This window comes from Ambystoma mexicanum, chromosome 2q (genome assembly GCF_040938575.1).
Source record: "Ambystoma mexicanum isolate Mex_15411 chromosome 2q, UKY_AmexF1_1, whole genome shotgun sequence".
Classification (NCBI taxonomy): Eukaryota; Metazoa; Chordata; class Amphibia; order Caudata; family Ambystomatidae; genus Ambystoma; species Ambystoma mexicanum.
Window position 1 is genome coordinate 1,444,953,900 of NC_090924.1, and position 72,089 is coordinate 1,445,025,988.

Genomic DNA, 72,089 nt, shown 5'->3' on the forward strand with positions numbered 1-72,089 from the left:
AATGCGTTCACTGGCTATGGATGCATTCCTAATGCATTGTAGTCTGTGCTAAACATGTGATGGCAGGGGCCCCATATGCGGGGCTGCACCTTGCATTCTATGACTATGCAATGCATTCACTGGCTATGGATGTCATTCCTGATGCATTGTAGTCTGGGCTAAACATGTGATGGCAGAGACCCCATATGTGGGGCTGCACCTTGCATTCTATGACTATACAGGCATAAAATGCATTCACTGGCTATGGATGTCAATCCTGATGCATTATAGTCTGGGCTAAACATGTGATGGCAGAGACCCCATATGTGGGGCTGCACCTTGCATTCTATGACTATACAGGCATAAAATGCATTCACTGGCTATGGATGTCAATCCTGATGCACTGTAGTCTGGGCTAAACATGTGATAGAAGTGACCCCATATGCGGGGCTGCTCCTTGCATTGTATGACTATACAGGCATACAATGCATTAACGGTATATGAATGGAATTCCTGATTTATTGTAGTCTGGGCTAAACATGTGATGGCAGGGACCCCATATGCAGGGCTGCACCTTGCATTCTATGACTATACAGGCATGCAATTCATTAACTGCCTATGGATGGCATTCCTGGTGCATTGCAGTCTGGGCTAAACATGTGATGGCAGGGACCCCATATGCAGGGCTGCACCTTGCATTCTATGACTTTACAGGCATACAATGCATTCACTGGCTATGGATGGCATTTCTGATGCATTGTAGTCTGGGCTAAACATGTGGTGGCAGGGACCCCATATGCGGGGCTGCACCTTGCATTCTATGACCATACAATGCATTCACTGGCTATGGATGGCATTCCCGATGCATTGTAGTTTGGGCTAAACATGTGATGGCAGGGATCCCATATGCACGCTTGTGCCTTGCATTTTATGACAATACAGGCATACAATGCATTCACTGGCTATGGCTGGCATTCCTGATGCATTGTAGACTCGGCTAAACATCTGATGGCATGGACCCCGTATGCAAGGCTGCACCTTGCATTCTATGACCATACAGGCATACAATGCAGTCACTGGCTAGGGATGGCAATCCTGATGCATTGTAGTCTGGGCTAAACATGTGATGGCAGGGATCCCATATGCGGGGCTGCACCTTGTATTTTATGACTATACAGGCATACAATGCATTCACGGGCTATGGGTGGAATTCCTGATGCATTGTAGTCTGGGCTAAACATGTGATGGCATAGAACCCATATGCAGGGCTGCACTTGACATTCTATGAGTATAAAGGCATACAATTCATTCAATGGCTATGGATGGCATTCCTGGTGCATTGTAGTCTGGGCTACACATGTGATGGCAGTGACCCCATATGCAGGACTGCACCTCTCATTCTATGACTATACAGGCAACAATGCATTCACTGGCCATGGATGGCATTCCTGATGCACTGTAGTCTGGGCTAAACATGTGATGGCAGGGACCCCATATGCAGGGCTGCACCTTGCATTCTACGACTATATAGGCATACAATGCATTCACTGGCTATGGATGGCATTCCTAATGCATTGTAGTCTGTGCTAAAAATGTGATGGCATAGACCCCATATGCGGGGCTGCACCTTGCATTCTATGACTATACAATGCATTCACTGGCTCTGGATGTCATTCCTGATTCATTGTAGTCTGGGCTAAACATGTGATGGCACTGACCTCATATGCAGGGCTGCACCTTGCATTCTATACAGGCATACAATGCATTCACTGGCTATGGATGTCATTCCTGATGCATTGTAGTCTGGGTTAAACATGTGATGGCAGGGACCCCATATGTGGGGCTGCACCTTGCATTCTATGACTATACAGGCATAAAATGCATTCACTGGCTAAGGATGGCATTCCTGATGCATTATAGTCTGGGCTAGACATGTGATGGCAGGGACCCCATATACAGGACTGCTCCTTGCATTCTATACAGGCATACAATGCATTCACTGCCTATGGATGTCATTCCTGATGCATTGTAGTCTGGGCTAAACATGTGATGGCATGGAACCCATATGCAAGGCTGCACCTTGCATTCTATGAGTATAAAGGCATACAATTCATTCAATGGCTTTGGATGGCATTCCTGGTGCATTGTCGTCTGGGCTACACATGTGATGGCAGTGAACCCATATGCAGGGCTGCACCTTACATTCCATGACTATACAGGCATACAATGCGTTCACTGGCTATGAATGTCATTCCTGATGCATTGCAGTCTGGGCTAAACATGTGATGGCAGGGACCCCATATGCAGGGCTGCACCTTGCATTCTATGACTATAAAGGCATGCAATGCGTTCACTGGCTATGGATGGCATTCCTAATGCATTGTAGTCTGTGCTAAACATGTGATGGCAGGGGCCCCATATGCGGGGCTGCACCTTGCATTCTATGACTATGCAATGCATTCACTGGCTATGGATGTCATTCCTGATGCATTGTAGTCTGGGCTAAATATGTGATGGCAGAGACCCCATATGTGGGGCTGCACCTTGCATTCTATGACTATACAGGCATAAAATGCATTCACTGGCTATGGATGTCAATCCTGATGCATTGTAGTCTGGGCTAAACATGTGATGGCAGGGACCCCCTTGCAGGGCTGCTCCTTGCATTCTATACAGGCATACAATTAATTCACTGGCTATGGATGTCATTCCTGATGCATTGTAGTCTGGGTTAAACATGTGATGGCACGGACCCCATATGTGGGGCTGCACCTTGCATTCTATGACTATACAGGCATAAAATGCATTCACTGGCTATGGATGGCATTCCTGATCCATTGTAGTCTGGGCTATACATTTGGTGGCAGGGACCCCATATGCGGGGCTGCACCTTGCATTTTATGACCATACAGTATTACAATGCATTCACGGGCTATGGATGGAATTCCTGATGCATTGTAGTCAGGGCTAAACATGTGATGGCAGTGACCCCATATGCAGGGATGCCCCTTGCATTCTATGACTATACAGGCATGCAATGCATTAACTGGCTATGGATGGCATTCCTGATGCATTGTAGTTTGGGCTAAACATGTGATGGCAGGGATCCCATATGCACGCTTGTGCCTTGCATTTTATGACTATACAGGCATACAATGCATTCACTGGCTATGGCTGGCATTCCTGATGCATTGTAGACTCGGCTAAACATCTGATGGCATGGACCCGGTATGCAAGGCTGCACCTTGCATTCTATGACCATACAGGCATACAATGCATTCACTGGCTATGGATGGCATTTCTGATGCATTGTAGTCTGGGCTAAACATGTGGTGGCAAGGACCCCATATGCGGAGCTGCACCTTGCATTCTATGACCATACAATGTATTCACTGGCTATGGATGGCATTCCTGATGCATTGTAGTTTGGGCTAAACATGTGATGGCAGGGACCCCATATGCACGGCTGTAAATTGCATTCTATGACTATACAGGCATAAAATGCATTCATTGGCTATGGATGGCATTCCTGATACATTGTAGTCTGGGCTAAATATTTGATGGCAGGGAATGCATATGCGGGGCTGCACCTTGCATTTTATGACTATACAGGCATACAATGCATTCACTGGCTGTGGCTGGCATTCCTGATGCATTGTAGTCTGTACGAAACATGTGATGGCAGGGACCCCATATGCACGGCTGTACCTTGCATTCTATGACTATACAGGCATACAATGCATTCATTGGCTATAGATGGCATTCCTGATACATTGTAGTCTGGGCTAAACATGTGATGGCAGGGAGCCCATATGCAGGCCTGCACCTTGCATTCTATGACTATACAAGCGTGCAATGCATTAACTGGCTATGGACGGCATTCCAAATGCATTGTAGACTGGGCTAAACATCTCATGGCATGGACCCCATATGCAAGGCTGCACCTTGCATTCTATGACTATGCAGGCATACAATGCAGTCACTGGCTATGGATGGCATTCCTGATGCATTGTAGTCTGGGCTAAACATGTGATGGCAGGGATCCCATATGCGGGGCTGCACCTTGTATTTTATGACTATAAAGGCATACAATGCATTCATGGGCTATGGATGACATTCCTGATGCATTGTAGTCTGGGCTAAACATGTGATGGCATGGAACCCATATGAAGGGCTGTACCTTGCATTCTATGACTATAAAGGCATACAATTCATTCGATGGCTATGGATGGCATTCCTGGTACATTGTAGTCTGGGCTACACATGTGATGGCAGTGACCCCATATGCAGGGTTGCACCTTCCATTCCATGACTATACAGGCATTCAATGCATAAAATGGCTATGGATGGCATTCCTGATGCACTGTAGTCTGTACTAAACATGTGATGGCAGGGACCCCATATGCAGGACTGCACCTTGCATTCTATGACTATACAGGCATACAATGCATTCACTGGATATGGATGGCATTCCTGATGCACTGTAGTCTGGGCTAAACATGTGATTTCAGGGACCCCATATGCAGGGCTGCACCTTGCATTCTATGACTATACAATGCATTCACTGGCTATGGATGTCATTCCTGATGCACTGTAGTCTGGGCTAAACATGTGATAGAAGTGACCCCATATGCGGGGCTGGACCTTGCATTATATGACTATACAGGCATACAATGCATTAACGGGCTATGAATGGAATTCCTGATGTATTGTAGTCTGGGCTAAACATGTGATGGCAGGGACCCCATATGCAGGGCTGCACCTTTCATTCTATGACTATACAGGCATGCAATACATTAACTGCCTATGGATGGCATTCCTGGTGCATTGCAGTCTTTGCTAAACATGTGATGGCAGGGACCCCATATGCAGGGCTGCACCTTGCATTCTATGACTATGCAAGCAAACAATGAATTCACTGGCTATGTGCGGTGTTCCTGATGCACTGTAGTCAGGGTTAAACATGTGATGGCAGGGACCCCATATGCAGGGCTGCACCTTGTATTCTATGACTATACAGGCATAAAATACATTCACTGGCTATGGATGGCATTCCTGATGCATTATAGTCTGTGCTAGACATGTGATGACAGGGACCACAAATACGGGGCTGCACCTTGCATTCTATGACTTTACATGCATACAATGCATTCACTGGCTATGGATGGCATTTCTGATGCATTGTAGTCTGGGCTAAACATGTGGTGGCAGGGACCCCATATGCGGGGCTGCACCTTGCATTCTATGACCATACAATGCATTCACTGGCTATGGATGGCATTCCTGATGCATTGTAGTTTGGGCTAAACATGTGATGGCAGGGATCCCATATGCACGCTTGTGCCTTGCATTTTATGACAATACAGGCATACAATGCATTCACTGGCTATGGCTGGCATTCCTGATGCATTGTAGACTCGGCTAAACATCTGATGGCATGGGCCCCATATGCAAGGCTGCACCTTGCATTCTATGACCATACAGGCATACAATGCAGTCACTGGCTAGGGATGGCAATCCTGATGCATTGTAGTCTGGGCTAAACATGTGATGGCAGGGATCCCATATGCGGGGCTGCACCTTGTATTTTATGACTATTCAGGCATACAATGCATTCACGGGCTATGGGTGTAATTCCTGGTGCATTGTAGTCTGGGCTAAACATGTGATGCATGGAACTCATATGCAGGGCTGCACCTGACATTCTATGAGTATAAAGGCATACAATTCATTCAATGGCTATGGATGGCATTCCTGGTGCATTGTAGTCTGGGCTACACATGTGATGGCAGTGACCCCATATGCAGGACTGCACCTCTCATTCTATGACTATACAGGCAACAATGCATTCACTGGCCATGGATGGCATTCCTGATGCACTGTAGTCTGGGCTAAACATGTGATGGCAGGGACCCCATATGCAGGGCTGCACCTTGCATTCTATGACTATATAGGCATACAATGCATTCACTGGCTATGGATGGCATTCCTAATGCATTGTAGTCTGTGCTAAAAATGTGATGGCATAGACCCCATATGCGGGGCTGCACCTTGCATTCTATGACTATACAATGCATTCACTGGCTCTGGATGTCATTCCTGATGCATTGTAGTCTGGGATAAACATGTGATGGCACTGACCCCATATGCAGGGCTGCACCTTGCATTCTATACAGGCATACAATGCATTCATTGGCTATAGATGGCATTCCTGATACATTGTAGTCTGGGCTAAACATGTGATGGCAGGGAGTCCATATGCAGGCCTGCACCTTGCATTCTATGACTATACAAGCGTGCAATGCATTAACTGGCTATGGACGGCATTCCTGATGCATTGTAGACTGGGCTAAACATCTAATGTCATGGACCCCATATGCAAGGCTGCACCTTGCATTCTATGACTATGCAGGCATACAATGCAGTCACTGGCTATGGATGGCATTCCTGAAGCATTGTAGTCTGGGCTAAACATGTGATGGCAGGGATCCCATATGCGGGGCTGCACCTTGTATTTTATGACTATACAGGCATACAATGCATTCATGGACTATGGATGACATTCCTGATGCATTGTAGTCTGGGCTAAACATGTGATGGCATGGAACCCATATGCAGGGCTGTACCTTGCATTCTATGACTATAAAGGCATACAATTCATTCAATGGCTATGGATGGCATTCCTGGTACATTGTAGTCTGGGCTACACATGTGATGGCAGTGAACCCATATGCAGGGCTGCACCTTCCATTCCATGACTATACAGGCATTCAATGCATAAAATGGCTATGGATGGCATTCCTGATGCACTGTAGTCTGTACTAAACATGTGATGGCAGGGACCCCATATACAGGACTGCACCTTGCATTCTATTACTATACAGGCATACAATGCATTCACTGGCTATGGATGGCATTCCTGATGCACTGTAGTCTGGGCTAAACATGTGATTTCAGGGACCCCATATGCAGGGCTGCACCTTGCATTCTATGACTATACAATGCATTCACTGGCTATGGATGTCATTCCTGATGCACTTTAGTCTGGGCTAAACATGTGATAGAAGTGACCCCATATGCGGGGCTGGACCTTGCATTGTATGACTATACAGGCATACAATGCATTAACGGGCTATGAATGGAATTCCTGATGTATTGTAGTCTGGGCTAAACATGTGATGGCAGGGACCCCATATGCAGGGCTGCACCTTGCATTCTAGGACTATACAGGCACACAATGCATTCACTGGCTATGTGCAGTGTTCCTGATGCACTGTAGTCAGGGTTAAACATGTGATGGCAGGGACCCCATATGCAGGGCTGCACCTTGTATTCTATGACTATAAAGGCATAAAATACATTCACTGGCTATGGATGGCATTCCTGATGCATTATAGTCTGTGCTAGACATGTGATGACAGGGACCACAAATACGGGGCTGCACCTTGCATTCTATGACTTTACAGGCATACAATGCATTCACTGGCTATGGATGGCATTTCTGATGCATTGTAGTCTGGGCTAAACATGTGGTGGCAGGGACCCCATATGCGGGGCTGCACCTTGCATTCTATGACCATACAATGCATTCACTGGCTATGGATGGCATTCCTGATGCATTGTAGTTTGGGCTAAACATGTGATGGCAGGGATCCCATATGCACGCTTGTGCCTTGCATTTTATGACAATACAGGCATACAATGCATTCACTGGCTATGGCTGGCATTCCTGATGCATTGTAGACTCGGCTAAACATCTGATGGCATGGACCCCGTATGCAAGGCTGCACCTTGTATTTTATGACTATAGAGGCATACAATGCATTCACGGGCCATGGGTGGAATTTCTGATGCATTGTAGTCTGGGCTAAACATGTGATGGCATGGAACCCATATGCAGGGCTGCACCTGACATTCTATGAGTATAAAGGCATACAATTCATTCAATGGCTATGGATGGCATTCCTGGTGCATTGTAGTCTGGGCTACACATGTGATGGCAGTGACCCCATATGCAGGACTGCACCTCTCATTCTATGACTATACAGGCAACAATGCATTCACTGGCCATGGATGGCATTCCTGATGCACTGTAGTCTGGGCTAAACATGTGATGGCAGGGACCCCATATGCAGGGCTGCACCTTGCATTCTATGACTATATAGGCATACAATGCATTCACTGGCTATGGATGGCATTCCTAATGCATTGTAGTCTGTGCTAAAAATGTGATGGCATAGACCCCATATGCGGGGCTGCACCTTGCATTCTATGACTTTACAATGCATTCACTGGCTCTGGATGTCATGCCTGATGCATTGTAGTCTGGGCTAAACATGTGATGGCACTGACCCCATATGCAGGGCTGCACCTTGTATTCTATACAGGCATACAATGCATTCACTGGCTATGGATGTCATTCCTGATGCATTGTAGTCTGGGTTAAACATGTGATGGCAGGGACCCCATATGTGGGGCTGCACCTTGCATTCTATGACTATACAGGCATAAAATGCATTCTCTGGGTAAGGATGGCATTCCTGATGCATTATAGTCTGGGCTAGACCTGTGATGGCAGGGACCCCAAATGCGGGGCTGCTCCTTGCATTCTATGACTCTACAGGCATACAATGCATTCTCTGGCTATGAATGTCATTCCTGATGCATTGTAGTCTGGGCTAAACATGTGATGGCAGGGACCCCATAGGCAGGGCTGCACCTTGCATTCTATGACTCTACAGGCATACAATGCATTCACTGGCTATGGATGTCATTCCTGATGCATTGTAGTCTGGGCTAAACATGTGATGGCAGGGACCCCATATACAGGACTGCTCCTTGCATTCTATACAGGCATACAATGCATTCACTGCCTATGGATGTCATTCCTGATGCATTGTAGTCTGGGCTAAACATGTGATGGCATGGAACCCATATGCAAGGCTGCACCTTGCATTCTATGAGTATAAAGGCATACAATTCATTCAATGGTTTTGGATGGCATTCCTGGTGCATTGTAGTCTGGGCTACACATGTGATGGCAGTGACCCCATATGCAGGGCTGCACCTTACATTCCATGACTATACAGGCATACAATGCGTTCACTGGCTATGAATGTCATTCCTGATGCATTGTAGTCTGGGCTAAACATGTGATGGCAGGGACCCCATATGCAGGGCTGCACCTTGCATTCTATGACTATACAGGCATACAATGCGTTCACTGGCTATGGATGGCATTCCTAATGCATTGTAGTCTGTGCTAAACATGTGATGGCAGGGGCCCCATATGCGGGGCTGCACCTTGCATTCTATGAGTATAAAGGCATACAATTCATTCAATGGCTATGGATGGCATTCCTGGTGCATTGTAGTCTGGGCTACACATGTGATGGCAGTGACCCCATATGCAGGACTGCACCTCTCATTCTATGACTATACAGGCAACAATGCATTCACTGGCCATGGATGGCATTCCTGATGCACTGTAGTCTGGGCTAAACATATGATGGCAGGGACCCCATATGCAGGGCTGCACCTTGCAATCTACGACTATATAGGCATACAATGCATTCACTGGCTATGGATGGCATTCCTAATGCATTGTAGTCTGTGCTAAAAATGTGATGGCATAGACCCCATATGCGGGGCTGCACCTTGCATTCTATGACTATACAATGCATTCACTGGCTCTGGATGTCATTCCCGATGCATTGTAGTCTGGGCTAAACATGTAATGGCACTGACCCCATATGCAGGGCTGCACCTTGCATTCTATACAGGCATACAATGCATTCACTGGCTATGGATGTCATTCCTGATGCATTGTAGTCTGAGTTAAACATGTGATGGCAGGGACCCCATATGTGGGGCTGCACCTTGCATTCTATGACTATACAGGCATAAAATGCATTCACTGGCTAAGGATGGCATTCCTGATGCATTATAGTCTGAGTTAAACATGTGATGGCAGGGACCCCATATGTGGGGCTGCACCTTGCATTCTATGACTATACAGGCATACAATGCATTCACTGCCTATGGATGTCATTCCTGATGCATTGTAGTCTGGGCTAAACATGTGATGGCATGGAACCCATATGCAAGGCTGCACCTTGCATTCTATGAGTATAAAGGCATACAATTCATTCAATGGCTTTGGATGGCATTCCTGGTCCATTGTAGTCTGGGCTACACATGTGATGGCAGTGACCCCATATGCAGGGCTGCACCTTACATTCCATGACTATACAGGCATACAATGCGTTCACTGGCTATGAATGTCATTCCTGATGCATTGTAGTCTGGGCTAAACATGTGATGGCAGGTACCCCATATGCAGGGCTGCACCTTGCATTCTATGACTATACAGGCATACAATGCGTTCACTGGCTATGGATGGCATTCCTAATGCATTGTAGTCTGTGCTAAACATGTGATGGCAGGGGCCCCATATGCGGGGCTGCACCTTGCATTCTATGACTATGCAATGCATTCACTGGCTATGGATGTCATTCCTGATGCATTGTAGTCTGGGCTAAACATGTGATGGCAGAGACCCCATATGTGGGGCTGCACCGTGCATTCTATGACTATACAGGCATAAAATGCATTCACTGGCTATGGATGTCAATCCTGATGCATTATAGTCTGGGCTAAACATGTGATGGCAGGGACCCCCTATGCAGGGCTGCACCTTGCATTCTATGACTATACAATGCATTCACTGGCTATGGATGTCATTCCTGATGCACTGTAGTCTGGGCTAAACATGTGATAGAAGTGACCCCATATGCGGGGCTGGACCTTGCATTGTATGACTATACAGGCATACAATGCATTAACGGTCTATGAATGGAATTCCTGATTTATTGTAGTCTGGGCTAAACATGTGATGGCAGGGACCCCATATGCAGGGCTGCACCTTGCATTCTATGACTATACAGGCATGCAATGCATTAACTGCCTATGGATGGCATTCCTGCTGCATTGCAGTCTGGGCTAAACATGTGATGGCAGGGACCCCATATGCAGGGCTGCACCTTGCATTCTATGACTATACAGGCACACAATGCATTCACTGGCTATGTGCGGTGTTCCTGATGCACTGTAGTCAGGGTTAAACATGTGATGGCAGGGACCCCATATGCAGGGCTGCACCTTGTATTCTATGACTATACAGGCATAAAATACATTCACTGGCTATGGATGGCATTCCTGATGCATTATAGTCTGTGCTAGACATGTGATGACAGGGACCACAAATACGGGGCTGCACCTTGCATTCTATGACTTTACAGGCATACAATTCATTCACTGGCTATGGATGGCATTTCTGATGCATTGTAGTCTGGGCTAAACATGTGGTGGCAGGGACCCCATATGCGGGGCTGCACCTTGCATTCTATGACCATACAATGCATTCACTGGCTATGGATGGCATTCCTGATGCATTGTAGTTTGGGCTAAACATGTGATGGCAGGGATCCCATATGCACGCTTGTGCCTTGCATTTTATGACAATACAGGCATACAATGCATTCACTGGCTATGGCTGGCATTCCTGATGCATTGTAGACTCGGCTAAACATCTGATGGCATGGACCCCGTATGCAAGGCTGCACCTTGCATTCTATGACCATACAGGCATACAATGCAGTCACTGGCTAGGGATGGCAATCCTGATGCATTGTAGTCTGGGCTAAACATGTGATTGCAGGGATCCCATTTGCGGGGCTGCACCTTGTATTTTATGACTATACAGGCATACAATGCATTCACGGGCTATGGGTGGAATTCCTGATGCATTGTAGTCTGGGCTAAACATGTGATGGCATGGAACCCATATGCAGGGCTGCACTTGACATTCTATGAGTATAAAGGCATACATTTCATTCAATGGCTATGGATGGCATTCCTGGTGCATTGTAGTCTGGGCTACACATGTGATGGCAGTGACCCCATATGCAGGACTGCACCTCTCATTCTATGACTATACAGGCAACAATGCATTCACTGGCCATGGATGGCATTCCTGATGCACTGTAGTCTGGGCTAAACATGTGATGGCAGGGACCCCATATGCAGGGCTGCACCTTGCATTCTACGACTATATAGGCATACAATGCATTCACTGGCTATGGATGTCATTCCTGATGCATTGTAGTCTGTGCTAAAAATGTGATGGCATAGACCCCATATGTGGGGCTGCACCTTGCATTCTATGACTATACAGGCATAAAATGCATTCACTGGCTATGGATGTCAATCCTGATGCATTGTAGTCTGGGCTAAACATGTGATGGCAGGGACCCCCTTGCAGGGCTGCTCCTTGCATTCTATACAGGCATACAATTAATTCACTGGCTATGGATGTCATTCCTGATGCATTGTAGTCTGGGTTAAACATGTGATGGCACGGACCCCATATATGGGGCTGCATCTTGCATTCTATGACTATACAGGCATAAAATGCATTCACTGGCTATGGATGACATTCCTGATGCATTATAGTCTGGGCTAGACATGTGATGGCAGGGACCCCAAATGCAGGGCTGCACCTTGCATTCTATGACTATACAGGCATACAATGCGTTCACTGGCTATGGATGGGATTCCTGATCCATTGTAGTCTGGGCTAAACATGTGATGGCAGGGACCCCATATGCAGGTCTGCACCTTGCATTCTATGACTATACAGGCATAAAATGCGTTCACTGGCTATGGATGGTATTCCTGATGCATTATAGTCTGGGCTAGACATGTGATGGCAGGGACCCCAAATGCGGGGCTGCACCTTGCATTCTATGACTATACAGGCATACAATGCGTTCACTGGCTATGGATGGCATTCCTGATCCATTGTAGTCTGGGCTAAACATGTGGTGGCAGGGAACCCATATGCGGGGCTGCACCTTGCATTTTATGACCATACAGTATTACAATGCATTCACGGGCTATGGATGGAATTCCTGATGCATTGTAGTCAGGGCTAAACATGTGATGGCAGTGACCTCATATGCAGGGATGCCCCTTGCATTCTATGACTATACAGGCATGCAATGCATTAACTGGCTATGGATGGCATTCCTGATGCATTGCAGTCTGGGCTAAACCTGTGGTGGCAGGGACCCCATATGCGGTTCTGCCCTTTGCATTCTATGACCATACAGGCATACAATGCATTCACTGGCTATGGATGGAATTCCTGATGCATTGAAGTCTGGGCTAAACATGTGATGTCAGGGACCCCATATGCGGGGCTGCACCTTGCATTCTATGACCATGCAATGCATTCACTGGCTATGGATGGCATTCCTCATGCATTGTAGTTTGGGCTAAACATGTGATGGCAGGGACCCCATATGCACGGCTGTACCTTGCATTCTATGACTATACAGGCATACAATGCATTCATTGGCTATGGATGGCATTCCTGATGCATTGTAGTCTGGGCTAAACATTTGATGGCAGGGAACCCATATGCGGGGCTGCACCTTGTATTTTATGACTATACAGGCATACAATGCTTTCACTGGCTATGGCTGGCATTCCTGATGCATTGTAGTCTGTACTAAACATGTGATGGCAGGGAGCCCATATGCAGGCCTGAACCTTGCATTCTATGACTATACAAGTGTGCAATGCATTAACTGGCTATGGACGGCATTCCTGATGCATTGTAGACTGGGCTAAACATCTGATGGCATGGTTCCCATATGCAAGGCTGCACCTTGCATTCTATGACTATATAGGCATACAATGCAGTCACTGGCTATGGATGGCATTCCTGATGCATTGTAGTCTGGGCTAAACATGTGATGGCAGGGATCCCATATGCGGGGCTGCACCTTGTATTTTATGACTATACAGGCATACAATTCATTCAATGGCTATGGATGGAATTCCTGGTGCATTGTAGTCTGGGCTACACATGTGATGGCAGTGACCCCATATGCAGGACTGCACATTCCATTCCATGACTATACAGGCATTCAATGCATAAAATGGCTATGGATGGCATTCCTGATGCACCGTAGTCTGTACTAAACATGTGATGGCAGGGACCCCATATGCAGGACTGCACCTTGCATTCTATGACTATACAGGCAACAATGCATTCACTGGCCATGGATGGCATTCCTGATGCATTGCAGTCTGGGCTAAACATGTGATGGCAGGGACCCCATATGCAGGGCTGCACCTTGCATTCTATGACTATACAGGCATACACTGCATTCACTGGCTATGGATGGCATTCCTAATGCATTGAAGTCTGTGCTAAAAATGTGATGGCATAAACCCCATATGCGGGGCTGCACCTTGCATTCTATGACTATACAATGCATTCACTGGCTCTGGATGTCATTTGTGATGCATTGTAGTCTGGGCTAAAGATGTGATAGCAGGGACCCCATATGCAGGGCTGCACCTTGCATTCTATACAGGCATACAATGCATTCACTGGCTATGGATGTCATTCCTGATGCATTGTAGTCTGGGTTAAACATGTGATGGCAGTGACACCAAATGCGGGGCTGCACCCTTGCATTCTATGACTTTACAGGCATACAATGCATTCACTGGCTATGGATGGCATTTCTGATGCATTGTAGTCTGGGCTAGACATGTGATGGCAGGGATCCCATATGTGGGGCTGCACCTTGCATTCTATGACTATACAGGCATAAAATGCATTCACTGGCTATGGATGGCATTCCTGATGCATTATAGTCTGGGCTAGACATGTGATGGCAGTGACCCCAAATGCGGGGCTGCACCTTGTATTCTATGACTATACAGGCTTACAATGCATTCACTGGCTATGGATGGCATTCCTGATCCATTGTAGTCTGGGCTAAACATGTGATGGCAGGGACCCCATATGTGGGGCTGCACATTGCATTCTATGACTATACAGGCATAAAATGCATTCACTGGCTATGGATGGCATTCCTGGTGCATTGTAGTCTGGGCTACACATGTGATGGCAGTGACCCCATATGCAGGGCTGCACCTTCCATTCCATGACTATACAGGCATTCATTGCATAAAGTGGCTATGGATGGCATTCCTGATGCACTGTAGTCTGTACTAAACATGTGATGGCAGGGACCCCATATGCAGGACTGCACCTTGCATTCTATGACTATACAGGCAACAATGCATTCACTGGCTATGGATGGCATTCCTGATGCAATGTATTCTGGGCTAAACATGTGATGGCAGGGACCCCATATGCAGGGCTGCACCTTGCATTCTATGACTATACAGGCATACAATGCATTCACTGGCTATAGATGGCATTCCTAATGCATTGTAGTCTGTGCTAAACATGTGATGGCAGAGACCTCATATGCAGGACTGCACCTTGCATTCTATGACTATACAGGCAACAATGCATTCACTGGCTATGGATGTCATTCCTGATGCATTGTAGTTTGGGCTAAACATGTGATGGCAGGGACCCCATATGCACGGCTGTACCTTGCATTCTATGACTATACAGGCATACAATGCATTCATTGGCTATGGATGGCATTCCTGATGCATTGTAGTCTGGGCTAAACATTTGATGGCAGGGAACCCATATGCGGGGCTGCACCTTGTATTTTATGACTATACAGGCATACAATGCTTTCACTGGCTATGGCTGGCATTCCTGATGCATTGTAGTCTGTACTAAACATGTGATGGCAGGGAGCCCATATGCAGGCCTGAACCTTGCATTCTATGACTATACAAGTGTGCAATGCATTAACTGGCTATGGACGGCATTCCTGATGCATTGTAGACTGGGCTAAACATCTGATGGCATGGTTCCCATATGCAAGGCTGCACCTTGCATTCTATGACTATATAGGCATACAATGCAGTCACTGGCTATGGATGGCATTCCTGATGCATTGTAGTCTGGGCTAAACATGTGATGGCAGGGATCCCATATGCGGGGCTGCACCTTGTATTTTATGACTATACAGGCATACAATTCATTCAATGGCTATGGATGGAATTCCTGGTGCATTGTAGTCTGGGCTACACATGTGATGGCAGTGACCCCATATGCAGGACTGCACATTCCATTCCATGACTATACAGGCATTCAATGCATAAAATGGCTATGGATGGCATTCCTGATGCACCGTAGTCTGTACTAAACATGTGATGGCAGGGACCCCATATGCAGGACTGCACCTTGCATTCTATGACTATACAGGCAACAATGCATTCACTGGCCATGGATGGCATTCCTGATGCATTGCAGTCTGGGCTAAACATGTGATGGCAGGGACCCCATATGCAGGGCTGCACCTTGCATTCTATGACTATACAGGCATACACTGCATTCACTGGCTATGGATGGCATTCCTAATGCATTGAAGTCTGTGCTAAAAATGTGATGGCATAAACCCCATATGCGGGGCTGCACCTTGCATTCTATGACTATACAATGCATTCACTGGCTCTGGATGTCATTTGTGATGCATTGTAGTCTGGGCTAAAGATGTGATAGCAGGGACCCCATATGCAGGGCTGCACCTTGCATTCTATACAGGCATACAATGCATTCACTGGCTATGGATGTCATTCCTGATGCATTGTAGTCTGGGTTAAACATGTGATGGCAGTGACCCCAAATGCGGGGCTGCACCCTTGCATTCTATGACTTTACAGGCATACAATGCATTCACTGGCTATGGATGGCATTTCTGAAGCATTGTAGTCTGGGCTAGACATGTGATGGCAGGGATCCCATATGTGGGGCTGCACCTTGCATTCTATGACTATACAGGCATAAAATGCATTCACTGGCTATGGATGGCATTCCTGATGCATTATAGTCTGGGCTAGACATGTGATGGCAGTGACCCCAAATGCGGGGCTGCACCTTGTATTCTATGACTATACAGGCTTACAATGCATTCACTGGCTATGGATGGCATTCCTGATCCATTGTAGTCTGGGCTAAACATGTGATGGCAGGGACCCCATATGTGGGGCTGCACATTGCATTCTATGACTATACAGGCATAAAATGCATTCACTGGCTATGGATGGCATTCCTGGTGCATTGTAGTCTGGGCTACACATGTGATGGCAGTGACCCCATATGCAGGGCTGCACCTTCCATTCCATGACTATACAGGCATTCATTGCATAAAGTGGCTATGGATGGCATTCCTGATGCACTGTAGTCTGTACTAAACATGTGATGGCAGGGACCCCATATGCAGGACTGCACCTTGCATTATATGACTATACAGGCAACAATGCATTCACTGGCTATGGATGGCATTCCTGATGCAATGTATTCTGGGCTAAACATGTGATGGCAGGGACCCCATATGCAGGGCTGCACCTTGCATTCTATGACTATACAGGCATACAATGCATTCACTGGCTATAGATGGCATTCCTAATGCATTGTAGTCTGTGCTAAACATGTGATGGCAGAGACCCCATATGCAGGACTGCACCTTGCATTCTATGACTATACAGGCAACAATGCATTCACTGGCTATGGATGTCATTCCTGATGCATTGTAGTCTGGGCTAAACATGTGATGGCAGGGACCCCATATGCAAGGCTGTACCTTGCATTCTATGACTATACAGGCATACAATACATTCACTGGCTATGGATGGCATTCCTGATGCATTGTAGTCTGGGCTAAACATGTGATGGCAGGGAGCCCATATGCAGGCCTGCACCTTGCCTTCTATAACTATACCGGCATGCAATGCATTAACTGGCTATGGATGGCATTCCTGATGAATTGTAGACTGGGCTAAACATCTGATGGCAGGGTCCCCATATGCAGGGCTGTACCTTGCATTCTATGACTTGTGGAGGGTTTTGACCCATGTGGAATCATTAGACGGGGTAAAGATGGGGATTAAGCTGTCGCTGCCCATCATTTTGCCTCAGAACAAAAATAAATAATTGGAGTGGGTAAAGATGGGGATGCGCTGTCGCCGCCCATCATTTCATCCCAGAATCCAGGAGAGCTGCGCAGTTGTGCGCACACCAAAATGGTTACCTAACTTGCCACCCACCAGTGTAAAGAAAGGTCTTTGTTAACAAAATCCACTGTTACTGATGTCAAAAAGTTGCTGAAATCGTGACTCATTGGACCACTTTAAAGATTCAACCCTTTTGTGGGGTTCCACATAACCATTTTACTATAAGGAGCCCCATCAAAACAATGTTAAGCAAGGATTTACTACCATGTAAGAACCATTCCTGTTTAGAATGCATTAATCCAAGAAAATTCCAAAGTTGCATGCAGTGCCAACAAAATCCCGATGGTGGCGCTAGCGGTCTAAACTCTGACAGGAGAGCTGTTTTGCAAGATTGTCTAAATGCAAAGAAAAGGGGTCTTATTTCATCAAAGGTTCAAAGGGGTTGCCTGTCTGGGAACTATTGACACTTCAGAACTCAACACAAGAAGCCAGGAAATAACAGGGTTCTGTTAATTAAATGCAAAGTGGCCCCCTGGCCTCCTGATGTGAGCTTGCCGGACACCACACAAAGGACCCTTTCCTCTGAAAGGAATATGTTAATTCTGAAATGTTTGCTGTCAACAAAGATCTGCCAGCCAGCAGAGATCTGTGACTGACCCACCCAAGTCTTGGAGGCGGACCTCAACACTCTGAGGACTGAATTGAAAGGAAAATATATATTTTACAAAAACACTGATAACTCTTTGTAATCAAATGACAGAAATGTATAACTTTGAGAGCTTTAATTTAAAAATTGCACCTTTAATTCAAGCCCAAACTCGAATTTGTGTGATGTTCTGGGGCAAAACCCCATTGTTTATTAATATTACAGACTCCCTGTTTCAGCTAGACAAACGAAAATGCATTGGTATGTGGGTAGATATGTGAGGAACAGTTGTATAAAATTTAATGAAGATCCAATGTTGTTTAGCACATTAAAAAGTGCTAGAAGTTGCCATTTGTGAATGCAAGCTCCTAGAAACAGCAGATTTGGACAGAGACATGGCTAAATTCAGCCACACCATGTATATGTAATTTCAAACAACTGTGTAACTCTGAAGTATGTATTTTGATCATATATAGATTTGGGTGCACAGATGATAAGGGAGGTTCTTCAAGAGATCATAAATGGCTGACATCACTCTGACACAACTTAGTTCGCCAATCAGGGGACGAATGAAAGTTTGACCAATTAGAAGCTGAGAGAGAGGTAGGGTCAGTGATGCTAGAACACACCCACATTCTAAACACATAAAAGCAGACAGACAGGACAGAGAGGGAGCTTCCAAATCCATCTGCAGCGGGACGCTCTGCCGGAAAAATCCATACTTTACCTCCATCAAACCTCCAAAGAGACCAGACCAGAGAGAAAGCAGTGCTGTACTAAGAGACCAGACCAGAGAGAAAGCAGTGCTGTACCCAGAGAGACCCAGACCAGCAGAGAGAGTGACCAGAGCCCAGTCTAAAACCCTGACCAGATCCGTGATGAGGCCCATTTAATTCAAGAATATAGTGTGAGTACCCAGCAGAACTGTGTAGAACCAATCTCGTAGTTTAAATTCATCTAATTCAATCTATTTAACCTAAGTAGAACTGCCTCCTAGCTGTCACCTGTCATTTCTAGTTGCAAGCTGCACTTGTCATTTTGAGCTTTTGAAATTTGCAAACCCAAAAACGACCTTTATTAAATCGCTCATATCTCCGCGACCGTTTGGGCTAGAGACTTGCAATAACTTTCCTCTGATAGCTTAGAATCGTAGCTTTGAATCGCACCAAGAACCGCATTCCTACCCCTTATAGTTTTACCGCAATCGCGGAACACGCATCCGCGAATTTTACCGCGATTTGCAAATTTCTTCACATGTAAAAACTGCTGCTGCTTGCCTTCCATTTGCCAGAAATTCGTTTAACCTGCTAACTATCCCTGCATCATTGCTAGTGTGAGCCTGGACTAATATTAACTAGATACCACTCACCCTGAACCTCTGAAAGGGAATTAAAAGCGTTTCCAGCATATTTCTCATTCATTGCCAGCACATATCAAAGCAATTTGGGCCTGTGTTTTCAAAACTCCTATCTGTTTTCTGTAAGCTTGCTGGATTGAACTGATTACATTGATTGCATTTCTGAGAACTGTGTGCTTTCCTCCCATTTCCTTGCATTGCATAAAGAGGGGGGGGGGTGAATAGCCAGAGAAAAGTGATTACATTGTTTGGTTGAAATCATATTGAGTATTTTCTGTACTGCATTCATTGAATATTGCATCCACCTGAGCTTACATAAAGCATCCTCTACCACATTATACTTTTGTTCCTATTTACCAGTGTGCTATCTTATCCATTTCATGTCAACTCATTAGTGATTATAAAGAAGTGTGCTAGTGCCAGATTCTCCATTGTTAATCTTTATCATATCAGATTAAGGGTGATATTCAAGTATTAATTTATTATAAAGTGTGATATATCTATTTTAAATTATCAAATAAACCTTTTAAACTTGCAAAACAGAACTACTTCTTGGCTCAGTGGGGTCAGGGGGATTCCAAGAGAGGGGTGTTATATAGGGGTAGTCATCCAGAACTCATGAACTGGACCTAAAGATATATCAATAAGGGTTTTCATTCAGTATTATAGACTAGGCGTTGACTTAGCTGTAGTGTTGAATTGAATCCCCTTACAAAGTGGGGGCTCGAGCCGAGACGTTGGGTTAGATTTACCACTTGTGCAGCTTAATACAGTGTGCTAACTGACGGGATACATACATCCGGTCGGATCACCACGCTGCATTACGCTGTGAAGCATTCCTCAAAAGGGACACTCCAAGAAAAGTTCTGTCCTGCAAAACTAAAATACTAACTTCTGTAAGTCAGGACAGAGACCAATCTCTAGAATGACGACCTTGGTAGATATGAAAATAGCCAGAGAGCACTTCTTACATAAACTATTTGTGAGAGGTGAATGGGCTGAGCAGGGCCAGGATGCCTGGTTGCAGGCCATCACGCAACAGGCCACTGAAACAGGGTCAGACTAATGGAGACATCAGGGTCCATTACATGTGGCCCTGAGTGAACTATATATGGCTCCTAAGGCCAAAGATGAACACGACAAGATTGTTAGGATAGCGGCATATTTATATTTATATATGGGAGCCATACAGAATAAATGTGCTGAAGGCCATGATCTGGCAAAAAGGCAGCAGATGGCGTTAGAGAAGGCCCAATCTGATCTGGACTCTTCTGAGCAAAGGCTGCACAGAAGCCAGGAGTCAGAAAATGAGACCAGACAGTACATCACTAAAATAAAGGAGGATATGGATGTGCTGCAAAAGGAAAAGTCAGAACAGGATACCAGATTTCTGGCCTTGCAGAAGGAACACCAAGAAGGTTTGGACTCCCTACTGCAAAGCCAGAAAAAGCTGGAGCAACAGCTAGACTTCAATAGGGCATGTGCTGAGCAGGTAGTCACCCTGCAAGGCCACCTAGATAGAGTGAAGGAGGAGAGCAATAAACTGATTCTGAAAGACCTGGATACCCAGGCAGAGTTTGATCAGGAGCGCCAGAAAGCTGGTGCCTTCCAAAGGCAAAGGGACGACCTGGCGGCACAAATGCAGGCTCTTAGTCAGGAAAGAGACGCCTTAGGCCAGGAAGTCTGCCATTTAAAAAGAAAAATGGAAGAAAATCACCTGGCCCACCAGGGGCTGGGTGATCTCCAAAAAGAAAACCAGAACTTGGTAGAGCACACCAGAAGGGTGGAAGATGCTCTAGCAAGAAAGGAGCAGGCCAATAGGGACACAGCTCAGGAGGTAACCCTCCTGCAGCAAAGACTGGCCCAGTTCTCCAGGACCAACCAGGAAGCACAGAGGGAAAATGAGGCCCTCTGTCAACACAATGATAGGCTCCAACAACAGGTAGCGATGCAGGAGAGACTGATAGAGTCGAGTAAGGCCTTAACAGAGGAACTGAAAGCACAAATGCAGGCTCTTGCATTGCAACAGGGAGCAGGGGCGGATAGAGATGAGGTCCGCTGGGAAAGAGAGACTCCTGACCATAACCGCAGGAGCCCTAACCCCAGGGGCCTTCATCTCCCCCAGTCCCTGGACTCTACCACCCCCATGTCCCCTGGCGCACATGAGCACAGGGCCGCAGGGATGGCAGATTACTATCCAGCTAAGAGTATGGGGCTCATAGGCCAGTACCACTCAGGAATGGAGGGGTGGGCATCCGGGTATGGGCACCCAAGTACAGTACAGTTCAATGGGGAACCCCAGGAGAGTAGGCCCATTAAGGGCATCCTGAAAACCTCTGCCCAGTTAGGTCAGTGGAGGGGGTACCCATCAAATCCTGGCAGCAAGGAGGAATCTGAAGACTCCTCTGAACTGCGCAGGACACAGGAGACCAGGTCCCCACATTCTGCCAGCCATTCCCAGGCTCGCAGAATCCGGGAAAACCTGGAAGAACAGACGGGAACCTCTGGGAGCAGTGCCTCTGAGTCCGAGGAAGAATGGGCAAGGGTTACCCGAACCAAAAAGGCCAATAAGGCAAAAAGGGCCTTGCTTAAGGACCCCTTAAAGCAGATTAAGGCGATCAGGAGCGTCATCACGCCTTACCATAAGAACGCTAAGTATTCTGTTTGGGAGCACTTAGAGTTGTTTGAACAAATGATGGAGACTTTCCATTTGAAGGACAGCCAAAGCTGCATTCAATATGTAAAGTGGACCTTCTCCCCGGAATACTCCAGTTTCTTTGCGGGGCTGGAGGACCAAAATCATTTAAGATGGTCCACCTATAAGGCGGCCATCCTGAAACATTTTTCTGTTCACAGAAATCCTCAAGAGGCTCGCAATGCAGCCTACAATTTGCAATGTGGGGAGGATCAGGCCCCACGAGAATTTGTGCAGGAGTTAAAGCGTGCTTTTGCGCAAACCACCAGAAGGGTGCGCACAGATAGTAGAGAGTTTATAAATACGTTTTTCCATGCCTTGCCTAAATATATCATGACCCAGCTTGTGAGGGATTTTCATGAGAAAAGATCTTTAGACTGGGTCATTGAACAGGCTACCCGGATCTATGAGGTGCAGAAGCCCATAGAAAATAAAAGCAATGCCCAGAAAAACCCCAAAGCCAACAGCACCCCTGCTGCTGCCAAGGTGGCAGAGGTAAAGGTCACCCCCGTTTTGGATTTGGAGATGGGGGGGCCTAAAAACCTACCTGCACCTAATAATGCTAGGCCCAGAAGGTCCTCGGGCCAGTCACAGACAGGGAGCCAGGGAGGCAGCCCCACAAATGGGGTCCCTCGCTCTCCTGATTATGTAAGTCCCCGTTACAAGGGAAATCGACCCATCCTGGGGTATGTGTGGACTCCTCCAGCCCAAGGGGGGGGATCCAGCCAAGCACCTAACCCAGGGAACTTCCCTCCAAACTTCCCACCGGAGGGCAGAAATTTACCAAACCCTGGGCAGAACTTTTTCCCCAGATATCCACCCGACTTCCAACCCCAAAATCATCCATCCTTCTTTCCCCAATTCCCTGAGCCCAGACAACCTAATCCGGGAGAGGGGAGGCCAAGGGTGGAGGGGTACCAAAATCTTCCCAACCAGGGGTACTACCAGAGGAGGGACAGCTACCCTTCCCGGGATCAGCCCAGGGGAGAAAACAGGGCCCCGTATCAGCCTGAGCGGGTTTCCCAGTTAGAGCACCAGGTTCAAAACATGGCGCGGGATATGGGTCATATACTGAGGGCGCAGCAGAACCCTCAGATCAGCATGCCGGCGCAGAACGCACCCAACTCTGGACCTGGTGCTCCAGAACAATGACGGGGGCAGCACCCCGATAACTCACCGGTTCCCAGGGAGGAGGCACAAGGGGAAGGGGGGTGTAAAGCCTTGGAGGAAGCTTCCTTCCTTACTTGTAAACAGCCCCTGGAAACCCAGGAACCAGAAACAAAATCTCTTGCCCCTGAAAGTCTGCCTCCCAAGGAGCAGAGGGGGGGTAGGAGAAACAAAAGACCCAAACAGACTCAGTTTGAGGAGGAGGTACAGATCTTCCAATTTGAGGGAGAGGGATCCTCAGAGGATCCTGGGAAAAGGATCTTCACCTTCAGAGAGGGGGGAACTCCCCCCAAAGAAAAATGGGTCCCTAGGGATGCAAATCCAGACTGGGGAGATGTGGAGACTGAGCTACCGCCGCCCACCATCTCATCCCAGAACCAACAGCAAGAAAATCCCCTGGTTCAAACCCATCCTGGGGACTGCCTCCAAAAAGGGGGGGGGCAGCCCAGAACCGGAACCAGGGGAACCCACAATGGCTCTGATCTCCAGTTGCCAACTTTTTCTTTCAGATTCCCAAGACTCTCCACAGAATTCTGCCCAAATCTCTTCGCTATCGATGTCCAAAACCAGAAAATTAGCCCACCAGTTGTCCAAAAATGTACATTATCTGTGCCCCCTTGAGGAGAAGGAGGGAAGATATTATGCCCCGGTACAAGTACAGGGGCAGGGTACAATCTCGGCACTGGTGGACACTGGATCTCAAGCTACCCTTCTGTCCAGAAGGGCCTTTGATGAACTGAATGCAGGTAGGGGAGAGAATTACCAAATTCCTCTCACCTCACTTCCTGGACAACTCCAGAACTTTGACGGGAAGGAAATTCCCGTTGAGGGGACTGCAGATTTGGACATTAAAATTGGGCGACATAAGTTGAAACACCCGGTCATAGTTGTGACCCCAGAGGGCACCCCTTGTTTACTAGGGAATGACCTCCTGAGAAGGTTGTCACCCCTAATAGATTGTGTAAACAAGGTCCTCTGGACCCAGACTAGCCGACCAATAAAATTAAAACAGAGTGTCAACCATGTTAGTTTAAACGGCACATGCCACATGGTTGAACAAAAATCTGACCAAGTAGAATTTCACTTCCAGAATAGCCGAATTCCAGACGTGACAGTAATCGCAGTAGGACAACAGACTGGTGATGTGGGGTCCTCTCTATTTCTGAAAATCAACCTTCCTTCCAGTTTAAGGTGGTATTCCACGCTGGAAGGAAAGACTCTGAAATTCTATACCAATCCACAATCTGAAACTCCCACTCCTATAGTCCAGAAAGATGTGAAATCAGCTCAGAGCCTGGCTGATATTCAGCAAATTGGAGAGCAGTTGTTCATCCCTGTTCAGTTAAATGATGGGAAGGACTCTGTTCTCGCTCGAGTGTGTGTGAACAACGGTAAGAGCTTCATCAGCGAAGCCCTGTTTCGCCAACTCCCAAAAGATCCAGCCATTCCCACCTTCAAACTGATAGACAAATGGGAGATGGACCTGGAAGCACCTAATTCCAAACATCTCCTGCCAAGCAGGTGTATGCTCAAAATCTCCATTGGCAACAAGAGCATAGTCCACAATTGTTGGGTCGTGCGAGACGTCCCTGCCGCCTTTTACTTAGGCAGTGACATTCTCAATTGCTTTGCCATTAGTTTGGACCTAATAAACTTCAAAGCTTGGTCCCGATTGGCGGATAATCCCATGGGCTTTGTTGATCCAGAAAAAGCATTTAGGTCAGCTCAATTGCTACCTTATGCAGTTGAAATTCAGGTTAAAGAGGAAGTCACCATCCCAGAAAGGACCCGACAATTCTCCCTGGAAGTGAAAGTTAAAAGGGGACAAGAGTTGAAAAACCCTGATGCTTACATACATCTAAATGCTTTTCTCCAACAGCAAGGGTTGGGGGTAAACCCAACTCCATTAGTCAACATAGAACATGACACCATTCTAATAGAGGTGGATAACAGCGACTTAAAGAGTATTACTCTAGCCGCAGGCACCATTATTGGAATGGCGGTTGATGACCGACATTTTTCCATCGACTTATTAAATGAACTGTTAGGACCAATCCCTAATGACTGTTTTGACAGTGACAGTGAGGACAATACAACACCAGACAGGATTTTTACCCGGCATGGGGAGAACTTCCTGGTGTACACTTCTTGCCCCTATGGTAAGGAAGATGTGACTTGTGACTTCAGGAGGGATGAGGTGATTTTCCAGGTCCATGAGGGCTGCCTTGCCCACCTGAAGCCTCCGGTCCAAATCAGCACTCTGACCAGGGACTTCTCCACCCAGCTGGAGGAGGCCGCGGAGATAGCCAAACCAGAAGTCTTTCCAGGCTTCAGGCAGATGGTGGAAGAGAGAGTCAACCTAGCTGATGCCTGTGTGACTCTGGAACAAAAGCAAAAGTTGAAACAAGTTTTCTTGGATTTCCAAGATCTCTTTGCGGTAGACTCATATGACTGTGGTCGCACTGACATCCACACAACAACAATCCCCACGGACCCTGGCATGACTCCTGTATTTGTGAAGCAATATCGTTTGCCTCTCGCATCAATGGAGTACCTTACTGAAATAATTAAGAACCTTGAGTCCCGGGGAATAATCCGTCCAGTCCACAGCACCTTCAATAATCCGGTGCTGGGAATATTGAAGCCAAACGGCCAGTGGAGACTCTGCGCCGACCTCAGGGAGCTCAACAAACGGGTCCATACTTCCCGATGGCCTCTGCCCTACATTGACCAAGGGCTGGCCCAGATTCAGGGGTCACAGGTATTCACTGCAATAGACCTGACCAATGGATACTGGACCGTGCCTGTCAGCAGAGAGGACCAATACAAACTGGCTTTTACCTTTGGGGGCCAGCAGTACACATGGACCCGGACTCCCTTCGGATACCTCAACTCCGGCAATGAATTCAACATTTTTCTACACAAGGCCATGCCCGACTTGGGTGCAAGGGGTAACCTGGCTTATGTAGATGATGTCCTCATCAAAAGCTCATCTGTGGAGGAACACATAGCGGAGATCCGTTATGTTCTGACACAGTTGAGGGCCGCCGGAGCAAAACTTTCCTTTCAGAAAGCACAGTGGTGTAGAACCCGTGTTAATTTCTTGGGGCATGAGATTACTCCTCAGGGCCTCTGTCCCCAGGAAAAGAAAGTGGAAGCACTTCAGAAACTGAAAGACCCCACAACTCTGCGGGAACTAAGGAGCCTCCTTGGACTGACTAATTACAGCAGAAAGTTCATTGAGGGCTACGCAGAGATCACCAGACCCCTGATTCATCTCCTGAAGGGAGGGGTCAAGTGGGAATGGGGTCCAGAACAAGCCGAGGCGGTAAAACAACTCAAGAGAAGCCTCTCACAAGCGCCTTGCCTAGCTTACCCTGTCAGAAACAAGGAGTTTTTCCTGGAGACGGGGTTCTCTAATACGTGCTTGACGGCAGTATTATATCAAAAGCATGACAAGGTCAATAAAGTAATCTCCTATGCGAGCAAAACTTTATCCTCTGTGGAGGAAAAATTCAACGATTGTGAGAAGGCACTCCTGGCAACGGTGTGGGCATTGAAGAATTACCGCCCGTTTATCCAGGGGGAACACATCATAGTGGAGACTCCACACCAGCCTCTGCAATATCTCCAGAGTGACAGAATCCGGGCCGGAAATGTGAGTAATTCCCGAATTACTTCCTGGATTCTGTCAATGCAAGGCTTTCCTGTGGAGGTCAGATATGGCCAAAACAAGAAGAGTCCCCTCGCGCAAGGTCTGGCTGACTTGCATGATTGTGCCAGAGAAAACTGTCTCGAGGACGAAAGTCTAAAAATAAAGGACAACATGGAGGCATACCTTAATTCCCCCCACAAAGTCTTTGAAGAAGACAAGTGTGAGGGAATGCCCACTGTCTATGTGGATGGATGCTCTTACCATGTTGACAACAACGGGGAGAAAGAATTGGTGGCCGGCGTAGGGAATGCATGGGTGAATGAGTCCCCAGAACCCTCCGCTGGATACAAAATTGGTCCCCGAAGTAGTCAGGTGGCAGAATTGATGGCTGTGCATCAGGCCATCCTCACTGCTGTCCAGCATCAACTCCACGAACTGGTCATAATCACAGATTCGGATTATGTACGGAACGGGTTCGTGGAGCACCTGGTTAATTGGAAAACCAGAGGCATGTTATGTGCTAACAACAAACCCTTGAAACATGGGAAGTTGATCCAAAACATTGATGATCTGGTCACCTCGAATGAGATGACCATCTATTGGAAAAAGATCAAGAGTCATTCCAAAGTAGAGGGACCAGACAAAACTGGAAATGACTTAGCTGATCAGCTGGCCAAAACCGGGGCCATCCAAGGGGATCTAATTGAGATTGAGCCCCTGTTGGGGGAAATCCAGGTCACTGCCATCACTAGGTCCCAGACAAATGCTCACAACGACCTTTCAATTGCACAATGGAGTAAGGAGACCCCTGATGCTGATTTGATTACTGCTCAGAAGGGGGATCCAATAATTGGTAAATTTTACCAGCACCTTGAGGACCCTGAGAACTTTCCCCTGACGGATACCGATTACATTGGGAAAGAGGACCTAAGAGTGTTGATGAAATGTCCAAAAATGTTCCGGATCCAAGACGGTTTGTTGGTAAGGAAATCCAAAGCTGGCCACGACCAGTGGGTGGTTCCTACCTCATTCCGAAGCCTGATGTTAAGTCACGCCCATGATGCGGCCACCGCCGGTCATAGGGGGTTTCACACAACATTGGAAATCTTAAGAGAGGTTGCATACTGGCCACACATGGGCCAGGACCTCAACCAATATTTGAAGGGTTGTCTTGTGTGTGCACAATTTCAGCCGACATCCCTCACACACCGGGCGCCTTTACAAAAGAGGGGAATGACACTGCCATGGTCAGATTTACAAATCGACTTTGTAGGCCCTGTGATTCGCTCGGCTAGGGGGAATAAGTACATGTTGACTGTGACATGCTTGTTTACCAAGTGGGTGGAATGTCTCCCAGCCCCAAATTGCAAGGCAGAAACTGCAGCTGCCTTGATGATTAACCACATCTTTTCCCGTTTTGGTCTACCTCAAAGGATTGAGTCAGACAGAGGTAGCCACTTCACCAGTGAAGTAATGACAAAGATGTGGGAGATACTGGGGGTCAAGAGAAAGCTGCATATTGCTTATAGACCAGCTTCTTCTGGGGCAGTAGAGAGATATAACCGGACAATTGTGAGCATATTAAAGAAGTTTGTGGCAGATTCTGGGCCAAGTTGGGATATCCGATTACCTCTGGTCCTAATGGCTATCAGATCTACCCCTTCATCTGCAACCAAAATGTCACCATTTGAGTTGATGACTGGGCGCAAGATGGTGCTTCCTCAGCATTTGCTCTACAGGACCCAAGACCAGACACTGATAAATGCCTCCACTACTCATGAGTATGTAGAGAATTTAAGGAAACACCTCCAACATGCTTTTGCTTATGCTCAGCGGAATCTAGAAAGATCGGCTGATAGCATGAAGACCCATTATGACCTGAAAACTTCCAGGAAGGAATATCAGGTGGGAGACCGGGTCTATCTATACAACTTCCAAAGGAACCAGGCCAAGCAGCGCAAATTTTTGCCTACATGGAAGGGACCCTTTGAGATCGTCGTTAAGATCTCCCCTGTGGCCTACAAGATCCGCATCCCCAAAGGCGGTTCGGCAGAGGGGGAAGACAAGTGGGTCCACATAAACCAGTTGAAATGTTGCCATCCCAGGCACACTCTGCAACAACTGGAGGAATCCTCTGGAATCCTAGCGGGTACTGTATCAGACTAATTCAGTTCCAACCATAAAACATACCACATCTAGTCTCGAAAATATTGTGAGTTGCATGAAACTGTCTCTTAGTTATATATTTGTTTTTTCAAAATAAGAATGTAATGTTTCGTTATGATGAAATGCATATGCTGCCCCACTATCTCAACAGTGGTGGAAAAACGTCTATGAGTAGGTATTGCCGCTCTTCCTTTGTCGTCCTAGGAGAAAGAAAACCGGGAGACGGGCCAAGGAGGACGATCCGGAGACCGGGAGCAGAGACGCAACGGGCCCGGGGTACCGCCCAATCTTCCCATCAGGACCGGCGAGGAGAACTGATCGATCTGACCGGATGGAGAGGAAGATGCTGAACTGTGCCATCTACAGAATTGGAAGAAGATAATGGGGACATACCAGCGACAGGGTTCAAAACCTCCCTTGCAACCGACTCCCCCTCGACTCAAGTCAAAGCGCAGTTGGGCGGGGGGGTTTGTGGAGGGTTTTGACCCATGTGGAATCATTAGACGGGGTAAAGATGGGGATTAAGCTGTCGCTGCCCATCATTTTGCCCCAGAACAAAAATAAATAATTGGAGTGGGTAAAGATGGGGATGCGCTGTCGCCGCCCATCATTTCATCCCAGAATCCAGGAGAGCTGCGCAGTTGTGCGCACACCAAAATGGTTACCTAACTTGCCACCCACCAGTGTAAAGAAAGGTCTTTGTTAACAAAATCCACTGTTACTGATGTCAAAAAGTTGCTGAAATCGTGACTCATTGGACCACTTTAAAGATTCAACCCTTTTGTGGGGTTCCACATAACCATTTTACTATAAGGAGCCCCATCAAAACAATGTTAAGCAAGGATTTACTACCATGTAAGAACCATTCCTGTTTAGAATGCATTAATCCAAGAAAATTCCAAAGTTGCATGCAGTGCCAACAAAATCCCGATGGTGGCGCTAGCGGTCTAAACTCTGACAGGAGAGCTGTTTTGCAAGATTGTCTAAATGCAAAGAAAAGGGGTCTTATTTCATCAAAGGTTCAAAGGGGTTGCCTGTCTGGGAACTATTGACACTTCAGAACTCAACACAAGAAGCCAGGAAATAACAGGGTTCTGTTAATTAAATGCAAAGTGGCCCCCTGGCCTCCTGATGTGAGCTTGCCGGACACCACACAAAGGACCCTTTCCTCTGAAAGGAATATGTTAATTCTGAAATGTTTGCTGTCAACAAAGATCTGCCAGCCAGCAGAGATCTGTGACTGACCCACCCAAGTCTTGGAGGCGGACCTCAACACTCTGAGGACTGAATTGAAAGGAAAATATATATTTTACAAAAACACTGATAACTCTTTGTAATCAAATGACAGAAATGTATAACTTTGAGAGCTTTAATTTAAAAATTGTACCTTTAATTCAAGCCCAAACTCGAATTTGTGTGATGTTCTGGGGCAAAACCCCATTGTTTATTAATATTACAGACTCCCTGTTTCAGCTAGACAAACGAAAATGCATTGGTATGTGGGTAGATATGTGAGGAACAGTTGTATAAAATTTAATGAAGATCCAATGTTGTTTAGCACATTAAAAAGTGCTAGAAGTTGCCATTTGTGAATGCAAGCTCCTAGAAACAGCAGATTTGGACAGAGACATGGCTAAATTCAGCCACACCATGTATATGTAATTTCAAACAACTGTGTAACTCTGAAGTATGTATTTTGATCATATATAGATTTGGGTGCACAGATGATAAGGGAGGTTCTTCAAGAGATCATAAATGGCTGACATCACTCTGACACAACTTAGTTCGCCAATCACGGGACGAATGAAAGTTTGACCAATTAGAAGCTGAGAGAGAGGTAGGGTCAGTGATGCTAGAACACACCCACATTCTAAACACATAAAAGCAGACAGACAGGACAGAGAGGGAGCTTCCAAATCCATCTGCAGCGGGACGCTCTGCCGGAAAAATCCATACTTTACCTCCATCAAACCTCCAAAGAGACCAGACCAGAGAGAAAGCAGTGCTGTACTAAGAGACCAGACCAGAGAGAAAGCAGTGCTGTACCCAGAGAGACCCAGACCAGCAGAGAGAGTGACCAGAGCCCAGTCTAAAACCCTGACCAGATCCGTGATGAGGCCCATTTAATTCAAGAATATAGTGTGAGTACCCAGCAGAACTGTGTAGAACCAATCTCTTAGTTTAAATTCATCTAATTCAATCTATTTAACCTAAGTAGAACTGCCTCCTAGCTGTCACCTGTCATTTCTAGTTGCAAGCTGCACTTGTCATTTTGAGCTTTTGAAATTTGCAAACCCAAAAACGACCTTTATTAAATCGCTCATATCTCCGCGACCGTTTGGGCTAGAGACTTGCAATAACTTTCCTCTGATAGCTTAGAATCGTAGCTTTGAATCGCACCAAGAAACGCATTCCTACCCCTTATAGTTTTACCGCAATCGCGGAACACGCATCCGCGAATTTTACCGCGATTTGCAAATTTCTTCACATGTAAAAACTGCTGCTGCTTGCCTTCCATTTGCCAGAAATTCGTTTAACCTGCTAACTATCCCTGCATCATTGCTAGTGTGAGCCTGGACTAATATTAACTAGATACCACTCACCCTGAACCTCTGAAAGGGAATTAAAAGCGTTTCCAGCATATTTCTCATTCATTGCCAGCACATATCAAAGCAATTTGGGCCTGTGTTTTCAAAACTCCTATCTGTTTTCTGTAAGCTTGCTGGATTGAACTGATTACATTGATTGCATTTCTGAGAACTGTGTGCTTTCCTCCCATTTCCTTGCATTGCATAAAGAGGGGGGGGGGGGTGAATAGCCAGAGAAAAGTGATTACATTGTTTGGTTGAAATCATATTGAGTATTTTCTGTACTGCCTTCATTGAATATTGCATCCACCTGAGCTTACATAAAGCATCCTCTACCACATTATACTTTTGTTCCTATTTACCAGTGTGCTATCTTATCCATTTCATGTCAACTCATTAGTGATTATAAAGAAGTGTGCTAGTGCCAGATTCTCCATTGTTAATCTTTATCATATCAGATTAAGGGTGATATTCAAGTATTAATTTATTATAAAGTGTGATATATCTATTTTAAATTATCAAATAAACCTTTTAAACTTGCAAAACAGAACTACTTCTTGGCTCAGTGGGGTCAGGGGGATTCCAAGAGAGGGGTGTTATATAGGGGTAGTCATCCAGAACGCATGAACTGGACCTAAAGATATATCAATAAGGGTTTTCATTCAGTATTATAGACTAGGCGTTGACTTAGCTGTAGTGTTGAATTGAATCCCCTTACAGACTATAAAGGCATACAATTCATTCAATGGCTATGGATGGCATTCCTGGTACATTGTAGTCTGGGCTACACATGTGATGGCAGTGACCCCATATGCAGGGCTGCACCTTCCATTCCATGACTATACAGGCATTCAATGCATAAAATGGCTATGGATGGCATTCCTGATGCACTGTAGTCGGGGCTAAACATGTGATAGAAGTGACCCCATATGCGGGGCTGGACCTTGCATTGTATGACTATACATGCATACAATGCATTCAGGGGCTATGGATGGAATTCCTGATGTATTGTAGTCTGGGCAAAACATGTGATGGCAGGGACCCCATATGCATGGCTGCACCTTGCATTCTATGACTATACAGGCATGCAATGCATAAACTGCCTATGGATGGCATTCCTGGTGCATTGCAGTCTGGGCTAAACATGTGATGGCAGGGACCCCATATGCAGGGCTGCACCTTGCATTCTATGACTATACAGGCATACAATGCATTCACTGGCTATGTGCGGTGTTCCTGATGCACTGTAGTCTGGGTTAAACATGTGATGGCAGGGACCCCATATGCAGGGCTGCACCTTGTATTCTATGACTACACAGGCATAAAATGCATTCACTGGCTATGGATGGCATTCCTGATGCATTATAGTCTGTGCTAGACATGTGATGACAGGGACCACAAATACGGGGCCGCACCTTGCATTCTATGACTTTACAGGCATACAATGCATTCACTGGCTATGGATGGCATTTCTGATGCATTGTAGTCTGGGCTAGACATGTGATGGCAGGGACCCCATATACAGGACTGCTCCTTGTATTCTATACAGGCATACAATGCATTCACTGCCTATGGATGTCATTCCTGATGCATTGTAGTCTGGGCTAAACATGTGATGGCATGGAACCCATATGCAAGGCTGCACCTTGCATTCTATGAGTATAAAGGCATACAATTCATTCAATGGCTTTGGATGGCATTCCTGGTGCATTGTAGTCTGGGCTACATATGTGATGGCATTGACCCCATATGCAGGGATGCACCTTACATTCCATGACTATACAGGCATACAATGCGTTCACTGGCTATGAATGTCATTCCTGATGCATTGTAGTCTGGGCTAAACATGTGATGGCAGGGACCCCATATGCAGGGCTGCACCTTGCATTCTATGACTATACAGGCATGCAATGCATAAACTGCCTATGGATGGCATTCCTGGTGCATTGCAGTCTGGGCTAAACATGTGATGGCAGTGACCCCATATGCAGGGCTGCACCTTGCATTCTATGACTATACAGGCATACAATGCATTCACTGGCTATGTGCGGTGTTCCTGATGCACTGTAGTCTGGGTTAAACATGTGATGGCAGGGACCCCATATGCAGGGCTGCACCTTGTATTCTATGACTACACAGGCATAAAATGCATTCACTGGCTATGGATGGCATTCCTGATGCATTATAGTCTGTGCTAGACATGTGATGACAGGGACCACAAATACGGGGCCGCACCTTGCATTCTATGACTTTACAGGCATACAATGCATTCACTGGCTATGGATGGCATTTCTGATGCATTGTAGTCTGGGCTAGACATGTGATGGCAGGGACCCCATATACAGGACTGCTCCTTGTATTCTATACAGGCATACAATGCATTCACTGCCTATGGATGTCATTCCTCATGCATTGTAGTCTGGGCTAAACATGTGATGGCATGGAACCCATATGCAAGGCTGCACCTTGCATTCTATGAGTATAAAGGCATACAATTCATTCAATGGCTTTGGATGGCATTCCTGGTGCATTGTAGTCTGGGCTACATATGTGATGGCATTGACCCCATATACAGGGCTGCACCTTACATTCCATGACTATACAGGCATACAATGCGTTCACTGGCTATGAATGTCATTCCTGATGCATTGTAGTCTGGGCTAAACATGTGATGGCAGGGACCCCATATGCAGGGCTGCACCTTGCATTCTATGACTATACAGGCATACAATGCGTTCACTGGCTATGGATGCATTCCTAATGCATTGTAGTCTGTGCTAAACATGTGATGGCAGGGGCCCCATATGCGGGGCTGCACCTTGCATTCTATGACTATGCAATGCATTCACTGGCTATGGATGTCATTCCTGATGCATTGTAGTCTGGGCTAAACATGTGATGGCAGAGACCCCATATGTGGGGCTGCACCTTGCATTCTATGACTATACAGGCATAAAATGCATTCACTGGCTATGGATGTCAATCCTGATGCATTATAGTCTGGGCTAAACATGTGATGGCAGAGACCCCATATGTGGGGCTGCACCTTGCATTCTAATACTATACAGGCATAAAATGCATTCACTGGCTATGGATGTCAATCCTGATGCACTGTAGTCTGGGCTAAACATGTGATAGAAGTGACCCCATATGCGGGGCTGGACCTTGCATTGTATGACTATACAGGCATACAATGCATTAACGGTATATGAATGGAATTCCTGATTTATTGTAGTCTGGGCTAAACATGTGATGGCAGGGACCCCATATGCAGGGCTGCACCTTGCATTCTATGACTATACAGGCATGCAATGCATTAACTGCCTATGGATGGCATTCCTGGTGCATTGCAGTCTGGGCTAAACATGTGATGGCAGGGACCCCATATGCAGGGCTGCACCTTGCATTCTATGACTATACAGGCACACAATGCATTCACTGGCTATGTGCGGTGTTCCTGATGCACTGTAGTCAGGGTTAAACATGTGATGGCAGGGACCCCATATGCAGGGCTGCACCTTGTATTCTATGACTATACAGGCATAAAATACATTCACTGGCTATGGATGGCATTCCTGATGCATTATAGTCTGTGCTAGACATGTGATGACAGGGACCACAAATACGGGGCTGCACCTTGCATTCTATGACTTTACAGGCATACAATGCATTCACTGGCTATGGATGGCATTTCTGATGCATTGTAGTCTGGGCTAAACATGTGGTGGCAGGGACCCCATATGCGGGGCTTCACCTTGCATTCTATGACCATACAATGCATTCACTGGCTATGGATGGCATTCCTGATGCATTGTAATTTGGGCTAAACATGTGATGGCAGGGATCCCATATGCACGCTTGTGCCTTGCATTTTATGACAATACAGGCATACAATGCATTCACTGGCTATGGCTGGCATTCCTGATGCATTGTAGACTCGGCTAAACATCTGATGGCATGGACCCCGTATGCAAGGCTGCACCTTGCATTCTATGACCATACAGGCATACAATGCAGTCACTAGCTAGGGATGGCAATCCTGATGCATTGTAGTCTGGGCTAAACATGTGATGGCAGGGATCCCATATGCGGGGCTGCACCTTGTATTTTATGACTATACAGGCATACAATGCATTCACGGGCTATGGGTGGAATTCCTGATGCATTGTAGTCTGGGCTAAACATGTGATGGCATAGAACCCATATGCATGGCTGCACTTGACATTCTATGAGTATAAAGGCATACAATTCATTCAATGGCTATGGATGGCATTCCTGGTGCATTGTAGTCTGGGCTACACATGTGATGGCAGTGACCCCATATGCAGGACTGCACCTCTCATTCTATGACTATACAGGCAACAATGCATTCACTGGCCATGGATGGCATTCCTGATGCACTGTAGTCTGGGCTAAACATGTGATGGCAGGGACCCCATATGCAGGGCTGCACCTTGCATTCTACGACTATATAGGCATACAATGCATTCACTGGCTATGGATGGCATTCCTAATGCATTGTAGTCTGTGCTAAAAATGTGATGGCATAGACCCCATATGCGGGGCTGCACCTTGCATTCTATGACTATACAATGCATTCACTGGCTCTGGATGTCATTCCTGATTCATTGTAGTCTTGGCTAAACATGTGATGGCACTGACCCCATATGCAGGGCTGCACCTTGCATTCTATACAGGCATACAATGCATTCACTGGCTATGGATGTCATTCCTGATGCATTGTAGTCTGGGTTAAACATGTGATGGCAGGGACCCCATATGTGGGGCTGCACCTTGCATTCTATGACTATACAGGCATAAAATGCATTCACTGGCTAAGGATGGCATTCCTGATGCATTATAGTCTGGGCTAGACATGTGATGGCAGGGACCCCATATACAGGACTGCTCCTTGCATTCTATACAGGCATACAATGCATTCACTGCCTATGGATGTCATTCCTGATGCATTGTAGTCTGGGCTAAACATGTGATGGCATGGAACCCATATGCAAGGCTGCACCTTGCATTCTATGAGTATAAAGGCATACAATTCATTCAATGGCTTTGGATGGCATTCCTGGTGCATTGTAGTCTGGGCTACACATGTGATGGCAGTGAACCCATATGCAGGGCTGCACCTTACATTCCATGACTATACAGGCATACAATGCGTTCACTGGCTATGAATGTCATTCCTGATGCATTGTAGTCTGGGCTAAACATGTGATGGCAGGGACCCCATATGCAGGGCTGCACCTTGCATTCTATGACTATACAGGCATGCAATGCGTTCACTGGCTATGGATGGCATTCCTAATGCATTGTAGTCTGTGCTAAACATGTGATGGCAGGGGCCCCATATGCGGGGCTGCACCTTGCATTCTATGACTATGCAATGCATTCACTGGCTATGGATGTCATTCCTGATGCATTGTAGTCTGGGCTAAATATGTGATGGCAGAGACCCCATATGTGGGGCTGCACCTTGCATTCTATGACTATACAGGCATAAAATGCATTCACTGGCTATGGATGTCAATCCTGATGCATTGTAGTCTGGGCTAAACATGTGATGGCAGGGACCCCCTTGCAGGGCTGCTCCTTGCATTCTATACAGGCATACAATTAATTCACTGGCTATGGATGTCATTCCTGATGCATTGTAGTCTGGGTTAAACATGTGATGGCACGGACCCCATATGTGGGGCTGCACCTTGCATTCTATGACTATACAGGCATAAAATGCATTCACTGGCTATGGATGGCATTCCTGATCCATTGTAGTCTGGGCTATACATGTGGTGGCAGGGACCCCATATGCGGGGCTGCACCTTGCATTTTATGACCATACAGTATTACAATGCATTCACGGGCTATGGATGGAATTCCTGATGCATTGTAGTCAGGGCTAAACATGTGATGGCAGTGACCCCATATGCAGGGATGCCCCTTGCATTCTATGACTATACAGGCATGTAATGCATTAACTGGCTATGGATGGCATTCCTGATGCATTGTAGTTTGGGCTAAACATGTGATGGCAGGGATCCCATATGCACGCTTGTGCCTTGCATTTTATGACTATACAGGCATACAATGCATTCACTGGCTATGGCTGGCATTCCTGATGCATTGTAGACTCGGCTAAACATCTGATGGCATGGACCCGGTATGCAAGGCTGCACCTTGCATTCTATGACCATACAGGCATACAATGCATTCACTGGCTATGGATGGCATTTCTGATGCATTGTAGTCTGGGCTAAACATGTGGTGGCAAGGACCCCATATGCGGAGCTGCACCTTGCATTCTATGACCATACAATGCATTCACTGGCTATGGATGGCATTCCTGATGCATTGTAGTTTGGGCTAAACATGTGATGGCAGGGACCCCATATGCACGGCTGTAAATTGCATTCTATGACTATACAGGCATACAATGCATTCATTGGCTATGGATGGCATTCCTGATACATTGTAGTCTGGGCTAAATATTTGATGGCAGGGAATGCATATGCGGGCCTGCACCTTGCATTTTATGACTATACAGGCATACAATGCATTCACTGGCTATGGCTGGCATTCCTGATGCATTGTAGTCTGTACGAAACATGTGATGGCAGGGACCCCATATGCACGGCTGTACCTTGCATTCTATGACTATACAGGCATACAATGCATTCATTGGCTATAGATGGCATTCCTGATACATTGTAGTCTGGGCTAAACATGTGATGGCAGGGAGCCCATATGCAGGCCTGCACCTTGCATTCTATGACTATACAAGCGTGCAATGCATTAACTGGCTATGGACGGCATTCCAAATGCATTGTAGACTGGGCTAAACATCTAATGGCATGGACCCCATATGCAAGGCTGCACCTTGCATTCTATGACTATGCAGGCATACAATGCAGTCACTGGCTATGGATGGCATTCCTGATGCATTGTAGTCTGGGCTAAACATGTGATGGCAGGGATCCCATATGCGGGGCTGCACCTTGTATTTTATGACTATACAGGCATACAATGCATTCATGGGCTATGGATGACATTCCTGATGCATTGTAGTCTGGGCTAAACATGTGATGGCATGGAACCCATATGCAGGGCTGTACCTTGCATTCTATGACTATAAATGCATACAATTCATTCAATGGCTATGGATGGCATTCCTGGTACATTGTAGTCTGGGCTACACATGTGATGGCAGTGACCCCATATGCAGGGCTGCACCTTCCATTCCATGACTATACAGGCATTCAATGCATAAAATGGCTATGGATGGCATTCCTGATGCACTGTAGTCTGTACTAAACATGTGATGGCAGGGACCCCATATGCAGGACTGCACCTTGCATTCTATGACTATACAGGCATACAATGCATTCACTGGATATGGATGGCATTCCTGATGCACTGTAGTCTGGGCTAAACATGTGATTTCAGGGACCCCATATGCAGGGCTGCACCTTGCATTCTATGACTATACAATGCATTCACTGGCTATGGATGTCATTCCTGATGCACTGTAGTCTGGGCTAAACATGTGATAGAAGTGACCCCATATGCGGGGCTGGACCTTGCATTATATGACTATACAGGCATACAATGCATTAACGGGCTATGAATGGAATTCCTGATGTATTGTAGTCTGGGCTAAACATGTGATGGCAGGGACCCCATATGCAGGGCTGCACCTTGCATTCTATGACTATACAGGCATGCAATACATTAACTGCCTATGGATGGCATTCCTGGTGCATTGCAGTCTTTGCTAAACATGTGATGGCAGGGACCCCATATGCAGGGCTGCACCTTGCATTCTATGACTATGCAAGCACACAATGCATTCACTGGCTATGTGCGGTGTTCCTGATGCACTGTAGTCAGGGTTAAACATGTGATGGCAGGGACCCCATATGCAGGGCTGCACCTTGTATTCTATGACTATACAGGCATAAAATACATTCACTGGCTATGGATGGCATTCCTGATGCATTATAGTCTGTGCTAGACATGTGATGACAGGGACCACAAATACGGGGCTGCACCTTGCATTCTATGACTTTACATGCATACAATGCATTCACTGGCTATGGATGGCATTTCTGATGCATTGTAGTCTGGGCTAAACATGTGGTGGCAGGAACCCCATATGCGGGGCTGCACCTTGCATTCTATGACCATACAATGCATTCACTGGCTATGGATGGCATTCCTGATGCATTGTAGTTTGGGCTAAACATGTGATGGCAGGGATCCCATATGCACGCTTGTGCCTTGCATTTTATGACAATACAGGCATACAATGCATAAACTGGCTATGGCTGGCATTCCTGATGCATTGTAGACTCGGCTAAACATCTGATGGCATGGACCCCATATGCAAGGCTGCACCTTGCATTCTATGACCATACAGGCATACAATGCAGTCACTGGCTAGGGATGGCAATCCTGATGCATTGTAGTCTGGGCTAAACATGTGATGGCAGGGATCCCATATGCGGGGCTGCACCTTGTATTTTATGACTATACAGGCATACAATGCATTCATGGGCTATGGGTGGAATTCCTGATGCATTGTAGTCTGGGCTAAACATGTGATGGCATGGAACCCATATGCAGGGCTGCACCTGACATTCTATGAGTATAAAGGCATACAATTCATTCAATGGCTATGGATGGCATTCCTGGTGCATTGTAGTCTGGGCTACACATGTGATGGCAGTGACCCCATATGCAGGACTGCACCTCTCATTCTATGACTATACAGGCAACAATGCATTCACTGGCCATGGATGGCATTCCTGATGCACTGTAGTCTGGGCTAAACATGTGATGGCAGGGACCCCATATGCAGGGCTGCACCTTGCATTCTATGACTATATAGGCATACAATGCATTCACTGGCTATGGATGGCATTCCTAATGCATTGTAGTCTGTGCTAAAAATGTGATGGCATAGACCCCATATGCGGGGCTGCACCTTGCATTCTATGACTATACAATGCATTCACTGGCTCTGGATGTCATTCCTGATGCATTGTAGTCTGGGATAAACATGTGATGGCACTGACCCCATATGCAGGGCTGCACCTTGCATTCTATACAGGCATACAATGCATTCATTGGCTATAGATGGCATTCCTGATACATTGTAGTCTGGGCTAAACATGTGATGGCAGGGAGTCCATATGCAGGCCTGCACCTTGCATTCTATGACTATACAAGCGTGCAATGCATTAACTGGCTATGGACGGCATTCCTGATGCATTGTAGACTGGGCTAAACATCTAATGTCATGGACCCCATATGCAAGGCTGCACCTTGCATTCTATGAGTATGCAGGCATACAATGCAGTCACTGGCTATGGATGGCATTCCTGAAGCATTGTAGTCTGGGCTAAACATGTGATGGCAGGGATCCCATATGCGGGGCTGCACCTTGTATTTTATGACTATACAGGCATACAATGCATTCATGGACTATGGATGACATTCCTGATGCATTGTAGTCTGGGCTAAACATGTAATGGCATGGAACCCATATGCAGGGCTGTACCTTGCATTCTATGACTATAAAGGCATACAATTCATTCAATGGCTATGGATGGCATTCCTGGTACATTGTAGTCTGGGCTACACATGTGATGGCAGTGAACCCATATGCAGGGCTGCACCTTCCATTCCATGACTATACAGGCATTCAATGCATAAAATGGCTATGGATGGCATTCCTGATGCACTGTAGTCTGTACTAAACATGTGATGGCAGGGACCCTATATACAGGACTGCACCTTGCATTCTATTACTATACAGGCATACAATGCATTCACTGGCTATGGATGGCATTCCTGATGCACTGTAGTCTGGGCTAAACATGTGATTTCAGGGACCCCATATGCAGGGCTGCACCTTGCATTCTATGACTACACAATGCATTCACTGGCTATGGATGTCATTCCTGATGCACTGTAGTCTGGGCTAAACATGTGATAGAAGTGACCCCATATGCGGGGCTGGACCTTGCATTGTATGACTATACAGGCATACAATGCATTAACGGGCTATGAATGGAATTCCTGATGTATTGTAGTCTGGGCTAAACATGTGATGGCAGGGACCCCATATGCAGGGCTGCACCTTGCATTCTAGGACTATACAGGCACACAATGCATTCACTGGCTATGTGCGGTGTTCCTGATGCACTGTAGTCAGGGTTAAACATGTGATGGCAGGGACCCCATATGCAGGGCTGCACCTTGTAGTCTATGACTATAAAGGCATAAAATACATTCACTGGCTATGGATGGCATTCCTGATGCATTATAGTCTGTGCTAGACATGTGATGACAGGGACCACAAATACGGGGCTGCACCTTGCATTCTATGACTTTACAGGCATACAATGCATTCACTGGCTATGGATGGCATTTCTGATGCATTGTAGTCTGGGCTAAACATGTGGTGGCAGGGACCCCATATGCGGGGCTGCACCTTGCATTCTATGACCATACAATGCATTCACTGGCTATGGATGGCATTCCTGATGCATTGTAGTTTGGGCTAAACATGTGATGGCAGGGATCCCATATGCACGCTTGTGCCTTGCATTTTATGACAATACAGGCATACAATGCATTCACTGGCTATGGCTGGCATTCCTGATGCATTGTAGACTCGGCTAAACATCTGATGGCATGGACCCCGTATGCAAGGCTGCACCTTGTATTTTATGACTATAGAGGCATACAATGCATTCACGGGCTATGGGTGGAATTTCTGATGCATTGTAGTCTGGGCTAAACATGTGATGGCATGGAACCCATATGCAGGGCTGCACCTGACATTCTATGAGTATAAAGGCATACAATTCATTCAATGGCTATGGATGGCATTCCTGGTGCATTGTAGTCTGGGCTACACATGTGATGGCAGTGACCCCATATGCAGGACTGCACCTCTCATTCTATGACTATACAGGCAACAATGCATTCACTGGCCATGGATGGCATTCCTGATGCACTGTAGTCTGGGCTAAACATGTGATGGCAGGGACCCCATATGCAGGGCTGCACCTTGCATTCTATGACTATATAGGCATACAATGCATTCACTGGCTATGGATGGCATTCCTAATGCATTGTAGTCTGTGCTAAAAATGTGATGGCATAGACCCCATATGCGGGGCTGCACCTTGCATTCTATGACTTTACAATGCATTCACTGGCTCTGGATGTCATGCCTGATGCATTGTAGTCTGGGCTAAACATGTGATGGCACTGACCCCATATGCAGGGCTGCACCTTGTATTCTATAGAGGCATACAATGCATTCACTGGCTATGGATGTCATTCCTGATGCATTGTAGTCTGGGTTAAACATGTGATGGCAGGGACCCCATATGTGGGGCTGCACCTTGCATTCTATGACTATACAGGCATAAAATGCATTCACTGGGTAAGGATGGCATTCCTGATGCATTATAGTCTGGGCTAGACCTGTGATGGCAGGGACCCCAAATGCGGGGCTGCTCCTTGCATTCTATGACTCTACAGGCATACAATGCATTCTCTGGCTATGAATGTCATTCCTGATGCATTGTAGTCTGGGCTAAACATGTGATGGCAGGGACCCCATAGGCAGGGCTGCACCTTGCATTCTATGACTCTACAGGCATACAATGCATTCACTGGCTATGGATGTCATTCCTGATGCATTGTAGTCTGGGCTAAACATGTGATGGCAGGGACCCCATATACAGGACTGCTCCTTGCATTCTATACAGGCATACAATGCATTCACTGCCTATGGATGTCATTCCTGATGCATTGTAGTCTGGGCTAAACATGTGATGGCATGGAACCCATATGCAAGGCTGCACCTTGCATTCTATGAGTATAAAGGCATACAATTCATTCAATGGTTTTGGATGGCATTCCTGGTGCATTGTAGTCTGGGCTACACATGTGATGGCAGTGACCCCATATGCAGGGCTGCACCTTACATTCCATGACTATACAGGCATACAATGCGTTCACTGGCTATGGATGTCATTCCTGATGCATTGTAGTCTGGGTTAAACATGTGATGGCAGTGACCCCAAATGCGGGGCTGCACCCTTGCATTCTATGACTTTACAGGCATACAATGCATTCACTGGCTATGGATGGCATTTCTGATGCATTGTAGTCTGGGCTAGACATGTGATGGCAGGGATCCCATATGTGGGGCTGCACCTTGCATTCTATGACTATACAGGCATAAAATGCATTAACGGGCTATGAATGGAATTCCTGATGTATTGTAGTCTGGGCTAAACATGTGATGGCAGGGACCCCATATGCAGGGCTGCACCTTGCATTCTATGACTATACAGGCATACAATGCGTTCACTGGCTATGGATGGCATTCCTAATTCATTGTAGTCTGTGCTAAACATGTGATGGCAGGGGCCCCATATGCGGGGCTGCACCTTGCATTCTATGAGTATAAAGGCATACAATTCATTCAATGGCTATGGATGGCATTCCTGGTGCATTGTAGTCTGGGCTACACATGTGATGGCAGTGACCCCATATGCAGGACTGCACCTCTCATTCTATGACTATACAGGCAACAATGCATTCACTGGCCATGGATGGCATTCCTGATGCACTGTAGTCTGGGCTAAACATATGATGGCAGGGACCCCATATGCAGGGCTGCACCTTGCAATCTACGACTATATAGGCATACAATGCATTCACTGGCTGTGGATGGCATTCCTAATGCATTGTAGTCTGTGCTAAAAATGTGATGGCATAGACCCCATATGCGGGGCTGCACCTTGCATTCTATGACTATACAATGCATTCACTGGCTCTGGATGTCATTCCCGATGCATTGTAGACTGGGCTAAACATGTAATGGCACTGACCCCATATGCAGGGCTGCACCTTGCATTCTATACAGGCATACAATGCATTCACTGGCTATGGATGTCATTCCTGATGCATTGTAGTCTGGGTTAAACATGTGATGGCAGGGACCCCATATGTGGGGCTGCACCTTGCATTCTATGACTATACAGGCATAAAATGCATTCACTGGCTAAGGATGGCATTCCTGATGCATTATAGTCTGGGCTAGACATGTGATGGCAGGGACCCCATATACAGGACTGCTCCTTGTATTCTATACAGGCATACAATGCATTCACTGCCTATGGATGTCATTCCTGATGCATTGTAGTCTGGGCTAAACATGTGATGGCATGGAACCCATATGCAAGGCTGCACCTTGCATTCTATGAGTATAAAGGCATACAATTCATTCAATGGCTTTGGATGGCATTCCTGGTCCATTGTAGTCTGGGCTACACATGTGATGGCAGTGACCCCATATGCAGGGCTGCACCTTACATTCCATGACTATACAGGCATACAATGCGTTCACTGGCTATGAATGTCATTCCTGATGCATTGTAGTCTGGGCTAAACATGTGATGGCAGGGACCCCATATGCAGGGCTGCACTTTGCATTCTATGACTATACAGGCATACAATGCGTTCACTGGCTATGGATGGCATTCCTAATGCATTGTAGTCTGTGCTAAACATGTGATGGCAGGGGCCCCATATGCGGGGCTGCACCTTGCATTCTATGACTATGCAATGCATTCACTGGCTATGGATGTCATTCCTGATGCATTGTAGTCTGGGCTAAACATGTGATGGCAGAGACCCCATATGTGGGGCTGCACCTTGCATTCTATGACTATACAGGCATAAAATGCATTCACTGGCTATGGATGTCAATCCTGATGCATTATAGTCTGGGCTAAACATGTGATGGCAGGGACCCCCTATGCAGGGCTGCACCTTGCATTCTATGACTATACAATGCATTCACTGGCTATGGATGTCATTCCTGATGCACTGTAGTCTGGGCTAAACATGTGATAGAAGTGACCCCATATGCGGGGCTGGACCTTGCATTGTATGACTATACAGGCATACAATGCATTAACGGTCTATGAATGGAATTCCTGATTTATTGTAGTCTGGGCTAAACATGTGATGGCAGGGACCCCATATGCAGGGCTGCACCTTGCATTCTATGACTATACAGGCATGCAATGCATTAACTGCCTATGGATGGCATTCCTGCTGCATTGCAGTCTGGGCTAAACATGTGATGGCAGGGACCCCATATGCAGGGCTGCACCTTGCATTCTATGACTATACAGGCACACAATGCATTCACTGGCTATGTGCGGTGTTCCTGATGCACTGTAGTCAGGGTTAAACATGTGATGGCAGGGACCCCATATGCAGGGCTGCACCTTGTATTCTATGACTATACAGGCATAAAATACATTCACTGGCTATGGATGGCATTCCTGATGCATTATAGTCTGTGCTAGACATGTGATGACAGGGACCACAAATACGGGGCTGCACCTTGCATTCTATGACTTTACAGGCATACAATGCATTCACTGGCTATGGATGGCATTTCTGATGCATTGTAGTCTGGGCTAAACATGTGGTGGCAGGGACCCCATATGCGGGGCTGCACCTTGCATTCTATGACCATACAATGCATTCACTGGCTATGGATGGCGTTCCTGATGCATTGTAGTTTGGGCTAAACATGTGATGGCAGGGATCCCATATGCACGCTTGTGCCTTGCATTTTATGACAATACAGGTATACAATGCATTCACTGGCTATGGCTGGCATTCCTGATGCATTGTAGACTCGGCTAAACATCTGATGGCATGGACCCCGTATGCAAGGCTGCACCTTGCATTCTATGACCATACAGGCATACAATGCAGTCACTGGCTAGGGATGGCAATCCTGATGCATTGTAGTCTGGGCTAAACATGTGATTGCAGGGATCCCATATGCGGGGCTGCACCTTGTATTTTATGACTATACAGGCATACAATGCATTCACGGGCTATGGGTGGAATTCCTGATGCATTGTAGTCTGGGCTAAACATGTGATGGCATGGAACCCATATGCAGGGCTGCACTTGACATTCTATGAGTATAAAGGCATACATTTCATTCAATGGCTATGGATGGCATTCCTGGTGCATTGTAGTCTGGGCTACACATGTGATGGCAGTGACCCCATATGCAGGACTGCACCTCTCATTCTATGACTATACAGGCAACAATGCATTCACTGGCCATGGATGGCATTCCTGATGCACTGTAGTCTGGGCTAAACATGTGATGGCAGGGACCCCATATGCAGGGCTGCACCTTGCATTCTACGACTATATAGGCATACAATGCATTCACTGGCTATGGATGTCATTCCTGATGCATTGTAGTCTGTGCTAAAAATGTGATGGCATAGACCCCATATGTGGGGCTGCACCTTGCATTCTATGACTATACAGGCATAAAATGCATTCACTGGCTATGGATGTCAATCCTGATGCATTGTAGTCTGGGCTAAACATGTGATGGCAGGGACCCCCTTGCAGGGCTGCTCCTTGCACTCTATACAGGCATACAATTAATTCACTGGCTATAGATGTCATTCCTGATGCATTGTAGTCTGGGTTAAACATGTGATGGCACGGACCCCATATGTGGGGCTGCACCTTGCATTCTATGACTATACAGGCATAAAATGCATTCACTGGCTATGGATGACATTCCTGATGCATTATAGTCTGGGCTAGACATGTGATGGCAGGGACCCCAAATGCAGGGCTGCACCTTGCATTCTATGACTAAACAGGCATACAATGCGTTCACTGGCTATGGATGGGATTCCTGATCCATTGTAGTCTGGGCTAAACATGTGATGGCAGGGACCCCATATGCAGGTCTGCACCTTGCATTCTATGACTATACAGGCATAAAATGCGTTCACTGGCTATGGATGGTATTCCTGATGCATTATAGTCTGGGCTAGACATGTGATGGCAGGGACCCCAAATGCGGGGCTGCACCTTGCATTCTATGACTATACAGGCATACAATGCATTCACTGGCTATGGATGGCATTCCTGATCCATTGTAGTCTGGGCTAAACATGTGGTGGCAGGGACCCCATATGCGGGGCTGCACCTTGCATTTTATGACCATACAGTATTACAATGCATTCACGGGCTATGGATGGAATTCCTGATGCATTGTAGTCAGGGCTAAACATGTGATGGCAGTGACCTCATATGCAGGGATGCCCCTTGCATTCTATGACTATACAGGCATGCAATGCATTAACTGGCTATGGATGGCATTCCTGATGCATTGCAGTCTGGGCTAAACCTGTGGTGGCAGGGACCCCATATGCGGTTCTGCCCTTTGCATTCTATGACCATACAGGCATACAATGCATTCACTGGCTATGGATGGAATTCCTGATGCATTGAAGTCTGGGCTAAACATGTGATGTCAGGGACCCCATATTCGGGGCTGCACCTTGCATTCTATGACCATGCAATGCATTCACTGGCTATGGATGGCATTCCTCATGCATTGTAGTTTGGGCTAAACATGTGATGGCAGGGACCCCATATGCACGGCTGTACCTTGCATTCTATGACTATACAGGCATACAATGCATTCATTGGCTATGGATGGCATTCCAGATGCATTGTAGTCTGGGCTAAACATTTGATGGCAGGGAACCCATATGCGGGGCTGCACCTTGTATTTTATGACTATACAGGCATACAATGCTTTCACTGGCTATGGCTGGCATTCCTGATGCATTGTAGTCTGTACTAAACATGTGATGGCAGGGAGCCCATATGCAGGCCTGAACCTTGCATTCTATGACTATACAAGTGTGCAATGCATTAACTGGCTATGGACGGCATTCCTGATGCATTGTAGACTGGGCTAAACATCTGATGGCATGGTTCCCATATGCAAGGCTGCACCTTGCATTCTATGACTATATAGGCATACAATGCAGTCACTGGCTATGGATGGCATTCCTGATGCATTGTAGTCTGGGCTAAACATGTGATGGCAGGGATCCCATATGCGGGGCTGCACCTTGTATTTTATGACTATACAGGCATACAATTCATTCAATGGCTATGGATGGAATTCCTGGTGCATTGTAGTCTGGGCTACACATGTGATGGCAGTGACCCCATATGCAGGGCTGCACCTTGCATTCTATGACTATACAGGCATGCAATGCATAAACTGCCTATGGATGGCATTCCTGGTGCATTGCAGTCTGGGCTAAACATGTGATGGCAGGGACCCCATATGCAGGGCTGCACCTTGCATTCTATGACTATACAGGCATACAATGCATTCACTGGCTATGTGCGGTGTTCCTGATGCACTGTAGTCTGGGTTAAACATGTGATGGCAGGGACCCCATATGCAGGGCTGCACCTTGTATTCTATGACTACACAGGCATAAAATGCATTCACTGGCTATGGATGGCATTCCTGATGCATTATAGTTTGTGCTAGACATGTGATGACAGGGACCACAAATACGGGGCCGCACCTTGCATTCTATGACTTTACAGGCATACAATGCATTCACTGGCTATGGATGGCATTTCTGATGCATTGTAGTCTGGGCTAAACATGTGGTGGCAGGGACCCCATATGCGGGGCTGCACCTTGCATTCTATGACCATACAATGCATTCACTGGCTATGGATGGCATTCCTGATGCATTGTAGACTCGGCTAAACATCTGATGGCATGGACCCCGTATGCAAGGCTGCACCTTGCATTCTATGACCATACAGGCATACAATGCAGTCACTGGCTATGGATGGCATTCCTGATGCATTGTAGTCTGGGCTAAACATGTGATGGCAGGGGTCCCATATGCGGGGCTGCACCTTGTATTTTATGACTATACAGGCATACAATGCATTCACGGGCTATGGGTGGAATTCCTGATGCATTGTAGTCTGGGCTAAACATGTGATGGCATGGAACCCATATGCAGGGCTGCACCTTCCATTCCATGACTATACAGGCATTCAATGCATAAAATGGCTAAGGATGGCATTCCTGATGCATTATAGCCTGGGCTAGACATGTGATGGCAGGGACCCCAAATGCGGGGCTGCTCCTTGCATTCTATGACTCTACAGGCATACAATGCATTCTCTGGCTATGAATGTCATTCCTGATGCATTGTAGTCTGGGCTAAACATGTGATGGCAGGGACCCCATATGCAGGGCTGCACCTTGCATTCTATGACTCTACAGGCATACAATGCATTCTCTGGCTATGAATGTCATTCCTGATGCATTGTAGTCTGGGCTAGACATGTGATGGCAGGGACCCCATATACAGGGCTGCTCCTTGCATTCTATACAGGCATACAATGCATTCTCTAGCTATGGATGTCATTCCTGATGCATTGTAGTCTGTACTAAACATGTAATGGCAGGGAGCCCATATGCAGGCCTACACCTTGCATTCTATGACTATACAGGCATACACTGCATTCACTGGCTATGGATGGCATTCCTGGTGCATTGTAGTCTGGGCTACACATGTGATGGCAGTGACCCCATATGCAGGACTGCACCTCTCATTCTATGACTATACAGGCAACAATGCATTCACTGGCCATGGATGGCATTCCTGATGCACTGTAGTCTGGGCTAAACATGTGATGGCAGGGATCCCATATGAACACTTGTAACTTGCATTCTATGACTATGCAGGCAACAATGCATTCACTGGCTATGGATGGCATTCCTGATGCATTGTAGACTGGGCTAAACATGTGATGGCAGGGAGCCCATATGCAGGCCTGCACCTTGCATTTTATGACTATACAGGCATACAATGCATTCACTGGCTATGGATGGCATTCCTGGTGCATTGTAGTCTGGGCTACACATGTGATGGCAGTGACCCCATATGCAGGACTGCACCTCTCATTCTATGACTATACAGGCAACAATGCATTCACTGGCCATGGATGGCATTCCTGATGCACTGTAGTCTGGGCTAAACATGTGATGCAGGGACCCCATATGCAGGGCTGCACCTTGCATTCTACGACTATATAGGCATACAATGCATTCACTGGCTATGGATGGCATTCCTAATGCATTGTAGTCTGTGCTAAAAATGTGATGGCATAGACCCCATATGCGGGGCTGCACCTTGCATTCTATGACTATACAATGCATTCACTGGCTCTGGATGTCATTCCTGATGCATTGTAGTCTGGGCTATACATGTGATGGCACTGACCCCATATGCAGGGCTGCACCTTGCATTCTATACAGGCATACAATGCATTCACTGGCTATGGATGTCATTCCTGATGCATTGTAGTCTGGGTTAAACATGTGATGGCAGGGACCCCATATGTGGGGCTGCACCTTGCATTCTATGACTATACAGGCATAAAATGCATTCACTGGCTAAGGATGGCATTCCTGATGCATTATAGTCTGGGCTAGACATGTGATGGCAGGGACCCCATATACAGGACTGCTCCTTGTATTCTATGCAGGCATACAATGCATTCACTGCCTATGGATGTCATTCCTGATGCATTGTAGTCTGGGCTAAACATGTGATGGCATGGAACCCATATGCAAGGCTGCACCTTGCATTCTATGAGTATAAAGGCATACAATTCATTCAATGGCTTTGGATGGCATTCCTGATGCACTGTAGTCTGGGCTAAACATGTGATGCAGGGACCCCATATGCAGGGCTGCACCTTGCATTCTACGACTATATAGGCATACAATGCATTCACTGGCTATGGATGGCATTCCTAATGCATTGTAGTCTGTGCTAAACATGTGATGGCATAGACCCCATATGCGGGGCTGCACCTTGCATTCTATGACTATACAATGCATTCACTGGCTCTGGATGTCATTCCTGATGCATTGTAGTCTGGGCTAAACATGTGATGGCACTGACCCCATATGCAGGGCTGCACTTTGCATTCTATACAGGCATACAATGCATTCACTGGCTATGGATGTCATTCCTGATGCATTGTAGTCTGGGTTAAACATGTGATGGCAGGGACCCCATATGTGGGGCTGCACCTTGCATTCTATGACTATACAGGCATAAAATGCATTCACTGGCTAAGGATGGCATTCCTGATGCATTATAGTCTGTGCTAGACATGTGATGGCAGGGACCCCATATACAGGACTGCTCCTTGTATTCTATACAGGCATACAATGCATTCACTGCCTATGGATGTCATTCCTGAAGCATTGTAGTCTGGGCTAAACATGTGATGGCATGGAACCCATATGCAAGGCTGCACCTTGCATTCTATGAGTATAAAGGCATACAATTCATTCAATGGCTTTGGATGGCATTCCTGGTCCATTGTAGTCTGGGCTACACATGTGATGGCAGTGACCCCATATGCAGGGCTGCACCTTACATTCCATGACTATACAGGCATACAATGCGTTCACTGGCTATGAATGTCATTCCTGATGCATTGTAGTCTGGGCTAAACATGTGATGGCAGGGGCCCCATATGCGGGGCTGCACCTTGCATTCTATGACTATGCAATGCATTCACTGGCTATGGATGTCATTCCTGATGCATTGTAGTCTGGGTTAAACATGTGATGGCAGAGACCCCATATGTGGGGCTGCACCTTGCATTCTATGACTATACAGGCATAAAATGCATTCACGGGCTATGGATGTCAATTCTGATGCATTGTAGTCTGGGCTAAACATGTGATGGCATGGAACCCATATGCAGGGCTGCACTTGAAATTCTATGAGTATAAAGGCATACATTTCATTCAATGGCTATGGATGGCATTCCTGGTGCATTGTAGTCTGGGCTACACATGTGATGGCAGTGACCCCATATGCAGGACTGCACCTCTCATTCTATGACTATACAGGCAACAATGCATTCACTGGCCATGGATGGCATTCCTGATGCACTGTAGTCTGGGCTAAACATGTGATGGCAGGGACCCCATATGCAGGGCTGCACCTTGCATTCTACGACTATATAGGCATACAATGCATTCACTGGCTATGGATGTCATTCCTGATGCATTGTAGTCTGTGCTAAAAATGTGATGGCATAGACCCCATATGTGGGGCTGCACCTTGCATTCTATGACTATACAGGCATAAAATGCATTCACTGGCTATGGATGTCAATCCTGATGCATTGTAGTCTGGGCTAAACATGTGATGGCAGGGACCCCCTTGCAGGGCTGCTCCTTGCATTCTATACAGGCATACAATTAATTCACTGGCTATAGATGTCATTCCTGATGCATTGTAGTCTGGGTTAAACATGTGATGGCACGAACCCCATATGTGGGGCTGCACCTTGCATTCTATGACTATACAGGCATAAAATGCATTCACTGGCTATGGATGACATTCCTGATGCATTATAGTCTGGGCTAGACATGTGATGGCAGGGACCCCAAATGCAGGGCTGCACCTTGCATTCTATGACTAAACAGGCATACAATGTGTTCACTGGCTATGGATGGGATTCCTGATCCATTGTAGTCTGGGCTAAACATGTGATGGCAGGGACCCCATATGCAGGTCTGCACCTTGCATTCTATGACTATACAGGCATAAAATGCGTTCACTGGCTATGGATGGTATTCCTGATGCATTATAGTCTGGGCTAGACATGTGATGGCAGGGACCCCAAATGCGGGGCTGCACCTTGCATTCTATGACTATACAGGCATACAATGCATTCACTGGCTATGGATGGCATTCCTGATCCATTGTAGTCTGGGCTAAACATGTGGTGGCAGGGACCCCATATGCGGGGCTGCACCTTGCATTTTATGACCATACAGTATTACAATGCATTCACAGGCTATGGATGGAATTCCTGATGCATTGTAGTCAGGGCTAAACATGTGATGGCAGTGACCCCAAATGCAGGGATGCCCCTTGCATTCTATGACTATACAGGCATGCAATGCATTAACTGGCTATGGATGGCATTCCTGATGCATTGCAGTCTGGGCTAAACCTGTGGTGGCAGGGACCCCATATGCGGTTCTGCCCTTTGCATTCTATGACCATACAGGCATACAATGCATTCACTGGCTATGGATGGAATTCCTGATGCATTGAAGTCTGGGCTAAACATGTGATGTCAGGGACCCCATATGCGGGGCTGCACCTTGCATTCTATGACCATGCAATGCATTCACTGGCTATGGATGGCATTCCTCATGCATTGTAGTTTGGGCTAAACATGTGATGGCAGGGACCCCATATGCACGGCTGTACCTTGCATTCTATGACTATACAGGCATACAATGCATTCATTGGCTATGGATGGCATTCCTGATGCATTGTAGTCTGGGCTAAACATGTGATGGCAGGGAACCCATATGCGGGGCTGCACCTTGTATTTTATGACTATACAGGCATACAATGCTTTCACTGGCTATGGCTGGCATTCATGATGCATTGTAGTCTGTACTAAACATGTGATGGCAGGGAGCCCATATGCAGGCCTGAACCTTGCATTCTATGACTATACAAGTGTGCAATGCATTAACTGGCTATGGACGGCATTCCTGATGCATTGTAGACTGGGCTAAACATCTGATGGCATGGATCCCATATGCAAGGCTGCACCTTGCATTCTATGACTATACAGGCATACAATGCAGTCACTGGCTATGGATGGCATTCCTGATGCATTGTAGTCTGGGCTAAACATGTGATGGCAGGGATCCCATATGCGGGGCTGCACCTTGTATTTTATGACTATACAGGCATACAATTCATTCAATGGCTATGGATGGAATTCCTGGTGCATTGTAGTCTGGGCTACACATCTGATGGGAGTGACCCCATATGCAGGACTGCACCTTCCATTCCATGACTATACAGGCATTCAATGCATAAAATGGCTATGGATGGCATTCCTGATGCACCGTAGTCTGTGCTAAACATGTGATGGCAGGGACCCCATATGCAGGACTGCACCTTGCATTCTATGACTATACAGGCAACAATTCATTCTCTGGCCATGGATGGCATTCCTGATGCATTGCAGTCTGGGCTAAACGTGATGGCAGGGACCCCATATGCAGGGCTGCACCTTGCATTCTATGACTATACAGGCATACAATGCATTCACTGGCTATGGATGGCATTCCTAATGCATTGAAGTCTGTGCTAAAAATGTGATGGCATAGACCCCATATGCGGGGCTGCACCTTGCATTCTATGACTATACAATGCATTCACTGGCTCTGGATTTCATTTGTGATGCATTGTAGTCTGGGCTAAAGATGTGATAGCAGGGACCCCATATGCAGGGCTGCACCTTGCATTCTATACAGGCATACCATGCATTCACTGGCTATGGATGTCATTCCTGATGCATTGTAGTCTGGGTTAAACATGTGATGGCAGTGACCCCAAATGCGGGGCTGCACCCTTGCATTCTATGACTTTACAGGCATACAATGCATTCACTGGCTATGGATGGCATTTCTGATGCATTGTAGTCTGGGCTAGACATGTGATGGCAGGGATCCCATATGTGGGGCTGCACCTTGCATTCTATGACTATACAGGCATAAAATGCATTCACTGGCTATGGATGGCATTCCTGATGCATTATAGTCTGGGCTAGACATGTGATGGCAGTGACCCCAAATGCGGGGCTGCACCTTGTATTCTATGACTATACAGGCATACAATGCATTCACTGGCTATGGATGGCATTCCTGATCCATTGTAGTCTGGGCTAAACATGCGATGGCAGGGACCCCATATGCGGGTCTGCACCTTGAATTCTATGACCATACAATGCATTCACTGGCTATGGATGGCATTCCTGATGCACTGCAGTCTGGGCTAAACATGTGATGGCAGTGACCCCATATGTGGGGCTGCACATTGCATTCTATGACTATACAGGCATAAAATGCATTCACTGGCTATAGATGGCATTCCTAATGCATTGTAGTCTGTGCTAAACATGTGATGGCAGAGACCCCATATGCAGGACTGCACCTTGCATTCTATGACTATACAGGCAACAATGCATTCACTGGCTATGGATGGCATTCCTGATGCAATGTATTCTGGGCTAAACATGTGATGGCAGGGACCCCATATGCAGGGCTGCACCTTGCATTCTATGACTATACAGGCATACAATGCATTCACTGGCTATAGATGGCATTCCTAATGCATTGTAGTCTGTGCTAAACATGTGATGGCAGAGACCCCATATGCAGGACTGCACCTTGCATTCTATGACTATACAGGCAACAATGCATTCACTGGCTATGGATGTCATTCCTGATGCATTGTAGTCTTAGCTAAACATGTGATGGCAGGGACCCCATATGCAAGGCTGTACCTTGCATTCTATGACTATACAGGCATACAATACATTCACTGGCTATGGATGGCATTCCTGATGCATTGTAGTCTGGGCTAAACATGTGATGGCAGGGACCCCATATGCAGGGCTGCACCTTGCATTCTATGACTATACAGGCATGCAATGCATTAACTGCCTATGTATGGCATTCCTGGTGCATTGCAGTCTGGGCTAAACATGTGATGGCAGGGACCCCATATGCAGGGCTGCACCTTGCATTCTATGACTATACAGGCATACAATGCATTCACTGGCTATGTGCGGTGTTCCTGATGCACTGTAGTCTGGGTTAAACATGTGATGGCAGTGACCCCATATGCAGGGCTGCAACTTGTATTCTATGACTACGCAGGCATAAAATGCATTCACTGGCTATGGATGGCATTCCTGATGCATTATAGTCTGTGCTAGACATGTGATGACAGGGACCACAAATACGGGGCCGCACCTTGCATTCTATGACTTTACAGGCATACAATGCATTCACTGGCTATGGATGGCATTTCTGATGCATTGTAGTCTGGGCTAAACATGTGGTGGCAGGGACCCCATATGCGGGGCTGCACCTTGCAGTCTATGACCATACAATGCATTCACTGGCTATGGATGGCATTCCTGATGCATTGTAGACTCGGCTAAACATCTGATGGCATGGACCCCGTATGCAAGGCTGCACCTTGCATTCTATGACCATACAGGCATACAATGCAGTCACTGGCTATGGATGGCATTCCTGATGCATTGTAGTCTGGGCTAAACATGTGATGGCAGGGGTCCCATATGCGGGGCTGCACCTTGTATTTTATGACTATATAGGCATACAATGCATTCACGGGCTATGGGTGGAATTCCTGATGCATTGTAGTCTGGGCTAAACATGTGATGGCATGGAACCCATGTGCAGGGCTGCACCTTCCATTCCATGACTATACAGGCATTCAATGCATAAAATGGCTAAGGATGGCATTCCTGATGCATTATAGTCTGGGCTAGACATGTGATGTTAGGGACCCTAAATGCGGGGCTGCTCCTTGCATTCTATGACTCTACAGGCATACAATGCATTCTCTGGCTATGAATGTCATTCCTGATGCATTGTAGTCTGGGCTAAACATGTGATGGCAGGGACCCCATATGCAGGGCTGCACCTTGCATTCTATGACTCTACAGGCATACAATGCATTCTCTGGCTATGAATGTCATTCCTGATGCATTGTAGTCTGGGCTAAACATGTGATGGCAGGGACCCCATATACAGGGCTGCTCCTTGCATTCTATACAGGCATACAATGCATTCTCTGGCTATGGATGTCATTCCTGATGCATTGTAGTCTGTACTAAACATCTAATGGCAGGGAGCCCATATGCAGGCCTGCACCTTGCATTCTATGACTATACAGGCATACACTGCATTAACTGGCTATGGATGGTATTCCTGATGCATTGTAGTCTGGGCTAAACATGTGATGGCAGGGACCCCATATGCAGGGCTGCACCTTGCATTTTATGACTATACAGGCATGCAATGCATTCACAGGCTATGGATGGAATTCCTGATGCATTATAGTCTGGGCTAGACATGTGATGGCAGGGACCCCAAATGCGGCTGCACCTTGCATTCGATGACTATGCAGGCATGCAATGCATTCACTGGCTATGGATGGCAGTCCTGATGCATTGAAGTCTGGGCTAAACATCTGATGGCAGGGACTCCATATGCAGGGCTGCACCTTGCATTCTATGACTATACAGGCATGCAATGCATTCACAGGCTATGGATGGAATTCCTAATGCATTATAGTCTGGGCTAGACATGTGATGGCAGGGACCCCAAATGCGGCTGCACCTTGCATTCTATGACTATGCAGGCATGTAATGCATTCACTGGCTATGGATGGCAGTCCTGATGCATTGAAGTCTGGGCTAAACATCTGATGGCAGGGACCCCATATGCAGGGCTGCACCTTGCATTCTATGACTATACAGGCATGCAATGCATTAACTGGCAATGGATGCCATTCCTGATGCATTGCAGTCTGGGCAAAACATGTGATGGCTGGGACCCCATATGCGGTTCTGCCCCTTGCATTATATGACCATACACGCATACAATGCATTCACTGGCTATGGATGGCATTACTGATGCATTGTAGTCTGGGTTAAACATGTGATGGCACGGACCCCATATGTGGGGCTGCACCTTGCATTCTATGACTATACAGGCATAAAATGCATTCACTGGATATGGATGGCATTCCTGATGCATTATAGTCAGGGCTAGACATGTGATGGCAGGGAGCCCAAATGCGGGGCTGCACCTTGCATTCTATGACTATACAGGCATACAATGCGTTCACTGGCTATGGATGGCATTCCTGATCATTTGTAGTCTGGGCTAAACATGTGGTGGCAGGGACCCCATATGCGGGGCTGCACCGTGCATTCTATGACCATACAACGCATTCACTGGCTATGGATAGCATAGCCGATGCATTGCAGTCTGGGCTAAACATGTGATGGCAGGGACCCCATATGCAAGGCTGTACCTTGCATTCTATGACTATACAGGCATACAATGCATTCACTGGCTATGGATGGCATTCCTGATGCATTGTAGTCTGGGCTAAACATGTGATGGCAGGGACCACATATGCAGGGCTGCACCTTGCATTCTATGACTATACAGGCATGCAATGCATTCACTGGCTATAGATGGCATTCCTGATGCATTGCAGTCTGGGCTAAACATGTGATGGCAGGGACCCCATATGAGGGGCTGCACCTTGCATTCTATTACTATACAGGCATAACATGCATTCACTGCTATGGATGGCATTCCTGATGCATTGTAGTCTGGGCTAAACATGTGGTGGCAGGGACCCCATATGCGGGGCTGCCACTTGCATTCTATGACCATACAATGCATTTAGTGGCTATGGATGGCATTCCTGATGCATTGTAGTCTGGGCTAAACATCTGATGGCAGGGAACCCATATGCAAGTCTGCACCTTGCATTCTATGACTATACAGGCATACAATGCAGTCATTGGCTATGGATGGCATTCCTGATGCATTGTAGTCTGTACTAAACATGTGATGGCAGGGACCCCATATGTAAGGCTGCACCTTGCATTTTATGACTATACAGGCATACAATGCATTCACTGGCCATGGATGGCATTCCTGATGCATTGTAGCCTGTACTAAATATGTGCTGGCAGGGAGCTCTTATGCAGGCCTGCACCTTGCATTCTGTGACTACATAGATGTGCAATGCATTAACTGGCTATGGATGGCATTCCTGATGCATTGTAGACTGGGCTAAACATCTGATGCAGGGACCCCATATGCAAGGCTACACATTTGCATTCTACGACTATACATGCATACAATGCAGTCACTGGCTATGGATGGCATTCCTGATGCATTGTAGTCTTGGCTAAACATGTGATGGCAGGGACCCCATATGCGGGGCTGCACCTTGCATTTAATGACTATACAGGCATACAATGCATTCACAGGCTATGGATGGAATTCCTGATGCATTATAGTCTGGGCTAGACATGTGATGGCAGGGACCCCAAAAGCGACTGCACCCTGCATTCTATGACTATACAGGCATGCAATGCATTCACTGGCTATGGATGGCAGTCCTGATGCATTGTAATCTGGGCTAAACATGTGATGGCAGGGACCCCAAATGCGGGTCTGCACCTTGCATTCTATGACCATTCAATGCATTCACTGGCTATGGATGGCATTCCGGATGCAATGTTGTCTGGGCTAAACATGTGATGGCAGGGACCCCATATTCAGACCTGCACCTTGCATTCTATGACTATACAGGCGTGCAATGCATTAACTGGCTATGGATGGCATTCCTGATGCATTGTATACTGGGCTAAACATGTGATGGCAGTGACCCCAAATGCGGGTCTGCACCTTGCATTCTATGGCCATTCAATGCATTCACTGGCTATGGATGGCATTCCGGATGCAATGTTGTCTGGGCTAAACATGTGATGGCAGGGACCCCATATTCAGGCCTGCACCTTGCATTCTATGACTATACAGGCATACAATGCATTCACTGGCTATGGTTGGCATTCTGATTCATTATAGTCTAAGCTAAACATGTGATGGCAGGAACCCCATATGCGGGGCTGCACCTTGCATTTTTGACTATAGAGGCATACAATGCATTCACTGACTATGGATGGCATTCCTGATGCACTGTAGTCTGGGCTAAACATGTGATGGCAGGGACCCCATATGCAAGGCTGCACCTTGCATTTTATGACTATACAGGCATACAATGCATTAACTGGCTACAGATGGCATTCCTGATGCATTGTAGTCTGGGCTAAACATGTGATGGCAGGGACCCCATATGCAGGGCTGCACCTTGCATTTTATGACTATACAGGCATGCAAAGCATTCACAGGCTTTGGATGGAATTCCTGATGCATTATAGTCTGGGCTAGACATGTGATGGCAATGACCCAAAATGCGGATGCACCTTGCATTCTATGACTATGCAGGCATTCAATGCATTCACAACCTATGGATGAAATTCCTGATGCATTGTAGTCTGGGCTAAACATGTGATGGCATGGAACCCATATGCAGGGCTGCACCTTGCATTCTATGACTATAAAGGCATACAATTCATTCAATGGCTATGGGTGGCATTCCTGGTGCATTGTAGTCTGGGCAACACATGTGATGGCAGTGACCCCATATGTAGGGCTGCACCTTCCATTTCATGACTATACAGGCATTCAATGCATAAAATGGCTATGGATGGCATTCCTGATGCACTGTAGTCTGTATTAAACATGTGATGGCAGGGACCCCATATGCAGGACTGCACAATGCATTGTATGACTATACAGGCAACAATGCATTCACTGGCTATGGATGGCATTCCTGATGCACTGTAGTCTGGGCTAAACATGTGATGGCAGGTACCCCATATGCAGGGCTGCACCTTGCATTCTATGACTATACAGGCATACAATGCATTCACTGGCTATAGATGGCATTCTTAATGCATTGTAGTCTGTGCTAAACATGTAATGGCAGAGACCCCATATGCTGGGCTGCACCTTGTATTCTATGACTATACAATGCATTCACTGGCTATGGATGTCATTCCTGATGCATTGTAGTCTGGGCTAAACATGTGATGGCAGGGACCCCATATGCAAGGCTGTACCTTGCATTCTATGACTATACAGGCATACAATGCATTCACTGGCTATGGATGGCATTCCTGATGCATTGTAGTCTGGGCTAAACATGTGATGGCAGGTAGCCCATATGCAGGCATGCACCTTGCCTTCTATAACTATACAGGCATGCAATGCATTAATTTGGCTACGGATGGAATTCCTGATGCATTGTAGACTGGGCTAAACATCTGATGGCAGGGACCCCATAGGCGGTGCTGCATCTTGCATTGTATGACTATACAGGCATACAATGCATTCACGGGCTATGGATGGAATTCCTGATGTATTGTAGTCTGGGCTAAATATGTGATGGCAGGGACCTCATATGCAGGACTGCACCTTGCATTCTATGACTATACAGGCATGCAATGCATTAACTGGCTATGGATGGCATTCCTGCTGCTTTGCAGTCTGGGCTAAACATGTGGTGGCAGGGGCCCCATATGCGGTTCTGCCCCTTGCATTCTATGACAATACAGGCATACAATGCATTCACTGGCTATGTGCGGTGTTCCTGATGCACTGTAGTCTGGGTTAAACAAGTGATGGCAGGGACCCCATATGCAGGGCTGCACCTTGTATTCTATGACCATACAGGCATAAAATGCATTAACTGGCTATGGATGGCATTTCTGATGCATTGTAGTCTGGGCTAAACATGTGGTGGCAGGGACCCCATATGCGGGGCTGCACCTTGCATTCTATGACCATACAATGCATTCACTGGCTATGGATGACATTCCTGATGCATTGTAGTTTGGGCTAAACATGTGATGGCAGGGATCCCATATGCACGCTTGTACCTTGCATTCTATGAGTATGCAGGCAACAATGCATTCACTGGCTATGGATGGCATTCTTGATGCATTGTAGTCTGGGCTAAACATCTGATGGCAGGGACCCCATATGCAAGGCTGCACCTTGCATTCTATGACTATACAGGCATACAATGCATTCACTGGCTATGGATGGCAATCCGATTCATTATAGTCTAAGCTAAACATGTGATGGCAGGAACCCCATATGCGGGGCTGCACCTTGCATTCTATGACTATAGAGGCATACAATGCATTCACTGACTATGGATGACATTCCTGATGCACTGTAGTCTGGGCTAAACATGTGATGGCAGGGAGCCCATATGCAGGCCTGCACCTTGCATTTTATGACTATACAGGCATACAATGCATTCACTGGCTATGGATGGCATTCCTGATGCAATGTAGTCTGTGCTACACATGTGATGGCAGGGAGCCCATATGCAGGCCTGCACCTTGCATTCTATGACTATAGAGGCATACAATGCATTCACTGACTATGGATGGCATTCCTGATGCACTGTAGTCTGAGCTAAACATGTGATGGCAGGGACCCCATATGCAAGGCTGCACCTTGCATTTTATGACTATACAGGCATACAATGCATTAACTGGCTACGGATGGCATTCCTGATCCATTGTAGTCTGGTCTAAACATGTGATGGCAGGGACCCCATATGCAGGGCTGCACCTTGCATTTTATGACTATACAGGCATGCAATGCATTCACAGGCTTTGGATGGAATTCCTGATGCATTATAGTCTGGGCTAGACATGTGATGGCAATGACCCCAAATGCGGCTGCACCTTGCATTCTATGACTATGCAGGCATGCAATGCATTCACTGGCAGTCCTGATGCATTGCAGTCTGGGCTAAACATGTGATGGCAGGGATCCCATATGCGGGGCTGCACCTTGTATTTTATGACTATACAGCCATACAATGCATTCACGAGCTATGGATGAAATTCCTGATGCATTGTAGTCTGGGCTAAACATGTGATGGCATGGAACCCATATGCAGGGCTGCACCTTGCATTCTATGACTATAAAGGCATACAATTGATTCAATGGCTATGGGGGCATTCCTGGTGCATTGTAGTCTGGGCTAAACATGTGATGGCAGTGACCCCATATGCAGGGCTGCACCTTGCATTCTATGACTATACAGGCATACAATGCATTCACTGGCTATAGATGGCATTCCTAATGCATTGTAGTCTGTGCTAAACATGTGATGGCAGAGACCCCATATGCTGGGCTGCACCTTGCATTCTATGACTATACAATTCATTCACTGGCTATGGATGTCATTCCTGATGCATTGTAGTCTGGGCTAAACATGTGATGGCAGGGACCCCATATGCAAGGCTGTACCTTGCATTCTATGACTATACAGGCATCCAATGCATTAACTGGCTATGGATGGCATTCCTGATGCTTTGCAGTCTGGGCTAAACATGTGATGGCAGGGAGCCCATATGCAGGCATGCACCTTGCCTTCTATAACTATACAGGCATGCAATGCATTAACTGGCTACGGATGGCATTCCTGATGCATTGTAGACTGGGCTAAATATCTGATGGCAGGGACCCCATAGGCGGGGCTGCACCTTGCATTGTATGACTATACAGGCATACAATGCATTCACGGGCTATAGATGGAATTCCTGATGTATTGTAGTCTGGGCTAAACATGTGATGGCAGGGACCTCATATGCAGGACTGCACCTTGCATTCTATGACTATACAGGCATGCAATGCATTAACTGGCTATGGATGGCATTCCTGATGCTTTGCAGTCTGGGCTAAACATGTGGTGGCAGGGGCCCCATATGCGGTTCTGCCCCTTTCATTCTATGACAATACAGGCATACAATGCATTCACTGGCTATGTGCGGTGTTCCTAATGCACTGTAGTCTGGGTTAAACAAGTGATGGCAGAGACCCCATATGCAGGGCTACACCTTGTATTCTATGACTATACAGGCATAAAATGCATTCACTGGCTATGGATGGCATTTCTGATGCATTGTAGTCTGGGCTAAACATGTGGTGGCAGGGACCCCATATGCGGGGCTGCACCTTGCATTCTATGACCATACAATGCATTCACTGGCTATGGATGGCATTCCTGATGCATTGTAGTTTGGGTTAAACATGTGATGGCAGGGATCCCATATGCACGCTTGTACCTTGCATTTTATGACTATACAGGCATACAATGCATTCACTGGCTATGGATGGCATTCCTGATGCATTGTAGTCTGGGCTAAACATGTGATGGCAGGGACCCCATATGCAGGGCTGCACCTTGCATTTTATGACTATACATGCATACAATGCATTCACTGGCTATGGCTGGCATTCCTGATGCATTGTAGTCTGTACTAAACATGTGATGGCAGGGAGCCCATATGCAGGCCTGCACCTTGCATTCTATGACTATACAAGCATGCAATGCATTAACTGGCTATGGACGGCATTCCTGATGCATTGTAGACTGGGCTAAACATCTGATGGCATGGAACCCGTATGCAAGGCTGCACCTTGCATTCTATGACTATACAGGCATACAATGCAGTCACTGGCTATGGACGGCATTCCTGATGCATTGTAGTCTGGGCTAAACATGTGATGGCAGGGATCCCATATGCGGGGCTGCACCTTGTATTTCATGACTTTACAGGCATACAATTCATTCAATGGTTATGGATGGCATTCCTGGTGCATTGTAGTCTGGGCTACACATGTGATGGCAGTGACCCCATATGCAGGGCTGCACCTTCCATTCCATGACTATACAGGCATTCAATGCATAAAATGGATATGGATGGCATTCCTGATGCACTGTAGTCTGTACTAAACATGTGATGGCAGGGACCCCATATGCAGGACTGAACCTTGCATTCTATGACTATGCAGGCAACAATGCATTCACTGGCCATGGATGGCATTCCTGATGCATGTAGACTGGGATAAACATGTGATGGCAGGGACCCCATATGCAGGACTGCACCTTGCATTCTATGACTATACAGGCATACAATGCATTCACTGGCTATGGATGGCATTCCTAATGCATTGTAGTCTGTGCTAAACATGTGATGGCAGAGACCCCATATGCGGGGCTGCACCTTGCATTCTATGACTATACAAAGCATTCACTGGCTCTGGATGTCATTCGTGATGCATTGTAGTCCGGGCTAAACATGTGATGGCAGGGACCCCATATGCAGTGCTGCACCTTGCATTCTATACAGGCATACAATGCATTCACTGGCTATGGATGTCATTCCTGATGCATTGTAGTCTGGGTTAAACATGTGATGGCAGGGACCCCATATGTGGGGCTGCACCTTGCATTCTATGATGATACAGGCATAAAATGCATTCACTGGCTATGGATGGCATTCCTGATGCATTATAGTCTGGGCTAGACATGTGATGGCAGTGACCCCAAATGTGGGGCTGCACCTTGTATTCTATGACTATACAGGCATACAATGCGTTCTCTGGCTATGGATGGCATTTCTGATCCATTGTAGTCTGCGCTAAACATGTGATGGCAGGGACCCCATATGCGGGTCTGCACCTTGAATTCTATGACCATACAATGCATTCACTGGCTATGGATGGCATTCCTGATGCACTGTAGTCTGGGCTAAACATGTGATGGCACGGACCCCATATGTGGGGCTGCACATTGCATTCTATGACTATACAGGCATAAAATGCATTCACTGGCTATTGATGGCATTCCTTGGTCATTGTGGTCTAGGTTACACATGTGATGGCAGTGACCCCATATGCAGGGCTGCACCTTCCATTCCATGACTAAACAGGCATTCAATGCATTCAATGGCTATGGATGGCATTCTTGATGCTTTGTAGACTGGGCTAAACATGTGATGGCATGGAACCCGTATGCAAGGCTGCACCTTGCATTCTATGACGCTACAGGCATACAATGCAGTCACTGGCTATGGATGTCATTTGTGATGCATTGTAGTCTGGGCTAAACATGTGATGGCAGGGACCCCATATGCAGGGCTGCACCTTGCATTCTATACAGGCATACAATGCATTCACTGTCTATGGATGTCATTCCTGATGCATTGTAGTCTGAGTTAAACATGTGATGGCAGGGACCCCATATGTGGGGCTGCACCTTGCATTCTATGACTATACAGGCATACAATGCAGTCACTGGCTATGGATGGCATTCCTGATGCATTATAGTCTGGGCTAGACATGTGATGGCAGTGACCCCAAATGTGGGGCTGCACCTTGTATTCTATGACTATACAGGCATACAATGCGTTCTCTGGCTATGGATGGCATTTCTGATCCATTGTAGTCTGGGCTAAACATGTGATGGCAGGGACCCCATATGCAGGTCTGCACCTTGAATTCTATGACCATACAATGCATTCACTGGCTATGGATGGCATTCCTGATGCACTGTAGACTGGGCTAAACATGTGATGGCACGGACCCCATATGTGGGGCTGCACATTGCATTCTATGACTATACAGGCATAAAATGCATTCACTGGCTATTGATGGCATTCCTTGGTCATTGTGGTCTAGGCTACACATGTGGTGGCAGTGACCCATATGCAGGGCTGCACCTTCCATTCCATGACTATACAGGCATTCAATGCATTCAATGGCTATGGATGGCATTCCTGATGCTTTGTAGACTGGGCTAAACATGTGATGGCATGGAACCCGTATGCAAGGCTGCACCTTGCATTCTATGACGCTACAGGCATACAATGCATTCACGGGCTATGGGTGGAATTCCTGATGCATTGTAGTCTGGGCTAAACATGTGATGGCATGGAACCCACATGCAGGGCTGCACCTTGCATTCTATGACTATAAAGGCATACAATTCATTCAATGGCTATGGATGGCATTCCTGGTGCATTGTAGTCTGGGCTACACATGTGATGGCAGTGACCCCATATGCAGGGCTGCACCTTCCATTCCATGACTATACAGGCATTCAATGCATAAAATGGATATGGATGGCATTCCTGATGCACTGTACTCTGTACTAAACATGTGATGGCAGGGACCCCATATGCAGGACTGAACCTTGCATTCTATGACTATGCAGGCAACAATGCATTCACTGGCCATGGATGGCATTCCTGATGCATGTAGACTGGGATAAACATGTGATGGCAGAGGCCCATATGCGGGGCTGCACCTTGCATTCTATGACTATACAATGCATTCACTGCCTCTGGATGTCATTTGTGATGCATTGTAGTCTGGGCTAAACATGTGATGGCAGGGACCCCATATGCGGGTTTGCACCTTGAATTCTATGACCATACAATGCATTCACTGGCTATGGATGGCATTCCTGATGCATTGTAGTCTGGGCTAAACATGTGATGGCAGGGACCCCATATGTGGGGCTGCACATTGCATTCTATGACTATACAGGCATAAAATGCATTCACTGGCTATGGATGGCATTCCTGGTGCATTGTAGTCTGGGCTACACATGTGATGGCAGTGGCCCCATATGCAGGGCTGCACCTTCCATTCCATGACTATACAGGCATTCAATGCATTCAATGGTTATGGATGGCATTCCTGATGCTTTGTAGACTGGGCTAAACATGTGATGGCATGGAACCCGTATGCAAGGCTGCACCTTGCATTCTATGACGCTACAGGCATACAATGCAGTCACTGGCTATGGATGGCATTCCTGATGCATTGTAGTCTGGGCTAAACATGTGATGGCATGGAACCCACATGCAGGGCTGCACCTTGCATTCTATGACTATAAAGGCATACAATTCATTCAATGGCTATGGATGGCATTCCTGGTGCATTGTAGTCTGGGCTACACATGTGATGGCAGTGACCCCATATGCAGGGCTGCACCTTCCATTCCATGACTATACAGGCATTCAATGCATAAAATGGATATGGATGGCATTCCTGATGCACTGTAGTCTGTACTAAACATGTGATGGCAGGGACCCCATATGCAGGACTGAACCTTGCATTCTATGACTATGCAGGCAACAATGCATTCACTGGCCATGGATGGCATTCCTGATGCATGTAGACTGGGATAAACATGTGATGGCAGGGACCCCATATGCAGGACTGCACCTTGCATTCTATGACTATACAGGCATACAATGCATTCACTGGCTATGGATGGCATTCCTAATGCATTGTAGTCTGTGCTAAACATGTGATGGCAGAGGCCCATATGCGGGGCTGCACCTTGCATTCTATGACTATACAATGCATTCACTGCCTCTGGATGTCATTTGTGATGCATTGTAGTCTGGGCTAAACATGTGATGGCAGGGACCCCATATGCAGGGCTGCACCTTGCATTCTATACAGGCATACAATGCATTCACTGTCTATGGATGTCATTCCTGATGCATTGTAGTCTGAGTTAAACATGTGATGGCAGGGACCCCATATGTGGGTTTGCACCTTGCATTCTATGACTATACAGGCATACAATGCAGTCACTGGCTATGGATTGCATTCCTGATGCATTGTAGTCTGTGCTAAACATGTGATGGCAGAGACCCCATATGCGGGGCTGCACCTTGCATTCTATGACTATACAAAGCATTCACTGGCTCTGGATGTCATTCGTGATGCATTGTAGTCCGGGCTAAACATGTGATGGCAGGGACCCCATATGCAGTGCTGCACCTTGCATTCTATACAGGCATACAATGCATTCACTGGCTATGGATGTCATTCCTGATGCATTGTAGTCTGGGTTAAACATTTGATGGCAGGGACCCCATATGTGGGGCTGCACCTTGCATTCTATGATGATACAGGCATAAAATGCATTCACTGGCTATGGATGGCATTCCTGATGCATTATAGTCTGGGCTAGACATGTGATGGCAGTGACCCCAAATGTGGGGCTGCACCTTGTATTCTATGACTATACAGGCATACAATGCCTTCTCTGGCTATGGATGGCATTTCTGATCCATTGTAGTCTGGGCTAGACATGTGATGGCAGGGACCCCATATGCGGGTCTGCACCTTGAATTCTATGACCATACAATGCATTCACTGGCTATGGATGGCATTCCTGATGCACTGTAGTCTGGGCTAAACATGTGATGGCACGGACCCCATATGTGGGGCTGCACATTGCATTCTATGACTATACAGGCATAAAATGCATTCACTGGCTATTGATGGCATTCCTTGGTCATTGTGGTCTAGGCTACACATGTGATGGCAGTGACCCCATATGCAGGGCTGCACCTTCCATTCCATGACTATACAGGCATTCAATGCATTCAATGGCTATGGATGGCATTCCTGATGCTTTGTAGACTGGGCTAAACATGTGATGGCATGGAACCCGTATGCAAGGCTGCACCTTGCATTCTATGACGCTACAGGCATACAATGCAGTCACTGGCTATGGATGGCATTCCTGATGCATTGTAGTCTGGGCTAAACCTGTGATGGCAGGGATCCCATATGCGGGGCTGCACCTTGTATTTTATGACTATACAGGCATACAATGCATTCACGGGCTATGGGTGGAATTCCTGATGCATTGTAGTCTGGGCTAAACATGTGATGGCATGGAACCCACATGCAGGGCTGCACCTTGCATTCTATGACTATAAAGGCATACAATTCATTCAATGGCTATGGATGGCATTCCTGGTGCATTGTAGTCTGGGCTACACATGTGATGGCAGTGACCCCATATGCAGGGCTGCACCTTCCATTCCATGACTATACAGGCATTCAATGCATAAAATGGATATGGATGGCATTCCTGATGCACTGTAGTCTGTACTAAACATGTGATGGCAGGGACCCCATATGCAGGACTGAACCTTGCATTCTATGACTATGCAGGCAACAATGCATTCACTGGCCATGGATGGCATTCCTGATGCATGTAGACTGGGATAAACATGTGATGGCAGGGACCCCATATGCAGGACTGCACCTTGCATTCTATGACTATACAGGCATACAATGCATTCACTGGCTATGGATGGCATTCCTAATGCATTGTAGTCTGTGCTAAACATGTGATGGCAGAGGCCCATATGCGGGGCTGCACCTTGCATTCTATGACTATACAATGCATTCACTGCCTCTGGATGTCATTTGAGATGCATTGTAGTCTGGGCTAAACATGTGATGGCAGGGACCCCATATGCAGGGCTGCACCTTGCATTCTATACAGGCATACAATGCATTCACTGTCTATGGATGTCATTCCTGATGCATTGTAGTCTGAGTTAAACATGTGATGGCAGGGACCCCATATGTGGGGCTGCACCTTGCATTCTATGACTATACAGGCATACAATGCAGTCACTGGCTATGGATTGCATTCCTGATGCATTGTAGTCTGGGCTAAACATGTGATGGCAGGAACCCCATATGCGGGTCTGCACCTTGAATTCTATGACCATACAATGCATTCACTGGCTATGGTTGGCATTCCTGATGCATTGTAGTCTGGGCTAAACATGTGATGGCAGGGACCCCATATGTGGGGCTGCACATTGCATTCTATGACTATACAGGCATAAAATGCATTCACTGGCTATGGATGGCATTCCTGGTGCATTGTAGTCTGGGCTACACATGTGATGGCAGTGGCCCCATATGCAGGGCTGCACCTTCCATTCCATGACTATACAGGCATACAATGCATTCACTGGCTATGAATGTCATTCCTGATGCATTGTAGTCTGGGCTAAACATGTGATGGCAGGGATCCCATATGCACACTTGTACCTTGCATTTTATGATTATACAGGCATACAAAGCATTCACTGGCTATGGATGGCATTCCTGATGCATTGTAGTCTGTACTAAAGATGTGATGGCAGGGAGCCCATATTCAGGCCTGCACCTTGCATTCTATGACTATGCAAGCATGCAATGCATTAACTGGCTATGGACGGCATTCCTGATGCATTGTAGACTGGGCTAAACATATGATGGCATGGACCCCGTATGCAAGGCTGCACCTTGCATTCTATGACTATACAGACATACAATGCAATCACTGGCTATGGATCGCATTCCTGATGCATTGCAGTCTGGGCTAAACATGTGATGGCAGGGATCCCATATGCGGTGCTGCACCTTGTATTTTATGACTATACAGGCACACAATTCATTCAATGGCTATGGATGACATTCCTGGTGCATTGTAGTCTGGGCTACACATGTGATGGCAGTGACCCCATATGCAGGACTGCACCTTCCATTCCATGACTGTACAGGCATTCAATGCATAAAATGGCTATGGATGGCATTCCTGATGCACTGTAGTCTGTACTAAACATGTGATGGCAGGGACCCCATATGCAGGACTGCACCTTGCATTCTCTGACTATACAGGCATACAATGCATTCACTGGCTATGGATGGC